Here is a 72,089-nt window from a genome sequence, read left to right as displayed (position 1 = left end):
GCAAGAGCTTGACTTGCATGACATGTGGTTTCAGTAAGACGGTGCCACACAGCACGCGTAACAATGGACTTGTTGAGAGGCGAGTTCGGTGAACATTTCATTTCACGTTCGGGACCTGTCAATTGGCCTCCCAGATCGCGCGATATAACGCCTTTAGATAATTTTTTGTGGGGCTATGTTAAAGCTCATGTCTGTTCAGTCAAGCCTGCTCCAATTAGCGCATTGGAAGACTACATTAAAGCATTTATATGTGAGATACCGACCGAAACATTGGAGAGAGTATGCCAAAATTGGACTAAGCGGATGGACCATTTGAAGTGCAGTCGCGGTCAACATTTGCATGAAATAATCTTCAATCATTAAATTATATGGAGTGTACTATCGATTTAAATAAAAATTTCAGGATTTTTTCTGAATTTTACGTGTGTTTTTTTTGAAAAACTTTTCTATAGCTCTTAAAAAATCACTATATCTATGCTTGGAATAGTCAATAGAGAGTCTGCAGTGTGTGGGTGCGAGTTCGGTATTGGGGTTAGACAATACAATGATGAATTGTAGGATGCTCAATATTGTGTAATGGAATATGTTTTAAAATAAAGCGGACGACGATTTTGCGCGGCTTGTGCCGTATTTAAGCTCTGTTCACTACGGTGACATCGTTTCGGGTCCTTAGAATTCATTGAACCTCCTTCCATGCGAAGCGCTGCCTGAACAGATGGTCCTTTCGAAAATCAAATTGAACGGCGATATTTTGAAGAGGGCAAAATATTTTTTGAAGAATAAATTTTAAACAAATTTCGTTTTGCTAACTTCACGGTAATTAAATTGACCTCATAAATTCTGCCCCTAAAGTAATCATAATCTTCTTTTTTACCAAGTTGGTTTTTCCCAACTTAATATTTTCCGTTAAATTTCAATATATTTTTCTCTACAAACGCAACCATACCCGAAATTCGCAAAATCTACGGCAATGTACAAACATACACACACATATGTACGTATGTGTGTATGTAGTTTGAATAGTGAATGATACGGAGGAGAAGTGCCTACATGCATGGCTGGCACTACCAGAGGGAACGTCGGGAGTGCGTAAAGAGCGAAAAACAACAGCCACATGTATACGCACATACATAGTATGTATATAAATGCAAACACACAATTGTGTGTGTGTTTCCGCGATGATGCAATACTTGGTGGCCGAAAATTCTCAATCCAAATCTATGTTCGTGAATGCGTTTATTAACATTTACACGAGTGCGTGCTTTTTGTGCGTTCCCAAGCTTCTCACTTCGCCATCGCACCAAATTCGGTAAGAATATTCCTTCTCTCTCACTCTCTCTCGCTTTGAATTCATATCCAACGAATATTTTTTATTTTGCATTTATTGCGTTTATCGGCTATTTGCGGGCAACACTTCCATACTTAGATGTACACACAAAAATATGCAGGTTTGTGTAAGAGTGTGCGTTCGCATGTGTGCGTTTCTTTTATTTTTCTCTATTCACCTTAGAATGTTGTCTTTCATTTGCCATTTTGAAACTTTCAATGCTGACCATTTTCAACAGCACCGCCAAGAACAAGATCCAATAACAACAAGAGCAAACATTGCATTGCAAAAGTGCGCCCGTAACAACAATAGGGATAAAAACACAAAGCGCTCTCACATTGGCAGCAGCGAAAATGGCAAAAGCTGGAAGAAAAAATGGCGATTCATCATCTTCGCCCGGTTGGCTATTTGGTCAGTCGGTTGATTGTGACGATCTCATTGTTCCTATTGAAGTGTTGTTGGGTTGTCATGTGTTGAGTGAGAGGACATTCTTGTTGCTTAGTTTTGATGTAATTATTTTTTCCCATATGTAATTACGTATGTATATGTTATGTATGTATGTACATATATGCTTATTATTGTCTACTTAACAAGTTTCTGCATTAGCTGTGCCAAAAAGTGGCTCTGTGTGAAAAGCTGAGCAGAAAAATTTAATTATTTCTGGAATAGTTTATTTTTGTTAATTTGTAGAAATTGGCCAAAGAAAATTGGGTGAAGATAATTGTACAGAAGTTATGAGTGGAATTTTGCATTATATTGAGCTGATTTTGTATAGGTGTTTGGGTGTTTTGCGACAACAAAACTGTGTAAAGAAATTAAATTCATAGAAATAGAGTTTTATTTGTGCGCAATCAAAAGTAAATTGGGGTAAAAACAAATATATTTAATTTAAAGCTTAACGCTGATGAGATCTGCTGACTGGAATCAGTAGAAATCATTACTGAAAATTTTAGAACCTAGCATTTAGAGGAAAGACTGAGACATTAATTCTTCACCAGTTAGATACTATTAGGGCAAAGTCGGATGCGAAGTTTAAAATTATGCTCGAAGATTATCTGACTTCGGTATTTTTGACTACTCCTTTCTATGATGGTTACAGAAAGCCTTCTTCATATACGCCTCATTTTAATGGAATTCCAAAATTAATTGCATGCATTGTGGAACACTAAAACCAGGAAGTTCTTTCCTGATATTAGTTAGGTTAGGTTAGGTTAGCCAGGTTGCTTGTGTAAGGCGAGGCACTCAGTGGCCCTAAGGCTCATTGTGATATCTGCATTTGATTTCCATCCCTTAAGTTTCTGAAATTAGATTACACTGAGTTAGCTTGAACTGAAAGACCCTGAATTGGCTTCACATGGACCATGCATACGCATTAGCAGAAACAATTTCAAAGTTTAGCTGTAATGTTTCAAAAATCGCTGGCCTATAGTCTAATCGAAGTAGGTTTAATTTGGGGTCTTGTCGTTGATGGACACCAGACCTGTACTTTTTCAAGCAATTCAGTTCATAGCATGCTGAATACTGGACCCACACAGAAGGCATCTCCGCAGCGCTTTCCTGTAGCTCGAACTGCCTGCATCTTTCGTGGCAAGACTTTGCGTTAATGTTTTAAAAATGAAATGAATATAAAATCGAATCTATCCAAAGATTAGTGCGCGCGTTTATAGTATTTTTTTATCTCTGAGCCAAGTAGTTAGTTCCTCCAAATTTTGCTCAATGTACATTGAACTGAAATTTGTCTATTCCCACAGAGATTTTTTAAAATTTATTGTACCTTTTATATTTTTTTTGAAAAAAAAAAAATTTCATAATCACACCAATGTTCGCTATCGCGCTAACTAAAAGTACCACCGTATAGCCTGTATAGCGCAATTCGCTGGTCGTGTTGACACCTTCTGATAAAACCCATCTTCTCCAAGTGGATGTTGACATCCACTGATCCGTCCAGCTGGGATTAGCTAGAAATATCTCAGAATTTTGATTTGCTTGCAATTATTTTAAATATTTATATATTTTATGAAAGTCTTTAAAATAGTTACTTTTTATATTTTTATATTTTATTAAAGTTTAAAAAAAAACCTCATACTTTTAATAGTTGCGTGAACAGCTCGTGATTCTCTTAAGTTATGACCCAAGAATTTTGCTGCTACAAACTTTTATCAGCTGCGTTCGTAAACAACTTTATTTTATATTTGCTAATGCATAATGTTTTTTTTTTAGTAAAAGGTCCTTCGAGTTCGAGTTTCTTCAAATTAAAATTAAAATATATTTTGATTAGGAATTCATTACATATTTGTTTACCGACATAGGTAGTAGAGGATCTACAATTTATGAACTACGAATTATATTTTTCAAATGCCCTTTGCATGCACATTTAATGATTTGTTTTGATTTGATGATTTAGTGATTTATTTAGGTGAACTTTTCGATGAAATTTAAACATATTTGGTGCTTTTTTCAGAAATTTGCACCGAATGTTTTCTTTTAAGCCTGCGTTGGACACCTTTTTTAAAAACTTCAGTTGGCTACCCGAGTCTGGCCAGAACCCGGAAGTTGATCTGAGGCAACTTTATCGAACAAACTGGTTCTTGCAAATATCGAAAATTGTATGGAGAGTCCAGCCGTTATTTCTCAATTCACTACTCGTCTGGCTATGGAATTATTTTTCAAAAAACCAATTACTAGCTCTGGGAATATTGCGATCAACCAACCAACCGGAGTTGCTACACTCACAGCGAAAAGAGATTGTCGTCTTTGTCTACAAGGAGGCGAAAAAGCTTCGTCGGAAAACTTGTTTCTATTTTATCGTTTGCAAGAATCCGGTATGATAATAGCACTTAAAAGTCTCTTATAAATGTTTTGCTTGCTTTTCAAAGAATTTACAAATAAATTTTACAATAAAATGCATTGTAATCAACTTTTTTTCCTTCAACCTTCTTCGAAATGAGTCAAAATCAGAAACGAAACAAAAAAAACAACCTTTTTTATAAACAAAAAAAATATTTCCAGCGATTTTTTTTTCTTCTGTACGTAGTTCGTAGCCAATGAAAAATTATAAATTAAAAATATATACCAGCGATACTTAAAAATGAATTATAAATGTGACGCATTTCCCATAGAAAGGCTTGTAACAGAAGCAAAACCCAAGGTGTAACTTTTTAAATCATTTTTTTCATCCTGTTCGAGGACCCCTTTTGAAAAGGTTATATCCCTAAATCGATAAAAAATTAAATTTTAAGAAGCTACCTGGAAGCTCAAGTCGTTAGCTATAATTGAAATGTATTAAATTCACGTTTAAAGTCGAAAAAGTTCTTGCCAAATTGGGGTGCCCAACCGAGGTGACAGCTTCAATGGTGTTTACCATACTCACATAAACTCAATCTGTGGGTTGACCTTAGAGAAAATAGTTCAAAGGTATTAAATTTGCCGTACTGGATGGTCAAAATATTGCAAATTATCATCAAATTAGTCTTTAAGGTACTTGTGTTTTTATTTATTATTCTAAAGGGTGGTTAAATTTCAAGGGCCGATGTTGAATGTGAACCACACCTAAACGTCAACGACACCGTTGGACTTCTTTCTCTGGGGTTATTTGAAAGAAAAGGTATACGTCAATAAGCCAGCAACAATTCAAGAGCTAAAGAATGAGACAATTCGGCACATTAACGGCATAGAACCTCAATTATGCCTCAGCGTCATCGAAAATTTGGACCATCGGATGGAGGTGTGTCGCCGAGGCTGCGGCGGTCATTTGGCCTATATTTTGTTCCATGCGTAATTGAGCCATACCAATATTATCATAATAAAGAGAAATGACAATAATTTCCAAAAAAAATTGTATCTTATTCAAAATCAACACTGGCCCTTAACCACTCTTTATTAGCTATGTGGCATGTCACCTGATTTTATTTAAACCATATAAAATCGTCATGCGTACATACAACAACAAACCCTTTAACGTACTTATCTCAGGATCGCATAAGCATACCAGACCAAGGTTTCCAGGTCGGGACGAGCACGCACCGAAAAAGTTGCATTAAAATTAACCTGTTTGATTAACCTGTTTACTCTGCGAAATGTGCGTATGAAAATCGAGCTGAATTTAATAAATTGTAAGTTTTCCATTTAACATCTGTCCAACGCGATGCTACTGTGACAGCTGTCAAAATAGGGCAGAGCTTTCATTGCAAGCATATAGCTTGAACTTGGCAGACCGTTTGCTTGCGTCACGCAAAATGTTTAAAAAATAAACTTTAATAAAAACGCCGCAAGCGCCCCGTAGACCATGACAGAGTTGTTTACGAAAATGCGTGAAAATGTGCAAATTGCAAAAAGTAAATACTCGCTTTTGTTGAAGAAAGTAAAAAATCCAATAAAATATGTATGGAGAACAATTAAAAGCAAAAGCAAAAAAAAAACATAAAAAATAAATAAATAAATCTGAATGAAGCGAGGCGCAATGCACTGAAAGAAAGCGAAATGTATTCGCAGCACTTTCGAGACTCATAAAAGCGATAGAATGGCTAGCGTTGACGCAAAGAATAAAATAAGTTGTGCGGTAGTTTTTTTTTGATATTCTACATACATACAGATATAATATGTAAAATGTGTGCAATTAAAATGTTAAAGCATCAAAGCAATTCGGCAAGTTACCTGTTTCATAATTTTTTGCTATTCACAGCTTGAATAATTCTTGAGTGTGGTGGTCCCACCTGAAGTAGCTTGAAAGAATAAATTAACTAAGTGGGAGAGGGTGACGAAGCGAGTGGGCAGGGTAGCTGAGTGCTACGCTGTCGTCGCTTTCGGCTTCAATGCCATTTCCAGACTTACATACGCACTGGCTGTACATGTCCATATGTATGTATGTATGTATGTATGTACGTGCATTTATAACTTTAGGGACTTACACACAAAATACTATACTTCCTATGTAGTTAAATGTTTTTTTTGTCTAACCAACAACTACAACATCAACTAGAAATGCCATTAGAAATAGAATAAAAAATATTATATATATTTTGTATTGACGCTACATTTACTCAAATGTATATGTGCATATAAATAAACACAAATATATGCACATACATACATACAAGTTAAACGCATATACACGCATCCACGCATACACTCACTCATGCAACGCACCAAACGTTATTTGTATCCGAGTTCAGCGCCAAGAAAAAAAGCTTCGCATTTTTTAGTACTTTTAGTATTATATTTTTCTTTGCCTCTCAATATGCATGTATGTATGTAACTATGTATATGTACATATATATGTGTGCGTATATGCCTAACTTTTTTCAAAGTCACTAACCCTCTAACCTTGAAGTTTTATGTTTGCAGATGTAAAAATGGCATCGGCCGCTGCTGCGAGTGCGAATACGAAAACTAACATTCGTGCGAGCGGTGCGTGTGCGACAACAAGAACCATAGCGAAAGAAACAACATGAAACTAGCTTCGTTCATAGCGTTGCGCTTTCGTTGTTGTCGCCAGTGCGATCACCAAATGCTAGAAATACGCGTCGCCCTCTCCACTTAGCGCGCCCCATATGCGACTCCACTCACGCATTCTCATTGCGTTGCGTTAGAAAAGCTCCACCGCATAGCGAAGTGACTAAATAAAACGAGATTTCATCGTGCGATCGCTAACCACACTAGAACGTTACGAATGCGTGTAGAGACGAAGGGGTCGCATACTGGTACGTGCGTGGCGTCGATGAATGCACGCTGTATTGTTGTATTGCTAATTGCTATTGCTGCTGCTGCTGCTGCTGCTGCTCCCCACAGCTAGGTTCTCACCTTACTTCGGCCCCACTTCCACTACTCAGCGTGCTCACTCATTCTCACGCTCATTTGGTTTTCATACTATATGCTCTTACCAGAAAAAAATGGCGATCATGCTAAAGTTGTGTGGAGCTTTTTTGTCAAGCAGGCGAGTAAGAAAACTACCTGACTTGTTTAGATTTCGTATTATTTATCAGCGGCATATTGCGCTCGGCCATTCAAATATCAACAAATTGCCTCAACGATTGAGATATATACCATACATATGTACATGTGTATGAACTCGGCGATCTACTTACACATAGACTAGGTAACCTTGAGTAGCAAACTATCTTGTAAATGTCGTAGATTTTAATATATAGTCTTTGTTCGCTAAAAAAAAACATATGCAGTGTCTAATTTTCACTGCGAACCGGACTTGCAAATCTGTATATGATACATTTTTCTTTCATTATTTGATACACTTTAAGTATCGTATTTGGTGCATTGTGTGCCCTATTTTTTCCAAAAATATAAAATAATACACGATAAGTATATTGATTTACTTATATTTACAACAAATAAACTCAATTTGCATTTTATTTTGTAATTTTAAATTATATTGTAATTTTATATTTATAATTCGAAAAACGAACCCTTTAATCACAATTACATTGTTTAAAATTAAATGAGCAATCGATTTTTGACATTCACAACACAGGTTAACCTTAGTAGCGGTCAATTGCCTTTTTAACTCCATTACTCCCACTTCAAAAATTATCCAAAAACTATGGTTTTAAAATATTGACTTCCAAAGTCATTTTCGTACACATACACAAACTCATTTATGTATGTATGTATGTACGTGTGTAAAATGTATGGCAATCATAAAATTTCAGTAAATTTTCACGGTCAATAACATTTTCACCTTTTTTGGAAGCACTACAGCTGGGAAATAGAACAAATGTTGATATTACACTGTGTATTTCACGCTAATGAATTATTTTGTATGGAAAACAAAACAGCGATAAGACGCTAGTAATTTTAAGTAAGTTCTCATTCACTTTTAGGTATGCGTTTTTCCGTTTCTTCATAAATGGTGGAACTTACAGTTTTATACCATTTCCATAAGGCAGATAGTTTCTATCTACTTTGAAGTCAAGAATTCTTTTTTCAAATATAATTTTTGAGCATCGAGGTTTCTGACATTCGGACCATGGTGAAAAGGCTTTAGAAGGTGTAGCCAACATCAGGTCGGCTCTTATCGGTTCTCAACACCGGCTCCCAGCGATTTTGAAGGAAACAGCTGATTTGCTGACGTAACCGAGGTTATGGCAGTGGTTAGAGCCAATTTACACGTTTAACTTTTCGCCCTGGGTGGAAAGTCATGCGTGTTGATTTTGGTGGCAAAAAGTCTAGAGAATTCAACGTTCAGCGAAATCAAGGGGCTTTTATGACATTGTGCTTTCATCGTATTCACATTCTCGTATTTTTATTCAAGTGCACTTTGGAATCGCGCTCAACGAACAAATGACCAAAAAAAGTTATCCGCTTGAACGTCGAAACCATGCGAGAAGACTTCTTTAAAGGGGACTGTGCAAAAAACCCAAGGGGAAAAGTCATCGTGTAAATTGGCTCTTTGTTTCTGACAGAGATCGGCGAAAACTGATATTGTGTCGGGGATATACGAAAAAAGCAACACAGCCAGCGCTCATTTTACCTTGTAACAGCCTAACCAACGATCGATTTAACGAGCGCAAGAATACATGTGAAATGAGCGAACAGAATTCTGCTGCCGAATTCCCGATGACGTGGCAGCTGAAGTTACTCTCACAATTTTGTATCGGTTAACCAAACCTTGTAGCATTATTCCGAATGCACGACATGGGACGGAAGTGTTCTCTACTTGTCCGACAACATTAAGACCCAATCGATAAGCTTTGTTGTGGAAAACAGATGGAGAGGCAGATCTCTATATACACACGGCTGCAGCGACAGCCAAGCTGCGCTCATGGGCTTCGACAGCCCCCCATCCACATCAAGGGTAGTCGAGTCCTGTAATTCCAGGCTGAACTATGTCGGTAGACATAATAGCCTGATGCTAGCATGGGTCCCGGGACACGTGCGTATCGTGGGTAACGAGACCTCTGACTCCTTAGCTAGGATGGGCTCTGAGGCTAACTTCTTTGGCCCGAAGGCCGTTTTGCCACTCCCTTTTGCAGCCATCAAAGCCACGGTTAGCAAATGGGTTACTACAACCCACAAGCGAGCTTAGCAGGCTGAGAGAGGCTGCAGATGGATTTAACTGATGTTACCTGTTATGTCCGATCGACTGTTGCAAATCCTCCTGTCATTAAGCAGATGTGACTGCAGACATCTGGTTGGACTGATGATGGGCCACTTTCTGTGGGGAAGCACATGGAAAAGGTAGGCATTTCTGACAGTGTACTCTGCCCAGCTTGTAAGGAGGAGGATGAGACGGCGGACTACTTTCTGTGCGTCTGCCCAGCCTTCGCTCAAATCAGGCTTCAGGTCTTTGGCACTGATGTGTTAAGAACGGACCATCTTAGCTCGTTGCCACAACAAGATCTACTCAGATTTCCTCGGAGATCGAGTAGATTTAAAGAAAATTAAAAGGGGAAAATTGTCTGAGTGCTTTACTTCCTCTACTTCCTCCCGACAAAAAAAAGACCCAGGTTATAGAGATATCCCATTGATGATGCAGTTGGCAGGCCACATAAATGCCTGATTCTCAAATCTTTGTAAACCTTTTTTTGTTTTTCGACAAGTCGCCTTTTAGGTTTATCACTTCGTCCACGCTCTTCTAGCTTGTTGATCCCTTCCGAATAATAGGATTTTTCCAAGTCTGAAAAGTAGCCATTCTTCGTTTGAATAAAACCTTTTTCCCTCCAGCCATTTCTTCAAATTGGTGAACAAATAGTAGTCCGAGGGATGCCAGGTAGTCAGCCCTGGAGAATAGGGTGGTGTGAAACGAGTTGAAATCCATTAATTGTGTGACCACAACAGCCGAGGCCTGAGCTGGTGTGTTGCCGTGATGGAAAATGAATTTTTGAAAATCACTCGACCTCTTCGATCCAAACGAATGCCAAATTCAAAGAAATAGCCAGCTCCGGCTGAAACTTGGTGTTTGGTCTTCCAAGAGATGCTACAAACTAAACATAATCTTATTTGTGCCAGTAGTGCTATCTCTCTGATTTTTCAAACCACCCTCGTAATACTTTTATATTTATCTCACTAGCTGTCAAAGTTTAGCACTGTACCATACCATTTGCCATACAAAATTTCGCGCAGTGTAATGGTGAGTAATTTTGGGGCACCCATTATGTAAATAACTATTCAAATGGCTGTCATTGCTGAGGAGGCTTTTTAATGCATTAAATGCTTCGTATTTGTTATTTGTTTACTTTTAGCTTACAATTTCTAGCTACTAAACGTAAGCAGTCAGCATACTAGATAGCTCAATAAGTTTTGCGGTTCGATAAGATAAATAAAATTGTGAGGTTTGAAATACACTTTATTATGCAGTATAGTCCCCCTGAACAGAAATACACTTGTTCCAACGAGATTCCAATTTATGAATTCCCTCCCTGCAGTAAGAATCTGAAAGGTCTGCAAAATACAGTTCAACAGTTGTTATGACCGCATTCTGATGGATGCGGTGGATGCTCCAACAATTTGAACTTCCATTCATGGATTTTAGCCATTGTTAAAATGCTCTTGGGACACACAAAATGTTCTTTTTTCACGAATTTTTTTCTTCAGCTCATTTAAAAGCCTACAATAATATTCAGAATTTATTGTTTTACCCGTTTACAAGTAATCCACAAACAAACTTCCTTTCGCATCCCAAAAACTGATGCTAACACCTTCTTGAGCGATTTCTGGACACGAATTCCTTTCGCAGCTGAAAACCCGGACTCACACCACTATTTAGCCTCTTGTTTGGTTTTAGGACCAATGTGGTACCCCCAAGTCTCATCCATAGTGATAAATTGACGTACAAAATCCACTTTATGCTTTCAAAAACGTTCTAAATGTTGCTGAAAAAGTCGCTTCGAATGTGTTTTTGTTCCATTGTTAGCGAATGCGGCACTCATGTGCACACAGCTTTCTGAAACCCAATACTTCAGTAAAAATATTGCTTACACTGTCCATTGAGATGCCTAAGGCTTCCACTAAATCGCTTTCAGTCACTCGACGATTTTTCTATTCGATATCCTCTACTTTTTCTACGATATCTGGTGTTTTTGGACGTCTTTGGCATGGCTCGTCTTCAAGGCTTGTATGCCCGAGTTTAAACTTAAACTCAGCAACCCATCCTTCTATTGTACTAATGGGAATGGTAATGGTTGTACGTGTTAGGCGAAGGCCTTTATGCACTGCAACCAGATTGATCTATTGTGCGCCCCTAATTAATTATTATTTAGTATACCGAGAAATTGAACCAGCTCCTTAGGAGAGAGCAATTGTAGGTATTTCTCCTCTAGTAGGTATTCTGTGCCTCCTTTGGCCAGGATTCTGTGTCTCCTGTGGCCTTGTGGTTTTTTTGTTGACATTAAAGTACAAACACTTTTTGGAGTGATTAAGGCCGCTTGTGCCGTTCTAGTGTCCACTGATTTTAGTTTGGATCCATTTTTTGGTTTCCTGTTTTATATTATTTTTGTTAAAGCCGAAAAAGGGGTTGGCTTAATAAATAGCCCTTCTGCCCCTTTTTTGGCATAAAAGTCTTCCTTCTCGTTTCCTTCGTGTCCCTCATGTCCTGGTACCCAAACCAGCGAGATCTGATTATGAGTGGCCAGTTCGTTGAGTGCACATTCACACTCATTAGGACTTTTGACTTCAATGTGAAGCTATTCAAGGCTTTGAGAACCAATTCGCTGTCCGAAAGTATTTTGATTTTTACTTTCGTGAACCCTCTTTTGGATATGATTTCTTCTGTTTCCATCATGGCGAAGAAACAGTGGTATCTGTACTTAGTGTTAGAGATTTGTGTGCTCTGAGCCCCACTATTGCTGCTCCTACTTCTTGGAGCGTTTTGGAACCATTTTTGTGAGTCATCATTTAGCCATGTTGCGTTCGTGTTCCACTCTTCCCTAGACTGGAAGATAACCTTGCATCTCCTTATAAAATTGAGTACGGGTTCCGTGTGGTCATTCCCGGGGTTATAATACTACATGTTGAACCCTTTTCCATATATTGAGGTGTTTAGTAAGATCTCCTGGTTTAAGTTTTTCTTTCATATGAAGTCGGCTTGAAACTGTAGGTCCCTTTATTTGTGGAACAACATCAAGACGCACACCACAAATAGGAGGAGGAGATCAGCCAAACACCCAAAAAGAGTGTACGCGCCAATTATATATATATATATATATATATGTATTAGGCCGGGTCGATTTGGGTCGAACTTTTTAGTTCCTTTTCTATAACTCACTTAAATTAATTTTTTCATTTACATATGTTCTGACTAAATAAATTTCTTAAGAGAATTAATAGATATTATTATAAATAAATAATAAATATTATTATAAATAAATAAAAATAAAGAAAAAACATAGCCATTTAGCTGATTTTTTCATGTAAAGGCCAAAAATGGTGATATTTTTAAATTGGGGGACATCAGAACTCGTTTTAGAGGTATGGTTCCTTCGTCAAAGTTTCTTATTTTGATCCCTAGAATATGATTTTCACAGAGCAATGGGCGATTTTTTTGCCTCCCCACAAATCGACCCGGCCTAATATACATATATATATAACGGGTGATCAATTAAGAGGAGTTTTTTTCATTTGCGTTTTTTTTACAGATCGCGCGCGAGTTGTGGCAAACTGTCATCGTGGATTTGTTGAACAGCGTTTGGCATTTCATCATGGAAAGACTCACACCGCAACAACGTCTACAAATTGTTCAACTGTATTATGAAAATCAGCGTTCTGTGACAAATGTTTTTCGTGCGCTTAGACCGCATTATGGTCAACATAATCGGCCTGCCTTAAACACTATTCGACATACCATCAACAAATTTGAATCCGAATATTCATTGGTGGATAATTCTCGACCGAATAGACCACGTCCAGCAAGAAGCATTGAGAATATAGCGGCAGTAGCAGAGAGTGTACGTGAAAACCGCGATGAATCGATTCGGCACCGTTCTCAGCAACTTGGACTGTCGTATGGAACAACTTGGTCAATTTTACGGAAGGATCTTCATTTAAAAGCATACAAAATACAGCTCGTACAAGAACTAAAGCCAAATGACCTTCCTGCACGTCACCGTTTTGCTGATTGGGCTCTTGAAAAGATTGAAGAAGATCCGCTGTTTTCGAGCAAAATTTTGTTCAGCGATGAGGCGCATTTCTGGCTCAATGGTTACGTCAATAAGCAAAATTGCCGTATTTGGGATGAAGAGCAACCAGACCTGGTTCAAGAGCTACCTTTACACCCAGAGAAAACAACGGTCTGGTGTGGTTTATGGGCTGGTGGAATCATCGGTCCATATTTTTTCAAAAATGATGATGGCCGCAACGTAACTGTGAATGGTGCTCGCTACCGTACCATGATATCGGACTTTTTGCTACCTGAAATTGAATCTAATGATCTCTACGACATTTGGACGGAGCTACTTGCCATACAGCTCGTGAAACAATGACTTTATTGAGAAGTCATTTCGGAGAGCAGCTGATTTCACGTTTAGGACCTGTGAGTTGGCCACCAAGATCTTGTGATATCACACCTTTGGACTTTTTTCTTTGGGGATTCGTGAAGTCCAAGGTCTATGCTGATAAACCAGCTACGATTGAAGCTCTGGAAGCCAACATTACGCGTGTTATTCACGACATACCAGTCGAAATGCTCGAACGAGTGATTGAAAATTGGACCTTCAGAATGGACCACCTTAAGCGTAGTTGCGGCCAACATTTGAATGAAGTCATATTCAAAAAGTAAATGTCAAAGAATGTCCTTTCAAATGATAAATAAAGGTTTTGAACATAATTTACATTTTTGTTTTTTTAACTATTGAAAAAAGCACCTCATGATTGATCACCCGTTATATATATATATAGTTTGATTTGTTTTAACCCATCATACCATATATGTAGTACAGTAGGTCTTACCATTTAGATGTAGATCCAGGAGGTCATTTTAGGGTTTAGACCCCAGGATTTACCCAAGAGTTGTTTTGTTGTTCAAAGTTTTTTCGTTGCCTTTTTTATTACTGAGTTGAGGTGGGCCTCCCAAGTGAGGTTTTTATCGAAGATAATTCCTAGATATTTAACCTCTTCCTTTAGAGGTACTTCTATTCCATTTATTCCCAGGGTGGGTACATTTAAAACCCTTTTTCTGGTGAATGGGATAATAGTGGTTTTGGGAGAGTTGATTGATAATCCCACTTTTCTACACCACTTCCAAGTTATATTTAAGGCATCCTGCATTAAGTCCTTTATCGTCCTTTCGTGGTTGCTTTTAATTATTACAGAAATGTCATCTGCATACCCTATTATTTTATACCCTTTATTGTTAAGGGTTTGTACCAAATCGTCAGCCAGGATTGTACTAATTGATGGGGGAAAGTCCTTATACACACTTTTAACTTTCGTACATAAATTTCCTTTACTTTTAAACTTTCCAAAAATAAAAATTGCACAATACTTGATTTTTTCCATTGCAGAAAATACTGTGACACATCGACACCAAGTGGCTTGTAAACAAAGAATGAGTTCATAGATTGACATGTAACTTCACTTACGTTCATGTGAATAATGTGCCAGCATAATAAAAAAAGTTGAACAACCTAGTAATTCAATCAAGAGTACAAGAATTTGTTGGTGTCATTCAAGTTGTTAAAGTGCTCAAATAAGTCATAACCCTAATGCGTTACGGCTTAGGTTTGATCAGTTATGTTTTTTGTTTTTTTTTTACTCAGCTGCAACTTCTGTTTTTCAAGGTCATGATAAATTATTTGTTTAGGCTAGGCTTGATTACTGGTTTTGAATGATTTTTTTGTTTGTTTTTCCTTTCTGCCCAATGCAGTTGGTCAGGTTTCTGTGTTACTATGCTGCATTATTGCCCTACCTCTTTTCACTGTGCTTCATTCCATCGCTGCCCACGGCACGTGTAACCACAGCTGAACTGAAAATGTGGCTGCATTAATTAATAAATACTGACCTTTCTTTCCATTTTCTAGTTTTTGGTATAATTTTGTTCACATAACGGTTGTTGGTAACATCGTAATGGAATCGATAAAGTATATACCCTATTTGTAGAAACACAAAGGTTGATTGATGAAGGAAAACTGGTATTGAGAATGATAAAATTTGACCATAACAACGCCCACTTTTCATACTATATAACGGTAATTTTCAAAACGAATTTCTCTCAAAATTTATTTTTATACGGTTCCACCCGAACTTCTTTATCTCGTTCATTTTTAAATTTGTTCTTCACTAGCCACGATTTTGTTGTTTCTCTTTTTAGGCTAATCAACTATTCATTCATTCATTTGAAGGTTAAGGGCACTCAAGTGGCGGCCCATTTGAGCCATCATTTGCGTTAGTATATTTTTGTAAGTCTTATAGTATTTGTTGTAAGTTTTGTATGCAAAGTACTTGCACAACTAATTTCAAATACATTCTTTGTTCAACTTGAATTTCCATCGTTAAATTCGAAGAACACACTCGAGCTTGACTTGTTTACAGTAGCACAGAAAGCAAACTATGTGACATATCACGCTGAAATTTGCCATGTAAGCTTATAACAGTCCTACCAAAAAACAAAAAAATTATTTTTGCCATATGTCATCCGCGGACCGTTTTATTGATAACGTCTCGTTCATATTTGAGCAGAAGTTTTAGCGAAAATAGGCGGACGTATTACAGTTGGAGAAGAGTAGGTCTCTATTTACCATAAAGTATGCGAAATCAGTTAATAACCACATCTAATGTTCATATATTGTTAAGTAGTGGTAAATATTTGAATACATTTTATTTCGCTAACTAGGCCCAGAGCGAGCTCACAATGGAAGACTGTCACACATGGACATTCAACCATCTTAGACTCCTATACAGATATACCCAGTGATTGTGACTATCAACCTCCCATTCTCTGCTTGGAAATTTATTCCTAATGAAAATCCCTTCTAGACTGGAATGGCTTGAAGAAGATCCATCACCCAACACACCAGTTAAGCTCTATACGGACGGACACCGGTGTAGGGTCAGGGTTATATTGCGAAGAGCTTTCTATCAGTGAACCCTTTAAAGTACCGGATCACTGTAGTGTTTTTCAAGCGAAATTAAACGCTATTCATGAAGCCTTAAAATTGTTAGAGATAAACAGAATATCATCAACAGATATTTGCATTCTATCAGACAGCCAAGCTGCCTACGGGTCCTGGAAGCATTACAAATAACATCAAGGAGTGTCTTGCGTTGTCGCCAATCTCTTAATCAGATGATCAAACAATATCTTATCATGTTATGCTGGAATCCAGGCCACAGTGATATACTAGGGAACTGCATGGCTGACCAACTTAAAAGAGAAGTTGTATGCCAAACATAAGTAATTTTATGGGGGTACCTCTCGCAAATTGTAAGCTTCTTATTAAGGACGCACTAATCAGGTCTGTAAATCAAAGATCAATAATTAATTTCACTAGGCAAACTTGGCCAAGGCTAAATCTACGTCTGTCCAAGAGTATTATAAAATTGAGTAGACTTCAAATTAGGACCTTAGTAGGGGCTCGTACAGGACATTGTCTCATAGGAAATCATGCGAGGAGTTTAGGCGTTTATATGCACGATTTCTGTCGTACCTGCTCAAATGAGGAGGAGTTGGAAATAATTCAACAACTTTTTTGCACATGCCCAGCAATAGTCAGAAGCAGGAACCCATATTTAAGATTCTACTTCTTAACGAATATAGATAATCTATACACTTTAGGTATCAACAAATTTTTACGCTTTGTGAAAAGCTCAGGATGGTTCAATATGGAAGGGGAAACGTAGCTCAGCCCCTGCGGCTCACAACGGACCCTTTTCGTGGTCTAAGTGGCATCGTTGCCTCTATGTGCGATGCAGCTGCCAAACCTAACCTAACCTACTTAACTAACTAGTGAAAAATAATGATTCAAAAAACGGTAGTTGAAAAAGTGTAGAAAGTATGAGGCACTTTCAAACAATTTCGCCGTCCAATTAAGTTCGGAATTTAGTTTCCTTTTCTTCTTATTTCCTTTGCAATGGTATTACAAAGAACGAATTTGATTTTCGTCCATGTGCGCCTTCTCTCTGGGCAACCATTTCAGCCTAACCTAAATCTGTATAACAAACTCTACAAAGTCTGGAAAACAAAGTGGTCTCACCTAAAAAAAAACAGCTAGAGCTCGACTGACAAAGCATGCTAATGAAGCATTATTTTGCGCAATATTTTAAATATTTAGTAAAAATGTTATCCTCATACAAGGTAGCACAAAATTAATCATCCAGTTGCGTTTTCGAATAACTTTTTTTATATATATATTATATAATTGGCGCGTACACCATTTTTGGGTATTTTGCCGAGATCCTCCTCCTATTTGTGGTGTGCGTCTTGATGTCGTTCCACAAATGGAGGGACCTACAGTTTCAAGCCGACTCCGAACGGCAGATATTTTTATGAGGAGCTTTTTCATGGCAGAAATACACTCGGAGGTTTGCCATTGCCTGCCGAGGGACGACCGCTATCCGAAAAATGTTTTTCTTAATTTTGGTGTTTCACCGAGATTCGAACCAACGTTCTCTCTGTGAATTCCGAATGGTAATCACGCACCAACCCATTCGGCTACGGCGGCCGCCTTTTTTACTAGATAAAAAAATTATGATTTTGAGTAATGGAAATCTTTATTTGAACCTTTACGCGTACCCAATTCGAACCCATTTGCAAAAATTACAAATCTTCTATTGGGATGATTAATTTTGCGCCACCTTATATTACTTTAATAAAAAAAAGAATAATTGGCGCGTATACTTCTGTTAGGTGTTTCGCCGAGCTCTTCCTCATGTTTGTGGCGTGCCGCTTGGCCTTCATGTAGTTCCACAAATGGATATACCTACAGTTTTATGCCGACTCCGAACGGCAAATGGTTTCTAGTGAGTATTACTTTAATAGTTTACAAAAATAGTCGCCGGGTATAGGATAGAATAGGTTAAATGGCTGCTCACGCGAGGTGGCCAACTTGGAAAAAGGATGAAAATTCGTCTATTGTGATACCGAAGATGGGAAGAACGGGCTTTGAATTAGAGAATGACGACCAACAGTGGCTAATTACGTTTCTCTAAACTGCTTTTAGCTACTGATGAAATTCGTCGCAGGTGTAGCAAAGTGAGAGCCCAGATGTCTAAATCTTTGCCCCGACAACAGCAGGGTAGCTAAGGAAGAGGTGCTGAGATGATTCCACCTCATCCTACAGACAGCTTCTGCAGGAAAGACTTGAAGCAATCCCAAGTCTCACCGCTTGGACACCTAACGGACAATGCACGTTAAGGATATCCATCACATTCGAGATCTGCGGTTTTGTTAGCCTTAGCAGTTCCTTCGAACGCCTTCGATCTACCTGTGACCAGAAGGATCCCGCGACTTTGCACATTTGTGCACTAGCCCATCACTCGCTGTGTGTCGACGCGAGGCCCAGCTTTCCAGAAGTAGACCACAGGCTCTCAGGAGAACCACAATTCTCTCATTTTGCGATGAAATTGTCTCTCGGATTACATGTCTAGACAGCGCATCAGCCCAGCAATTTCCCTCTACGCCGTGTATACAAAGTTGGATTCCAAGCGCAATTGAACACTTCTTACTTGTGATTTCTCTACGCTTAAATTAAAATTTTTGTTTGTTCACTGGCCACGATTTTCCCTTCATTTTTGATGGGCATTGTGAAGAAGCGCGTAAGCCATCTTATTTTATTTGTTTTGTAATTTTTTTGTTTCTAACGATTTTCTATTTATGACTCGAAGGTTAAGGGCACTCAAACTGCAGTCTGTTTGATGCATCATTTTCTGGTATTTGTGTTTGTTGGCTTTTCGTGTCTGATTTGCATTGAATGAGGGTCAAGTGATCAAAGAGAAGAAGCAGCTTGTAGCGTATGCCGGAAGTTAAATAAATATCATTTTGAAGACTTTTCATACTGAAGTTTTACAACAAAAAAACTAAGTTATAGTATTGTAATAAACAATCAGCCACAAAAGCAATTAAAACGTACCTTCTACCATCGAGATGTATGTAAATGAAATTAAATCTTTTATTTGTACGAGGAATGTTCCCAAAAAATATCTTTGTAGGGTAAGATTGTCAACTGCAAAGCTTCACAAACCTCCCACTTTGTCGTACTTTTCCTCGAAACGCTGCAGTTTAAGTGAAGTCTGCACGTGTTTACGATGTGTTTCTCATGTTCGTCATATTGCATATCAAAAAAATGCGTTAGTAAAACACGACTGGCTTCTCCGTATAGTCCTCGCATAGCTCTTTGCAACTTTCGACTGTTAGTAAGAAGGAAAATGGCGTGAAAGTTAAAACTAATACAACAAATGACTTCCAGGACTGCTTCCAAAAGTAGAAGAGCCGCTGAAAGCATATTATTGAATGAAATGGGGACTACTTTGAAGGTGTGAAATTAAGGATAGCAATTTCTATGACTTGGGCTCGTCGTAGTCGAATGGGTAGGTGCCTGGATAGTGATGCCATGAAAAAGCTCCTCATGAAAAAACTCTTTGCTGTACGGAGGCGGCATAAAACTGTTGATCTTTTCACTTGTGGACGCACACCCTAAATAGAAGAAGGAGCTTGGCCAAATACCCTACAATATATATACCCTATCATCGAAAAATACCGGGAAGGTGATGTTGACTGTTTTCCAAGTACCTTACGTCGAGCCAGACAGTCAATAAAGAAGATGCTGCACGTCGCAAACGGCCGGAAATGTGGGCAAACAATTCTTGGATTTTGCATGATGATAACGCGCAATCACACCGAGACCAAATTGTGCTGGATTATTAGACCAAACACCAAGTAAAAACCATCATGCAAGCACCATATTCACCTGATATGGCCCCGTGCGACTTCTTTTTGTTTCCCAAGTTGAAGTTACCACTTCATGGAAGGAGATTTCAGTCGATAGAGAAGATCAAAGAGAATGCGACGAAGAACCTTTAGTTGGCCTACCAGGGGTGCATGGAGGACTGGGTTAAACGTTGGCACCTGTGTGTCGCTTCAGACGGGTCATATTTTGAAGGAGATAAAATAAATTTGCCTGAAATTTAACTCTGTTTTGTTTTATTTAAACATTACCGGTACTTTCTATCACAGGGTAAGTGGGGTTCCGAAATTCCGATTCGGGAGAAAAAGTTAGAATCCCTGAACGGGAGCGTACGTGACATGAAGAAAACGAGTTTACTTTTGGACACGTAGCCGTGTGCCAGTGCTGACGAAGACGTTCGCTCGCTTTATTTGAAACGGTGTTTTTTCGGTGTTTCTTTAAAAGCGTGTAAAACAAAAGGGAAAAATGATTTTTTATTTTTGTTTTGAGTATCTTATTTTCTGATCTATTGTCAAAATATAATTTTTTTTTTACCATACGAGGTTCGCTCAAAAAGTTGTCAGTCTTCAAAAAATGGTCTTCCAGAACAAGGTATGTCACTGGCGACACAGATTCCGGGATTCACAGGTGTCTGAAATCGAAACGACAAGAAGGTTCTTGTTCAGTGTGAATATCGTTATCGTATAAACTACGATCTTTAAAAAAAATTGACAAAATGGCAAACGTTCAAAGATGAAACCCGTTTTTTTGCTCTTTTTTTTACTTTAAAGATCCAAAAAAAAAACTAAATTTTTTTTTTCCAAATGATCGTAGTCCACGCGATAACGACATCAATTTTACGCCATTTAAATTTTATTTCAACCAAAACAAAACCGGTTCAGTAAAACCGGCTATTTCTGTGCCCATTGTCCAGGTGAAGACCATTTTTTGAAGGCTAACAACTTTTTGAACGAACTCTGTGTGTCTCAAACTAAAAAAAAAGCCTATGACTATTTGTTTTGGCGTTTCCATTTTTTCTTATAAAAAAATAATTCATATTATAACAAGAACCAGCAACAATAAAGCAAAGTTTCGAACTTTGAATAAAATGTATACAAATTCGGGAAATTTTTATAATAAAATCAAACGGTCTAGAAAGAGTTTTTAGAAAAATTTTGGGTATGCAGTTTTATAGATCATTAAATTTTGGTCCAACAAAATTCAAGTTTTAAGCAGATCAAAAATCTAACTGATTTTTGAGAATTTTTTCGAACGCTATCTTGTGCATTTTCTCCATTTAACGCCTACCCCACATTTTATTATGTCGAAGAAAACGCCCAACTCCGTCAGTAGAAAAAATTGTCACAAATAAAATAAATTTTTGAACAATCTGAAACTTGCACTTTATTATATCGAAAATTTTTGAGTAAAAAATTAGAAATTTTGAAAGAAATTTGCCGAATTTTTTGTACAAAGTGTATACGAGAACAAAGTTCGAAACTTTGCTCTATATGGTTCTTTTTCTAGTATCAGGTCAGTCCATAAGTTCTTGCGTATTTTACCCATAATTTCACTGTTGTAGGATTTTTGCATACAAAAAATTATTCGCGGAATATAACGGAACTATTTATATTTTCTTTGATACATTGTGCATTCAACAAGTGTCTTTAATTGGGGATAGCAACACGTGTTATTAAAAATAAAATGGAATCTCCGAACGCGTATAAGAGACATATTTTGTATTTTTTTATAAAAGCCGTAAAAATGCAACAACTGCTGCTGCAGAAATAAGTGGTAACTGCGACGTAGAGGATGCCCCGCGTGCTGGTCGTGCTTAAATCTTTAACTCCTGCGCCTTGCCCGAATTCGTGGAAGCTGAGCCAAATTTGACAGTCGATATTGTAGCTCAGAGGTTAAATTCATCGCATGGAACAGTTCACAGGCACCTGCTTCAGTTGGGAAAGGTTTCAAAGCTGGGAAAATGGGTTCCGCATAGACTTTCCGTCGCCAACCTTCAGCAGTGAGTGAATGTGTGTTCTCAGCTGCTGCAACGGCTTGAAAATGAAAGTTTTTTGAATTGTATCGTTACTGGTGTTGAAAAATGGGTCCTTTACAATGGTCCTGTTCACAAACGCTAATGGTTAGATAAAGATGAAACACCAGAACCGACCCCTAGAGATGCCCTTCACCCCAAGAAGATTCTCCTGCCTGTTTGGTGGGATATGACCAGTATTGTTTATTATGAACTTCTGGAACCAAACCAGACGATAACTGCTGATTATTATTCCCATCAGCTATCAAACCTGAATGAGGCACTTAACAAAAATCGGCCGTCTTTAGTGAATAGACGCAAAGTTTTGTTTCACCACGACAACGCAAGTCCTCATACGAGCTCGGATGAGAGCTAATGCCGCATCCACCATACTCTCCGGGTATTGCAGCTTGTGATTATCACCTTTTCCGTGGACTTCAATCCCATTTGAGTAACAAGAACTACTCCTCAAAAGAAGCTATAAAAAGGGATATCGAAGCCTTTTTTGGCTCCAAGGACAAACAATTTTTTGAGCAGGGAATTAAAAATTTGCCTAAACGTTGTGAAGACATTGTAAATAATGAAAGAAAATACATTATTGATTAATAAATACTTTAAACATCTTTTTTATTAATTTTAAAACCATCTTTAAAAAACGCACGAGCTTATGGACTGACTTCATATATACCATATTTTTATAAAAAAACAAACAATTTTAATTAGAAAATAAATAAATAAATAGTTAAACTTATCAATATGCGCAGACAGTACATATATATTACATACTATAATATTACGAATTATCGAGTGTTTGAAATATTTTTGAGAGAAAATATATACAACTTCTAATGTTTTACATACGAGTATTTATAATGTGAATTAATTACACCTCTACACCGTCTAAGCCAAGGCCAGGCTTTCTTCCAGACGCGGAAATTCACCTTTAGTTGTTATTTTCCATGCTCAAGCAGTTTGAGCACCAGTAACTTTTTTCTTGTTCTTTGTTAAGAGAGTACTGAGAGAAATCTTAGATTGTTTTGCAACATCGCTTTTCTTCTTACTTCCTTCTACTTTTCCAATTAATTTCTTCTTTTCAGCAATCGTCAAAAATTTATACTTTTTAGGACTCATATTTAATACGAATTTTTAATCTGTATACCAACGAAACGATTCGTGCGGAAGCGTGCGTCAAAATGTGCCTATGTTTTAGGCACAACATGCAACCACGCACAGTAAAGGTATTTTCAAGGGAGTCCCAAAATTCAAAGTTCTTACTAAAAACCAAGAAATTTTGCAAATTTGAAGTATGGAGTGTTTCACCATATGAGTTCGAATTGCTGCGTCGTAGCAATGAGTTTTTTGTGCATAAAAATGTATGGACGTAATTCGGAATATAAAGAGATTTTGTAGGGGATCGTGATAACTATGATATGATTTAATGAGAGGTTTGAAATATCGCAGGTTTGAGTTAACGAGAGTTTTTTTATACATCTACTACTTTAGTTTTATACATCTACTATACATCTTCTTTTGCGCTGAAGTCCCACGCTATCCGCCCAATGAACTAAATATTTTTCCTTGTGACTTGTACCTTTTTCGATATATGACAAATGTTCTGTGCTGCTCAGCCATTTTTAAGAAGATACCAAAACCTGGGTCGTTTCATGGGCCGTACAAAGTTTTTTCGACGCATAACACCTATGGTATTATAAGTTAAGTGGTTAAGTTTCAAGGGCCGGTGTTGATTTTGAATAAAATACAATTTTTTTAGGAAATTATTGTCATTTCTCTTTATTATGATAATATTGGTATGGCTGAATTACGTATGGAACAAAATATCGGCCAAATGGTTGCCGCCACCTCGGCGGCACACCTCCATCCGGTGGTCCAAATTTTCGATGACGCTGAGGAATAATTTAGGTTCTATGCCGTTAATGTGCCGAATTATCTCATCCCTTAGCTCTTGAATTGTTGCTGGCTTATTGACGTATACCTTTTCTTTCAAATAACCTCAAAGAAAGAAGTCCAACGGTGTCAAATCACATGATCTTGGCGCCTAATTAGCATCGCCGCGATGTGAGATTTTTCGGCCATCAAATTTTTCGCGCAAAAGAGCCATTGTTTCGTTAGCTGTGTGACAAGTGACACCGTCCTGTTGAAACCACTTATCGTCCACAACCATATCTTCCAATTCGGGTCATAAAAAGTTCGTTATCATCTCACGATAGCAACCGCTATTCACAGTAATTGCCTGACCGGCCTCATTTTGGAAAAAATACGGTCCAATAATGCCGCCGGCCCATAAAACGCACAAAACAGTCACTCTTTGTGGGTGCATTGGTTTTTCGGCAGTCACTCTTGAATTATCATTTGCCCAAATGCGGCAATTCCGCTTATTGACGAATACACTGAGGTGAAAATATGCCTCATCACTGAAGAGGATTTTCTTCGAAAACTGGTCATTCACGGTTGCCATTTCCTGCCACCATTCTAACTATTGACGAGACTTGAAATGGACAAGAGGCTTTAGTTCTTGAGTCAATTGCACCTTGTAAGCGTGTAAATGCAAGTCTTTATGCATAATGTTCATCAACGACGAGCGTGAGAGGTGCAATTGTTGGGCACGACGACGAGTTGAGGTGGACGGCTCTTCAACCACACTATCGCAAACAGCAGCAATATTTTCTTCAGTACGAGCTGTACGAGCATGCACTGGTGTTTTCACATCTCCTACAGACTCGGTTTGCTCAAATTTTGCACAATTTTTCCGATTGTACGCACATTTGTACGATTAAATTGACCGAAAAAATCACGAAGTGCGCGAAATGCATTTTGCTTTGAACGCCTGTTTTCATAATAAGCCTGAATAACTTCAACGCGTTGCTCGATTGTGTATCTTTCTATGGTTCAAATTGAGTTTGTCTGAAATTAAAAAGAGATCAAATAAAATGTAGAAAAAGCTTGATGTTTAGGTGTGGTTCACAGTCAACATCGGCCCTTGAAATTTAACCACCCTTTATAAGAAATACGAAGAAAAGGCTTAATAAGCGTTGGGCAGAATTTTCTTTAAGGAATATAAGTAAGTATTTAAGTATTTACTTACGAAAGGGCTACAAACTTGGAAACAAAAAAAAACGGATTTGCTATTTCCACGCCCAAAATAAATTTAGAAGGATCACTGGTATTATTTACTTCCCTTCTGCTTTTTTACATGCATAACTACCTATGCATGTTCGTAGATGCACGCAATTATGAATTGACGCCACATGAGGAAGAGGAAAAATTTTGCTTGCATGTTTTGGCACTTTTTTCAATTATTACTTTTTCATGCTTTCACTGCGTTGTAATCACTCATTTTGTCACGTTGATTTGGCGAAATACCAAACTTGTAGTAGACCAAATACAACAAAACAAACAAACGTCACCAAAGTTATGCGTTCGCACAAAAACTCGCGATAAAAAAAACTAAAAAATTGCGGCGCGATAACGCAGCAGACGATGAAAAAGTGTCATAATATTACAAAAACATCAACAAGAGCAAAGTCAACACACCAACACAGGTACGCAACAATAAAGCTATTGTTGTTAGCGTGTAGGTACATACTTTGCAAGTGGTAATGGCAGCAACAACAATAGCGGCAGTAGCCGTAAACCAAAAATGATTTATGTGTGTATGCGTGAAAGTGAGTGGAGCAAAGGTGCGCAGGCACGCATAGGCGGCACCACCAAGTTGTTGTTGTTGTTATGTAGGTACATAAATGCATACATATGTATTCATATTTACAAAAAATATTATGCCAAGCCGTGCATGTCAACATCGAGATCGGTCGGATATTTGAAGCGCACGCACTTTCTTCCTATTTCAGTCGCATTCAAATGCGAAAAGTACTCGTACCATAGTTGGTGACATACAAATTAATTACAACGTTCCAAAACAAGAATGTCAAAACTATTCATGCATATGCATGTATATATATGTATTTGTATGTATGTATGTACATAATTATATTTACACACTTGCACATACGTATGTAAGTTCTCCATTGAGGAGCGCATGAAGACATGGACATGGTGAACACCTATTCGTGCAGTGAATATGTATTTCCTTTTTATATTAACTTGTGCATTTATAAGTGTAAGGCAGAGTCAAAGGGTCTTTCAAAAGGCGCGCCTAGATTAGCGTAGGATAGTCAACACTGTACGAGGTGTGTTGAAAAAGTATCGCAGATTTCGATTTTTTTGTGGCGATATGTTGGTACTCATGTCTCTCACTCCTGCCGACGAGTTCGTCCTAGAATCACTAAGCGCACAGTTTGATTTATGTAATAAATGGGGGGGGGCGGACTCCGACGAGCCCGCAAAAATAGTTGGTACGACGAGGAATTTCATGTTGCCGCTGAAAGAAAAGATGCTGCCTATAGAGCCACGCTGGGACCGAGCGCAACGCGAGCAACGTGGGATAGATACAGAGAGCTAAGAAAGGAAGAGAGACGTATTATCCGACAGAAGAAACGAGAGGCCGAAATACGTGAGTGCGGGGAGCTTGAGGTGGCCAATAGGAACAACGCCCAATAAGAACAAAGACGGCGATCTGGTGACTGACCGCCAGGGTATTCTTAAATTATGGAGGGAACACTTCTCGAACTTATTAAATAGTGACAGCTGCGCCGGTCGCAGAGAATGTGAAGATCCCGATACCCCAATCGTTGACGATGGAATTGTCGTTCCGCTACCCGACCATGACGAGGGGAGAGTAGCGATAACGCGTGTAAAGAACAACAAAGCCGCGGGTGCCGACGGACTGCCGGCTGAGCTATTCAAACATGGCGGCGAGGAGCTGGTAAGGTGCATGCATCAGCTTCTATGCAAAATATGGTCGGATGAAAGCATGCCTGCCGATTGGAATTTAAGTGTGCTCTGCCCAATCCATAAGAAGCGCGATCCTGCAATCTGTGCCCTTTACCGAGGGATTAGTCTTCTAAATATCGCCTATAAGGTTCTAGCGAGCGTATTGTGTGAAAGGCTGAAGCTCACCGTCAACCAACTGATTGGACCTTATCAGTGTGGCTTTAGACCTGGAAAGTCTACCATCGACCAAATATTCACAATACACCAAAACTTGGTAATGACCCATTAAAGGAGAATCGACACACACCATCTTTTCGTCGACTTCAAAGCTGCATTCGACAGTACGGAAAGGAGTTACTTGTATGCCGCGATGTCTGAATTTGGTATCTCCGCAAAACTAATACGGCATTGCAAGAGGACGTTTCACAATACCAGCAGCGCCGTCTGAATTGGGAAGGACCTCTCCAGCTGTTTGGTACCAAACGAGGTTTCAGACAGGGTGACTCGCTGTCGTTTGACTTCTTTAACCTGATGTTGGAGAGCATCGTACGAGCCGCAGAATTTAATAGCTCAGGCACAATTTTTCATAAGAGCGTACAATTGTTGGCGTATGCTGATGAAATTGGCATCATCGGCCTTAACAGCCGCGCTGTTAGTTCTGCCTTCTCCAAACTGGATAAAGAGGCATACCGAATGGGTCTGGTGGTGAACGAGGACAAAACGAAGTACCTCCTGCCATCAAAAAAACAGTCGGTGTACTCGCGTATCGGCACCAACGTCACTGTTGACAGTTATGATTTCGAGGTTGTAAGATACTTCGTTTATCTAGGAACCAACATTAACACCGATAACAATGTCAGCCTTGAAATCCAACGTAGAATCTCTTGCCAACAAGTGCTACTTTGGACTAAGTAGGCAATTGAGTAGTAAAGTCCTCTCCCCACGAACAAAACTAACACTCTACAAGACTCTCATCATACCCGTCCTAACGTATGGCGCTTGGTGTGTTTGAGAGAAAAATTCTGCGGAAGATTTTTGGACCCTTGCACGTTTGCAACGGCGAATATCGCAGGCGATAGAACGATGAGCTGTATGAGCTTTACAACGACATAGACATAGCACAGCGAATAAAGATCCAGCGGCTACGTTGGCTGGGTCATGTCATCCGAATGGATGCAAACACTCCGGCTCTGAACGTATTCGATGCGGTACCAGCTGGTGGTAGTAGAGGAAGAGGAAGGCCTCCTCTGTGTTGGATAGATCAGGTGGAGAAGGACTTGGCTTCATTTGGTGTGTCTAATTGGCGCCGGTTAGCACGAGAAAGAAACGACTGGCGCGCTTTGTTAAATTCGGTCAAAATCGCGTAAGCGGTTATCGCGCCAATTATGAAGAAGAATAATAAATGGGGGGTAGCTTTATACCTAAACGTACATTTAACGATGTAAAGTTTGGTTTTTTTGTTGCCAAAACCGAACCGAAAATGATCTCAACTTTCGGGGCTAAACATTGTCCGAGCCGTGGACGAAGTTCGGCCATTCTCTAGTACCTTCAAATGTCATTAGTGAAATGGATGCTGAAAGACGAATGGGCAGATGACTGGAGACACAATTTTAACCAATCTAAATAATTCGGATAAAACAAAGCGAATTTTGAGGCCGAAGGTGTTAGAATTTAGGCTATAGTAAAAAGTTTCCTGATTTTTCGAGCCACTAGAGCACTCAAAACATGTTTTAAATGCATCTACCTACATTCATATGCATACAAAAGAAAGAAGAAGATTAGTTAGAAAATGATATAATACGTATAATATTTAAACACCTTCCCTGCATATTAAATTAAATGCGTTTCTATTTCGCGGTGAGATTAATTAAATAATCATAAGCAGGTGAATTTTCATATAACTCAAATGTACGTACACTGGGCGTATAAGTAATATTTTCACTGTGATTTGTGAGGCTTCACATTTATTATCTAAGTAAATAATTGTTGCTGATTAGTGAAGTTCTCGAAAGTAGTATGAGGCGTATAAGTTCAATAGGGCGTTCTGATTTTCCATCTTCACATGCCCTGGCTAAGGTGAGAAATTAATGAAATGATTACAAGAGGCAACATTTTTGGGTGCTTGGCCAGCAAAAAGTTCGGTGTGAGAACTGAGCGAAGTTATACAAAAGTGTCTTGAAAGCAATAGGAAATTGAAGAAGTGAACTGGACTACAGTATTTCGCTCGTTTGCACACAAGCGCCCGTTCGAGAATTAGCAGTTTAATTTTCCTACGGATTTAATTACTTCTCCTGTCAGCAAACAAACTCAGCATTTCTCATGTATTTTAAAAATCAGCGTCGAATCCTAAAAGGTTAAAAACTTTAAAATTACCAACTATTTTTATATCTTGATGAATAAGTAACTGAACCGTAAAGTCCTCTAATGCCACACACAATTCTCTTTCTGTGAATTTTTCATCGTGCAAATCTTATTGTATGGCATAGAAGCCTGCACATGTGGTTAAACGTTCGAAAGGAAGTAGACTTATAATATCCCGGCGTTGCATCCTTTTACACTTAATTAGGGTTTCCAAATATTTAAATCTGCATTGTGGACTGTATTGCCCAAACTTTGGTCTTATTGAAGAGAGGTTTCAGCGTAGTTTTATCTCGGTGCTCGTTTTAATGAACCATATTTCCGGATCTGGAAATAAAAAACCCTGCTATTGATTATGAAGATGACATCATTGGACTATTTCCTCAAAATGCAGCTGGAAATGTTTACCAGTTTCGGTGTTGAAACTATGGCTATCAACGTTTTGTGAGCTGACGCATACAGTGGCTCACAGAAGTGTTTTGCACAGTTTTTTTCTTAGTACAAATTTCAAATTTCATATGCATTAAGTAGAAGAATTTTATTTTTCAAATTCGTGTTCTAAGTATTGCGAATTTCCTTAAGAAAATGGGACCGTTAAGTAATTATTAAAAAAACGTGTACTGTAATGAGATTCTGTGTTCACAAAAATATTTTGCTTATTGTTTTTGCAACCGTTACTCGAACAAGTTTCGTTTATTCACTTATTTTAAGCTGAACTAGAAGCTATTTGTGCATAGCACAACAACAGCCGATTAAATTAAAATAAAAGAAAGAAAAGCGACCTTTATTTCCGAAAATCCATAAAACAAAAAATTTGAGTTTGTAAGTTTTAGGGACGAAACCAAGTTTAACATATTCGGATCGGAACAGAAGTCAACTGAAGAGTTGCGCATGAAATCCATGACGGATAGCGGAAGGGACAACTTCCAACATGCCACAACTTCATCATATACACACACGGTTCCAAAATGGAATAGGGTATTGGAGCCGTAGTATCCTGTTTGGAATGGTTATGAACAGTCATACAAATTATCAGACTATTGCAGTAGGTTCCCAGCTGAGATCTACGCAGCAACGAAAGCAACAGACTTAGCCATAGAGAGCACTCAGCCAAACTCTCAAATAAACTGTTATATTGACAGCCCAGTAGCCATCAAAGCAATAGCAGCTATAATGACAAACACACACTGCGTATGACTATGCGGGATGAGCTAGAAACTGAAAAACAAGACACCATCTAGTGGGTTCTAGGACACAAGAGAATTGCAGGAATCGAGAAAGTGGATATACTAGCCAAAGCAAGCGCAAATCCTCTTGCAGCTAGTACGTCCGATATAAAGGGTGATTTTTTAAGAACTATAGGAAAGTTTTTCAAAAAAACACACGTAAAATTTAGAAAAATGCATAAAATTTTTATTTAAATTGATAGTACAGTCCATATAATTTAATGTTTGAAGATTATTTCATGCAAATGTTGACCGCGACTGCGTTTCAAATGGTCTATTCGCTTAGTCCAATTTTGGCATACTCTCTCCAATGTTTCGGCCGATATCTCACATATAAATGCTTTAATGTTGTCTTCCAATGCGTTAATTTGAGCAGGATTGTCTGAATAGACAGGAGCTTTAACATAGCCCGACAAAAAATTATCTAAAGGCACACGATCTGGGTGGCCAATTGACAGGTCCCGAACGTGAAATAAAATGTTCACGGAACTCGCCTCTCAACAAGCCCATTGTTACGCGTGCTGTGTGGTATGTGGCCCCGTCTTGCTGAAACCACATGTCATGCAAATCAGGCTCATGCATTTTGGGCAAAAAAAAAGTTGGATAACATTTCACGGTAGCGCTCACCATTCAGTTACCTGCGAATCGTACATCTAAACTGTGTATTAAAGAAAAAATATAAAGTTCTTAAACTCTCCATACAAACACCTGATATCACTATCACTAAATTTCTGATCTACATATTATGTGCGCTCTACAGAATCAACTAAGTCTAATCTAACTTCACCTAGGAGGGTTAGAAGTTTTTATAGCTGGCACAATGGACTAGCATCTTTATTTGTGCATTCTGAAGGAAAATTTACATTCCAGTGCAGAAAAATGGGTATGCCAAGGAATGAAGTTTTATTTCAAATATACAACTCATGGTGTCAAAACGTGGATACTTTTCAGCATAAAGTATTTGTAAACACCTTCCCGAAACCTACTTATATAGAAAATCTACCTTATAAAAAATCATCGCTCCAGATAGGGAGCCGTTTTGCTCGACGAATGGGGAAAAATACCTACCGAACTATCTTCGAAAATTGGCAGAATCTATGTAAAGATGCTTAGAGACTGTTTACAAAAATAACGATTATCATAAGAAATATTAAGTAGCTTGTAGAAATAATTTTACACCACTACTGGTCGAAAGGAAAATACTTTTGTGAGGAATAAATTCTGATTTATGTAAAAATTTTTAAGTTGCTGCATTATTTATATAATATGGATAAGTTCGTGCGGTTTTACAACAGATGGCGTAACTTGATTATTATTCCATCGATCCACATTTCCAAACATTCATTGGAGAGCTACTGTCGTAAGGCACAAACGTCAGTATAAGTTTTTTATTTGAAGCGTAAACAACAATATTTTTACCACACTTGAAAATGTCGAATTTCGTGCCAAATAATGTGTTTTTGCGGGGAATTCTTTAATATGAAGAAAAAAGCAGCCGAAAGTCATCGTATCTTGGTGGAAGTTTATGGTGAGCATGCTCTAGCTGAGCGAACGTGCCAGAAGTGGTTTGCACGCTTTAAAAGTGGTGATTTTGGCTTGGAAGACGAAGAACGCGAGGGTGCGCCGCCAAAGTTCATGGATACCGAATTGGAGGAATTGCTCGATCAAGATCCGGCTCAAACGCAAGAAGAGGTTGCAAAAACTTTGGGAGTTGATCAATCAACCATTTCCAAACGTTTAAAAGCCATGGGAATGATCCGAAATTCAAATTTCGAAAAAAACCGCACGAACTTATTCATAGATAGAGATAAATTTTTAATTTTACTAACTTGTGAAATAATTCATAAATAAATTTGAAAAAATCGGCAAAATTCTATGATTCACATGCAAAATACTTATGGGACGATCTTTGGTTTGTGTTTGTCAAGTAGTTTATCGTTTATTAATCGTTCGTTTTGGGTACCAGGTTCGATAATCGTTGGGCCAGCCAATTTGACGATATCAATTGGCAATCTCGGTGCGATTCATTGCCGTTAGAATTTTTTGGGATATTTTTGTTCAGGTTCAAGTTTACATGGATATTGCGAAACAATGCAGAACCTTCAGACTAGTACCAGACGAATTCGTATAATGAAAAATTTTTCCTTCTGCCACATTAAGCTCTTTAATTGTGCCGCAATTATGATATATACATACATACATACGCATATGGCAAATTTAATTTGAATGAAAAATTAAAGCCTATGAATTTAATTGATTTTCTAAAATCAATATTGTATACATTTAATTAGAAAAAAAAATGAAAAAGTAAATATCTTTTCCTATAAACTTAATTGAGTGCTGCTATGGTGATTAGATTACAAAAACAAAAAAAAAAACAGTAGTGAAACAAATGCTGTAAATTAAAACTTGTTGCGAGTCAGGAAATATAAAAATAGAGGAGCATAGAAACCAAATACGCATTAGTATGCATGTACACGTTTAAACACTTGCACGAGATCACTCGGCCACACTTATAAACAAATTATTAATTTAAAATAAGCTACAAGTAAATACAATAAAAAATGCAATCAAATTTGATCGATGAAATTATTTTGATGCTTAGAAAATGAGTACCACGGCTGACCAACAAATATTGCTTTCGTTCGCTCATCTCACCAACTCAGGTTACTCAATTCGTTCGCTCTACCAACTCATGCGGCTATTATTTACAACAAAAGTGCGTACGAATATGCATAGTATGTATGTGTGTTTACGCACGAGCATACGAGTTTATATGCGACACCTTTGTGTGCGTGCATTTTTGAAGGGCAACTATTGCTGTTGAGGCCCTAAACATTTTTTGTTGGGTTGAAGTATAGAAAAAAAAACACACAAAAAATATGTTCAATGTTGTTGTTGTCGTTTCAGTCACTTTTTGTTGCTAACATGTTAATTGTTGCTGTTACACTGCTACGATCAAGGTTAACATACAATAACAACAATAACAGTCATTATAACGAATTTGATAGCGACAGCATTCGTTATAAAAAGCAATAGTAGTGTTGTGTTAGTTATTGTTGTTGCAGTAGCGACAAATTTATTTTGACAGTTGCGTCGCATTGTTGAGGCTGATTGTGTGTTTTGTTGCTGGGGAGCTGGCGTTGAACGCACTTTTTGGTAATGGCCGATTCACGCATCACATAAAAAGTTATATAGTGTGTGTGTGTGTGTATTTGCGTGAATTCATACAGATATGTATGTTTGTAGTATATGCAAGTAAAATTACAACTACATACAATTAAAATTCAATTACATTAGTTGTTGTTTCGCTTTCAAAATTGAAGTACGGTTAAATGGCCGACTAAGAATGAGAAAAACAAAAATCTCCAGTCGTTGGAAAGTGCCGGTAATGCAGTTAACAGGAACAATTAAGAGTTTTTTAACCTAAATTTAGAATTTCTGCAACCTAAATTGAATTCTCATACATACATATTTACGTGAACTTTAAAAATTTCTAAATGAAATCATTCGGTAGGTATCGGCTCAAACACTGGGTGGGTACATGCAATATTAGGGATCGCTCAACTCGAGGAGGAGGCATAAAACTGTAGATTTATAAATTTGTGGGACAACATCAAGATGCACAAGGCAAAATAAAGGAGGAGTAGCTTGAGCAAACAGCTAGCAAGGGATGCATTAGGTAGGTAAGTGTTGCACACCTTCATTAGCTATTTTGGAAAATTGAATGGAAGTCCAACTTGAGTACTAAAATTGCGACTAAATCGCTCACAACCTTAATGGTAATCTAACACTTAATACTGTTTTAAACTACTATAGAAATGTGTCGCAGCACTTACACACACATACGCATCTATGCATATGAATATAAGAGCTTTATTATAAACACATAAATACCTTCACCTCTCAGCATACCTCCCTTCCACCGTTCTCCTCTCAATAAATTTTACAAGTTTTCTGTGGAACTGAAGGGCTCGAAATTAATTATAGAACAGGAAAAATTAGAGGTCAGCACGTGTCAGCGCTTGTTCTGCATATTTAGTATGCAAGTATGCTTATGTTCTTGACTGTCTATACACATACATATATTTACTTATTTCTTATATACGTATAGGGTGGGCCATGTAAAATTTGCTTTTTGAATCGGCTATAAAAAAAACTAATCAATATTTTTTCCAACTTTTTTTTTATTTTGAAGATTGAACATTGTCATTAAGTGGCCTACTGACACATTCGATCAACCTAATTTTTAAACACATTTTCGATTGTTTTTGCTCCAATTTCATGAATGGCAACTTCGATTTCGTGTTTTAAAGCATCAATTGTCTCTGGATGGTTCGCATAGCATTTGTCCTTAACGGCTCCCCACAAAAAATAGTCCAACGGGCTTAAATCACAGCTCAGAGGCGGCCAATTGATATCGGAATTCAAAAACGTTAGCCAAAAGTTCGAGTGTAACTTTGGCTGTATGACAAGCTGCACCGTCCTGTTGAAACCAAATGTCAAACAAAAACTCATTGATCATGTTACGGTAACGCTCGCTATTTACTGTAACCACGGAAGAAGAAGAAGACTCACCACTTTGGAAATAGGTTTTCAATATTTCCCAATTTTGTTCAAGCGTATAGCGTCCCATTTCGTTAATGTCAAACCTTTAAGTAAATTATGAACACATTTGACATGTCATTTGTGTTACCATTCTGGTTTTTATAAGAAAAATGGTTTTCCATACGTTGGAGTTTTATACAGTACAGTAGATTCTGTTTTTATGCGGTTTTGAAATTGTGCGGTTTTTAAAAAATGCATGTCGACCTATCGGGAATTGTACATATAAACAAGATTCTAAACCAGCTATCAAAAATTCATCACAGTTTACGTCAAAAATGCTAACCCTACAAGTGTACATTTCCTCAAGTGACGGAAGTGATTTTACGCCAAATCCTAAACGAATGCGCAACATGCGGGTATTGTCTGATTCTATTTCTGACGTTGTAAATTTATTTTTCGATTCTAACGTTTCTTAAATAAAGATATCATTTTCAAAAATACAATTTTTTGTTTACGCCATTTTATTTAATTATTTCAGATTCATGCGGTTCTTAGCACGTATCTATAGTTTTACTATAGAACTGGTAGCTTTTTTTATGCTGTTTCTTACGGAACGTATATACCGCATAAAAACAGAATCTATTGTAGTTATTAGGGATAAATAAGCCTTTTTCTTTAAACTCAAAAAAATTGATTTTTAAGTCAATGAATCTATATTCAACGACTATTCAGAAGTTGTTATTAAGAAACATAATTTTGGATTTTTTATTAAGTTACATTTAATGTCATCTTCGACATTTCTCAAGTAGGCAGATGCACCAGTTCACACGATAGAACAATGAGGTAAACTGAAACTGCATCTTATTATAAAAATGTTAAATCTTTAAGAACAACATATTGCAAATTTCGAGATTTGGTGAAAATAATCGTCCGATTGAGTCGACATTTCAAAGGTTGGCGTATTTGGTAATAGTGAAACCTCATAAAATCAAAATGCTTACTTGTTTTGTTTTAAAACTACATTCAGGTGCGTCTTTTGAATGACTCCTTATAAAATGAACCAGCTTAATCCTCTTGTGCATCACTTACACAGCAACTGATTTTGGACGACCGCTCGGGAATTCGTCGGTGATCGAACAGCGACTACGAGAAAGGTTTCTAATTCTCATTCTTTTCATTTTACTAGTTTTTTACTGTGCTAAAAGATGGTGCCTGATTGTCATATAACGATTTGTTGCATGCATTCTTATATTCTTGTCTTGTTAATCTACATCGAAAATTGTGCAAAATATAGGCACAAAAATGTTCAGAGTTTAATTTAATTTTTTTGGCGAGATGAATTTTTAAAGCCACTGTAAACAACACTCATATGGCTCACACATCAGAACCCGCTGAAGAAGTTTATGGCAAAATATATCCAGCTTTTCATTGAAAACGTCAGATGGCGCCTGAAAACATTAGGAGTACCCAATGCCAGATACGTAAATATCAGCCCTCGGCTGAAAAAGGTTCATTCCTGATTAAATCTAAGCTTGGTAGCCGTTTTAAAGTACAGTTCGTAAAAACCAGGAATACCGAGGTGACATGGATTGCTTACTTAATATAGGTGCTACTATTTTTTTTCAACGTAACTGTTGATTTATATTTACTACTTGTATGTGTGGCGGCCACCGTAGCCGAATGTGTTGTGCGTGATTATCATTCGGAAGTGGCCAGGTTCGGATCTACGGGCAAGTTTTTATAATAGCATTCACAAATGGCAAACCTCCGAATATATTTCTACCATGTAAAAGCTCCTAAAATTTATCTGCCGTTCGGAGTCGGCTTGAAACTGTGGGTCCCTCCATTTGTGGAACCACATCAAGTCGCACGCCACACATAGGAGAAGAAGCTCGGCCAAGCTACCAATAAAGGGCGTAAGTGCGAATTATAAAGCGTGATCAGATTGGAGCTACTTTTTCCAAAAGGGTGTTTTTTGATAGATCACACGTGACTACTGTCAAACTAAATACATAATTTTTTTTTAGTATTCAATGACTTTTTTTTCATATAAGGACTGACGCCTCCACAACGTTAAAAATCGTGCAATTGTATTACGAAAATCGGCGCTCTGTGAAAAGTAATCATCGCGCGCTCAGGCCAACTTATGGTATTCAGCGATGAGACCTATTTTTAGCTTAATGACTACATCAATAAGCAAAATTGCCATATGTGGGCTGATGAGCAACTCGAAGCCATTCAAGAACACCCATTACATCCATTGAAAACAACCGCTTGGTGTGGCCTTTAGGCTGGAGGAATTAGTGGCCCATATTTCTTCGAAGACGAGGCTGGCGCCAATGTAACAGTGAATGGCGAGGGCTATTGCGCCATGATAAACGACTTTTTGATGCCGGGAATTGAAGCCCGTGATCTCCACAACATGTGGTTTCTATAAACTGGCGGTACTTGTCATACAACCCGTGAAACAATTTTTTTTTTTTTTGTTTTTTTTATTATTATTATTTACATTGTAACTAGTTAATAAATTATAAACTAACGAACAATTTGGATTTAATTTTGTACAATACAACTAAATTTAAAAATACTCTGCATCAGGCTTGCAGGGAAATGGGCTACTGCGTGAGTTGGTGCGGTTTTTTTCGTTTCAGCCTTTCCTTCCATTTAACGGGGTCAATTAGGGCTGAGGCTTCGCTATTTACATGGTGGCGTAGTCTTTCCATATGAGACTTAGCGTTGATGTTGATCGAAGTGGCAACTGATTCGATGCCAAGGTCGCGTTCGATATCGGTGTTACGGATGGAATCTTTGTATGGATTTTATGTTGGTTGAGCTTGAGCAGCCCCATAGTTGGATCCCATATGTCCAAATTGGCTTAAGCACCTGCTTATATAAAAGAATTTTATTGTATAGGGATAAGGCTGATTGGTTGCCCATAAGCCAGTACATATTTCTAAATCTGATATCTAACTCTTCTCTTTTCTTTTTAACGTGAGCATTCCATCTAAGCTTGGTATCTAGTGTCATACCTAAGTATTTGGCGGTGTTGTGATGCAGGATTTGTACGCCGTTTAAATGTAGTGGCAGATATTTGATTTTCTTCTGTGTGAAGTCTAAATGAACCGATTTTGTTTCGTTTAGTTTTATGCGCCATTTAATGGTCCACTCGGAGATTTTATTTAAATAATTTTGAAGGTTTTTGATTGAGTCAATCTGAGTTTCTCTTACCGATAAGATGGCTGTGTCGTCAGCAAAAGTTGCTGTGGAGCAATTTATGTCAATAGGTAGATCACACGTAAAAATAATATAAAGAATGGGCCACAGCACGCTGCCCTGTGGGACGCCAGCTTTAATTTCCTTAAGTTCGGAATATGTGTCTTCGTATTTTATTCGGAAAAAACGATCGGATAAGTACGATTTTAGAACATTAAAATATTGTATTGGTAGAAGCGCATTTATTTTGTTGAGGAGCCCAATGTGGCAAACTTTGTCAAAGGCTTTAGACACGTCGAGAAAGACAGCAGAGCACACCTTTTTTTCCTCAAAGGCGTTTTCAATGATGCGAGTAATTCTGTGCACTTGATAGATGGTAGAATGTTTTGTGCGAAAACCAAATTGGTGCACTGGTATTATATTTCTTTGCTTAATAATTATGTTGAGACGTTTGGCTAAAAGCTTTTCCATCAGTTTTGATATAATTGGTAGGAGTGAGATAGGCCGATAAGACGTGACATCATGCGCTGGCTTCCCTGGTTTATTAAACATAATTATTTCAGCAGTTTTCCAATATATTGAGATATGGTGCAATCTGAATGTGGCGTTCATTATTTCAGTAAACCTAGATATCGTGCATTGATAATAAGATCATACCCAGGCGCTTTTTTTGATTTTAGTTTATTTATTTCACCAAGCAATTCGGAATCCGTAACAAGGGGAATTTCGGCATCAGTTTCATAGGTAAGTGGCTGCATTCCGGCTATCCTCGACGTGTCATATGGCTTAAAGATGCCCTCGAGGTACTCAGCAAAAACATTAGCTTTTTCTTTACTGCTTTTGGCCCAAGAACTGTCTTCTTTTTTGATTGGTGGGTACTGTGTTACTGGCTGTAAAAGTTTTTTGTACATTTCCAGAGCGAGTAATCAGTGCTGCGTTCGTTCGATAAGCTCTTTAGATACGTACTCAGAGATCTGTTTTTAAAATCTTTTATTTTCCCGTGAAACAATGGATTTACTGCGTCGTCCTTTCGGTGAGCAATTTATCTCTCGTCTCGGGCCAATGGATTGCCCACCAAGATCGTGTGATATCACACCTTTGGACTTTTATTTGTAGGAACATGTAAAGTGTGAATGCTTTGTGGATAAACCAGTTTCGATTAAGCCATTGGAAGCCAACATTACTAAAGTAATTCACGATATATCGGCCGAAGTCCTTCAGCGAGTGATTCAAAATTGTAGTTTACGGATGACCGAATTACGGCGCAGTTGCGCCCAACATTTGGAAGAGATCATCTTTAAAAAATAAATGTCATGAATGGTTCTATACAAAAATAATAAAGATTACCCAATCAAATTGAATTTTGTTGTTTTATTTCAATTTAAACTCCGATACCTCTAAATTGATCACCCGCTATATACATAAATGCGTAATATATACGTAATGAAATGTACGAGTGTGCAGTATATTTAACTAAAAACCGTTCATATTTATTAAGTATGTAAGTCTACATAGCAGCGCATGTGATCGGGTTACTCGTTTTTACGCTCTAGATAAAATACAAATCAGTTGAATAAATAATGCGAGTCGCATTTTCGCTACTTTTTATTACACATGCATTGCGTTTGTTTACTTTTGTGCCTAAAATAGGTATGTATAGATGTACATACGTACACATGTTTCGTTAGCTGAGTGCGTGCAAAACAATAATAATTTTGAAAAAAAAAAAATATATTAACAAAAAGCATTGAATCGTGCGTGAATTAGCAACTGACTGATTTATGGCTGCTGTTGCTACTGCAACAGAAAATGGGGAAAATTTAAGAAGAGGTAATAAAATACTCGAAATATACGCACGACAATGGAGACAACCGAAATTCACACAACGCTCATTAGTCAACGGTGTGAAAAAGTGCGATGCGGCTAAAAAGCTAAGGCCACAAAAAAATTTACATCGACAGAGGAATAGTTGAAAGAACGCGAACGCACTGCCTCGCAAACTCTTTAGATGCCGACCGCAACGCGCTGCCAAACGCACTTCTGAAAACTCGTTCAGCGAACGCACTTTGGTCGTCCCCCACCTCCACCGCCTCCGCCTTCGCGCGAGCACTGCGATCGGTGCGTTAGCTAGCTATGTACGTGTGCGCACAGCCCTGAACATAACCTTGAATTTAGTCGCCGTTGACTTTAAAAATTGGTTAGTTCATTTGAATAAATAGTTACCCATGTGCGTGCGCATATGTATGGAGGCATGTGTGTATGCGTGTGTTTGGCTTTTCAGTTGAAAACGAAATTGAACGCTGCGCTGCGTTAAACAATATGCGTGCAGTGCGTTTTTGTTCCATTTTTAGCACCCATAAAAGCTACAGAGCTGAACGATTTACGAAAAATAGAAGAAAAAATGTATGTATGTATGTATGTAGGCACATGGAGCGAGCTGCAGAGGAAGCAAACGTGAAATAAGTAAATAATTTGTATGGATGTGTGTATGTAGTTTTATGCGTTCATGGATTGGATTAGCTAACAGCGAAATTATATGCATGGATGTATTTCTAAGAAAAAAAGTGTTATAAGTCTTATAAAGGAGGGACCTGGTTATTTTTTGTTTTCCTTGTTCACTCTTCTCGGAAGCATAGGGCCTCGACAAGAGGCTGCCGCATAGGGACCTGGTTATACTTATGCATTAAATATTCAACTATATCGCTTTCTGTGGGTAAAATCAGGAAACCTCGTCGATTCATTCATGCATAGGAAAAACTTTTTTGATTAAGACCGCCTAATGCATTCCAGTACTTACCTCGCTCTGAGTTTTGCGCACTTATTTATTTACGTGCTAGACATATTCCCACTTCTTCTTCTTGATTGGCGCGTTAACTGCTTACGCGATTTTGGCCGAATTTAACAAAGTGCGCCCGTTGTTTCTTTCTCATGCTAACCGGCGCCAGTTGGACACACCTAGTTAAGCCAAGTCCTTCTCCACCTGATCTTTCCAACGTAGAGGAGGCCTTCCTCTTCCTCTGCCACCATCAGCTGGTACCGCACCGAACACTTTTAGAGTCAATGAAGCCGCTGGATCTTTATTCGCTGCGTTATGTCTATTCCGTCGTAAAACTCATACAGCTCACTGTTCTATCGCCTGCGATACTCGCCGTCACCAACGTGCAAAGGACCAAAAATCTTCCGCAGAATCTTTCTCTCTCTCTCTCAAACACTCCATGCGTCTCTTCATCGGATGTTGTCATGGTCCACGTTTCTGCGCCATACATTAGGACGGGCATGATGAGAGCCTTGAAGAGTGTTAGTTTTGCTCCTCGAGAGAGGACTTTACTACTCAATTGCCTACTTAGTCCAAAGTAGCACTTGTTGGCAAGAGAGATTCTACGTTGGATTTCAAGGCTGACATTGCTATCGGTGTTAACGCTGGTTCCTAGATAAACGAAGTCTTTTACAACCTCGAAATCATAACTGTCAACAGTGACGTGGGTGCCGATACGCGAGTGCGCCGACTGTTTGTTTGAAGACAGGAGGTACTTCGTTTTGTCCTCGTTCACCACCAGACCCATTCGCTTTGCCTCTTTATCCAGTTCGGAGGAGGCAGAACTAACAGCGCGGTTGTTAAGGCCGATGATGTCAATATCATCGGCATACGCCAACAATTGTACGCTCTTATGAAAAATTGTGCCTGAGCTATTAAATTCTGCGGCTCGTACGATGCTCTCCAACATCAGGTTAGAGAAGTCACACGACAGCGAGCCACCCTGTCTGAAACCTCGTTTGGTACCAAACAGCTGGAGAGGTCCTTTCCAATTCTGACGGCCCTGCTGGTATTGAGCAACGTCATTTTGCATAGCCGTATTAGTTTTGCGGGGATACCAAATTCAGACATCGCGGCATACAAGCAACTGCTTTTCGTGCTGTCGAATGCAGCTTTGAGATTGACAGAAATATGGTGTGTGTCGATTATCCTTTCATGTATTTTTTCCAAGATTTCGCTTATTGTGAATATCTGGTCGATTATGGATATTCCCACTAAGTCTACAAAATGATCATCTTCAGCGACCTGTAGAGGTTAGGCACCTTACAAAAGATTACTGAGGTTTTCTTTGCCAGGAGCATTACAGTCCTTTACTACCAGGATAACCGCTTGGATATCTAGAAAGATGACAAGAATGTGTCTTTAAATTTCGGAAAGTTTTTGCTGATGCAAGATTGATGGCACCTACCGCCTATTGCAGTAGATAGTTGAGTGCCAGCTCCATATACACAGGTACCCAGGCCCCAGTCCGCGAGTGATCAACCCTTTTGCATCACCGCTCGAAATGCGCGATGTAGTCAAAATACCTGGCTCCCATAATATCTTTCGTCGGCAAGACTTTTACTCTCTGTTCTCATGAAAAGGAATGCTACAGGATTACCAAAATTTATTGTTTTACTCAAACTTTAACAAAGAAATAAATTATTGCGGACTACTTTGTTCTTGGTGACACGAGAAAGTTTTTGTTCACGCGGACTATTCCGTCGAAAAATGCAAAAGGGTCACTATGTGCAAGCAATGTACATACCTGCCCAAAAACTGGAACGCCTTTTCGCCAACCTACTCGGTATAAGAAGTTAACTAGGAATTTCATGCCAACGCAGAGTTCTAGGCATTAACCCCTCGCCATATGAATCGAGCGACGATTGTGTGTGCCACTTTGGAAGAAAGCTTTTCTCGTGCGTAAAAACGATTTCGTATTTGATACGAGGATCTCACTTTTGGCCAGAACAAGACATCTCGTAGCAGACAAGGTTCTCATTTTAGGCACTAAAGTAGGGTCACGTCTCCCACACGTTGTTTTAAGGCAGAGGGATAAATCGGAAACCCGCCACCTTTTCAATCCAGAAACTCTCCCCAAAATAAATGATGACCAATTTAGAGGTATCGGAGTTTAAATTGAAATAAAACAACGAAACTTCAAATTGATTTGGTAATTACTTTATTACTTTTGTGTAGAACCATTCATGACATTTATTTTTTAAAGATGATCTCTTCCAAATGTTGGGCGCAACTGCCCGGTAATGCGGCCATCCGTAAACACCAATTTTGAATGACTCGGACTCGGACTGGAGAACTTCGGTCGGTATCTCATGAATAACTTCAGTGATGTTGGCTTCCAATGGCTCAATCGAAACTGGTTTATCCACAAAGCATTTAGACTTTACATACCCCTACAAATAAAAGTCCAAAGGTGTGCTATCACACCATCTTGGTGGGCAATCCACTGGTCCGAGACGAGAGATAAATTGCTCACCGAAAGGACGACGCAGTAAATCCAATGTTTCACGGGCTGTATGGCTCGCCGTCTTGTTGGAACCAAATGTGGTTCAATTTCGGGTATCAAAAAGTCATTTATCATGGAGCGTTTGCGTTCGCCATTTACTGAGACGGGAGTCTCGTCTTTAAAGAAATATGGGCTGATGCTTCCTCTAGCCAATAGGCCGCACCAAACGGTTATTTTCAATGGATATAATGGCTGTTCTTGAATGGTTTTGGATTGCTCTCCCTCCTCAATACGAAAATTTTGCTTATTGACATAACCATTAAGGCATAAATGAGCCTCAACGCTAAATAAAATTCGGGTTTCAAGACGCGCGTTGAACACTATTCACAGAGCGCCGATTTTCATAATATAATTGTATGATGTGTAGACGTTGCTGAGGCGTAAGTCTTTCCATGATTAGATGGCAATAATCGATGAAAAAATTATATATTTAAAGGGTGTTTTTTTTAGAGGTTAGGTTTTCAAGATTAAATAAAACGTATATAATTTAATGTTATGGCCAAGAATTTAGCTTTATTATAAAGATAAGGGTTTGCCATTATGTTTTAAAAATGATTTCGGGCAAGTGGCCGCCGCGGCTGGCTCGAATAAATTCCAGCCGAGAGGCCCAATTTTCGACCACTTTTTGCAGCAATTGGGGCCGCATGTCAGCAATAACGCGCCGAATATTCTCTTCCAAGACGTCAATCGTCTCGGGCTTATCTGCGTAGACAAGCGACTTCACATAGCCCCACAAGAAATAGTCCAGCGGTGTTATATCGCACGATCTTGGAGGCCACGCCACAGGTCCACGGCGCGAGATAATGCGCTCACCAAAAGTTTCCTTCAATAAATCGATTGTTGCGTTGGCTGTATGGCATGTAGCGCCGTCTTGTTGGAACCAAAGGTCGTCCACATCAACATCGTCCAATTCAGGCACGAAAAAGTCATTAATCATGGCTCTATAGCGCTCTCCATTGACTGTAACATTATCGCCGGCTTCATTTTTAAAGAAATATGGACCAATGATTCCCTCTGCCCATAGAGCACACCAAACAGTGACTTTTTGAGGATGTAACGGCGTCTCAGCAATGGCTTGTGGATTATGTTCACTCCAAATGCGACAATTTTGCTTATTGACATAGCCATTCAACCAAAAGTGAGCTTCATCGCTGAACAAAATTTTCTTGTGATGCGTCGCGCGAACCGAACCATTATTTTCGTAATAAATTTGCACGATTTGCAAACGTTGTTCAGGTGTAAGTCTACTCATTATGAAATGGCAAACCAAACTGAGCATAAATCAAGTGACAGCTGTCAAAAAGACCATCTACGAAAAAAGTAGTGCCAACTTGAAAACCTAACCTCTAAAAAAAACACCCTTTAGTTTGACAGTAGTCTGTCAAAGAATCATATTGGAAAAAGTACCTCCAATCTGATTGCCCTTTATCTTCTTTCAGTTTCCCATTTTATTCTTGATGGAGCTCGCTGAGTTATTGACATTACAATCCATCAGTATTTTGACCACCTCAGGGCAGGAGCATAGCTACCAACTACATCCCCGCGAAATTCTCAAAAAATGTATGCCAGTGACATTTAGATACAACTGAAATATTATCTATGGCTGAGCATACTTATGGACTAAGATTATCTCTTTAAAACGTGAGGCCCTAAACAGTATCCGAAATCTTTACTATGCTCGGATAGGAACTATTATAGATAGTTAAAAACCTACTCGAGGCACATTTTTGGAATAGAAGTGAACTCGCAGGAAAATAAAAAAGACGTGTGTGTACCAACGTTTGTTTTTGCAGAGAGTACCACTGAAGAAACGCCACAAATTGCGCTTGAACCTCAATGCGTAGCGTCACGTATCTTTTAATTGAGTTTTATGTAGAGCGCGAGAAGAGCAGAGCGTCTAATCATCGATAGCAAAAAAACACAAGAAGGAACGAAGAAGCACTGCAGAATGCGTTTACGCACAGGCCGATAAATTCAGTTCAAGCAACAAAGTAACAACAAATAAATGAAATTGAACGATCAACGGCTGGCTAGGCGCAGGCGAACAGCTTCAGTAGACACGATCGTATTTCAAGCGGCGAAGCTGAAAAAAGAAAAAACAGCAGCAATTTGAATGAAAAAACAATAAATATTTAATTTCAAGTCAAAAGTGAGATCAGCAGCACAGCAACAGACCAAAGCCGTGTAAAGTTTTAAAGTAAATACTTCATCCGTTGAATTGTGTGCGTTTTAAAATGCGTAAAGTCAGTCGAAAGGGGCAAAAGAGGCGCCAAACTGACAATGACTTTGTCAAAAATAACCGGTAATAAATTCGTTAGCGTCCGCCTGAGGTTGCAGACGACCACAATTAGATTGGAAGAGGCAAAAGACAAAAAAAAACACAAAAAATTTATATATTTGAAAATCCATAAAACTCCACACATAAATATTAGGCCTATAGGAAGTTTAGCAAAATCTTTGGCTATAGCCGTACAAACTCATTTCCGCGTTTGGCCAACGAAATAAGTTGAAATAAATTAGTAATAAAAATAAAAAAATTTAAATGCAAACAATCAAAGCCACTTTTTTCTTCTGCATTTGCTTATAGAAAAATTTATTTTGTTATGATTAATTATGTTTGTTGTAATGTTTATTAGTTTTAAAAATAATTTTTGATTACAACTAGTTCATGCTTTCTAAGATTGAATAGAATCTAATTAAAAAATATGAGAAAAAAATAATTTTAATAATTCTAAATAATACAATAATCTAACATAATTCTAAATTCTTAAAATTTATTGCTGCGCGCCATATTCGTTTTTTGTTTTCCTAATTGTTCTTTTTTATAAAATGTCTTCCACTAGCCGTTTAGTGTATTCTGTCTTGCACTCACATACACCTAATAAAGCTAATCACAGAGACTCGTTTGTGATCACTTTACTTTTCCCGTACTCTCTCGCCTTATCACACACCATTTGGGCACTCTCTCTCCCTTTAGTCACGTTTGTTATTTGTGTTGTGCGCGCAATATTCTTTCTCAGCGATTGCTATGGCGCAGTGCGCTTTTGACCCACATTCAAGCTGCAAACCAATCCAATCGAATTAGCAAGGCCAACAACTTCGACGATTGCATACAATTACGCGTGCCATTTTGTTTCATTTCGTTTCCACTACGTTTCGGTGCAAAAATTTACGAATCTCTGCTTTGACAAGAACCATAGGAAATGTATGAAAAAGTTGCATGCGATTGCAATCGAATTGGGCAGAATTGCATGCGATTAAATGGAAGCGAATTGTTGAAGCAAATTTTTAAAATGATAAAGTTATTTTTCTAACAATAGCCGAAGGCCTATTAAGTGCTTGCTAAACAATTTTTTTGCTAAAATAAACCAACAATTTTTCATTATAAAGTAATCTAATACACTTAAATGTTGCAGCTTTGTCCAAAACTACATATTTGACGCTATTTCAATACGTCAACAAAAAGTAAACATTTTAGTAAGCTGTCGATAGCCAGGTGATTTTTACTGATAAGTGAATAGCCGAAATTTGATTAAACATACATTGTAGGAGCAGTTCGAATAGCATAGTTTAGCAGTTATAGGGAACTTATAGCTATCTACGACGACGCAGTTAAAAATGTTCTGCTAATAGGGTGGAAAAACTAGCACTCAGTCCTGGAATTCGCAAGAACAATTAATTTATTTATTGCTGTTACCATTATGTGCATTATGACTGTCCATATGTGCCCAGAATTATGAAAGTGGTCTAAGTCATATATTTCTGGTTTCGAGATATTTAATAAATCCATCGTCACCGTCATCATCATTTCATTAACACACTTTTATTAGGACGGGTTGTATGTATGTATGTATGCATGTATGTATGTAACGGAATCTTTGAGCTTAATTTTCACTGGCTTCTAAACATCTGATCGACTTGAAATTTTGCACACCTATCAAGGACCGATGACAATGCAATAATTTGATAAAAATTTTCCATTATCCTTATTGGGATTGCCAGGATTAATATTTTCTTTTTTTACCTGTGGGCAAAAAGTAAGGTAAATTTGGTTGTAAAATGAAAAATCGTCATTTATTCTTGTAAATCAATTTCATCCCCTTCAAAATAATGCCCTCTCGATGAAATACACTTATGCCAACGAGTTTTCAAATCCCCGAAACATGCCAAATAGTCCATTTGCGGTAGTGGTCTCTTGAGTTTTGGGAATAGCCAGAAGTCACACGGAGCCAAATTTTGGCGAAATAGTCACGAAGAACGAGTGCAGTGTGAGACATGTGAGATAAATTTTCCATTATCCTTATTAGGATTGCCAGGGTTAATATTTTATTTTTTTAACACACTTTTATTAGCTCGGGTTGTATGTATGAATGACTGTAACGGAATCTTTGAGCTTAATTTTCACTGGCTTCTAAAAATCTGATCGACTCGGAACACACAACATAGATGACTAGATGGGAAACTCTTTTTCTCGTGAGAGCGCTGAAAAATGTGCATTTTTTATAACATTTGCCAATATTGCCATACCGGTAGAAATATGAATTGGGTATTTTTTTAAACAAAAATTGGGAATTTTTAGTTTCCACCCCACCATTGAGGATAGTATTTAGTGTGCGGTTGTGTAATAGTATATTACTCGTAAACACCTACATATACTAAAAATAAAAAATAGTAAAAAAAAAACTAAAAAACACGCTTTTATTGCTAATCGAACTAAAAAGTAGAAAATAAATTTTAATGACAAAGGGACCTATAATGAAGTAATAGCAAATCGAATGATCAGTCATAGTCAACTACCTCAGAACAGAATTATAACAAAAATTAAGGTACAAATAGAATAATTCAAATTAGAGTTAAAAGCGTGGGATGCATTTTGCTTCACTTTCATAACCCTCTGTACATAGGTAGTTGCCAATAGAATGATTGTAATATTTACTACATCAAGCATCCCACGCTTTTAACTCTAATTTGAATTATTCTATTTGTATCTTAATTTTTGTTATAATTCTGTTCTGAGGTAGTTGACTGTGACTGATCCCTCGATTTGCTATTACTTCATTATAGGTCCCTTTGTCATTAAAATTTATTTTCTACTTTTTAGTTCGATTAGCAATAAAAGCGTGTTTTTTAGTTTTTTTAAGCTATATTCTATTTATCTCCCATGGGAGCATCAGACCTCAATAAAACATTTCCACCTATACCTGTTTTTGGCTAGTCATTTTAGTGCGTTTCACGATTTTTCGCATTCATCGACTTCTCTTTGTAGCGATCTTCTCCATGTAGTCTTAGGTCGGCCCCTCTTGTGGCTTCCCTGGGGGTTCCAATCAAGAGCTTGTCGCCACACTTCCGTTGCATATGTTCGCAGTGTGTGGCCGAGTCACCTCAACTTTCCTAATTTTACATGGTTGGCTGCAAGCTGCACTTTTTATATAACTCATCGTTGCCGATGATGTTTGGCCACCGCACGTTGAGAAAATGTCGGGGACATCTGTTTACAAACTTTGCATTTTTCTGGTTAGAAGGTCGATTACAAGGCAGTACTGTGATGACATTTGATTTAAATAGTCTCATTTTTGTTGGGAAGGAAGCGGCTGAAGCGCACCAAGAGCTACGAAAAGTTTATGGAGAGGCTGCTTTAAGTGAAACAACGTGCCGAGATTGGTTCCTTCGCTTCAAAGACGGTCATTTTAATGTTGACGACCGTCCGCGTGAAGGAAGGCCAAAAACCTTCAAAGACGCTGAATTGGAGGCATTGCTCAATGAGGATCCGTTCCATGTCAAACGCAAGAAGAGCTGGCTTTAGTATTAGGAGTTACTCGCCAATCCATTTCCAAGCGATTGCATGCTTTGGGAATGATTCAGAAACAGGGGACTTGGGTTCCTTATGAGTTAAAACCAAAGGAGTTGAACGTCGTTTTTTCGTCTGTGAACAACTGCTCTAGCGGTTTTCTTCATCGCATCGTGACGGGTGATGAAAAATGGATTCATTACAGTAATAAAAGAAAAGAAGGTCACGGGGACTGCCCGGTCATGCTTCTACGTCGTCGCCTCCGCCGAATATTCTCGCTGCCAAGGCTGTGCTATGTATTTGGTGGACCAAGTTGGTGTCATTTATTATGAACTGTTAAAACCAAGCAAAACCATCACTGGGGATCGGTATCGACTTCAATAGATGCGATTGAGCCGAGCACTGCGCGAGAAGCGGCCGCAATACGCGAAGAGGCATGAAAAACTGATTCTACAGCATGCCAACGCTCGGCCTCACGTTGCCAAACCCGTTAAAACCTACCTGGAAACACTGAAATGAAATCCTACTCCACACGCCATCTTCTCCAGATATTGCGCCGTCCGATTATCACCTATTCCGATCGATGGCACACGGTCTAGCTGACCAGCAGTTCCATTCATATGAAGACATCAAAAAATGGCTTGATCCGTGGATAGCCTCAAAAGATGAACAGTTTTACAGCGACGGTATACGATATCTACCAGAAAGATGGGAGAAAGTAGTAGCCAGCGATGGGCAATATCTTCAATGATTCACTTGTAACCATTTTTTTTTTCAGAATGAAGTTGTGTTTTCATCAAAAAAACAGCGAGAACTTAGTTGAGCACCTAATAAAAAATATTTTTACATTGCGCGACCTTTTTATTTAGAATTTTATTAATCTTGATTAATCGAAATTTATTATGAATATGAAATTTTGTGTGAAGGTGGGAATTAGCTTAGGCTTAAAAATTTCTTAACGCAATAAAGAGCTGAGCTTTATTTGAAACAATAACTTTAATAAAATAATTCACGAACGTTTATCAAAAAGTAATCCCTTTTTATTATTTGGAGTTTTTAAGATTCGGAAAATATTCTTAAAAAACTGGGAAATGTAAACACAGCATATCTCTATGTTTTTCTTCCGTTACTGATCTAGTGGTGGTGTATATTGGAAGTGGCTTAATATTTCCGTATATTTTTGGTCTGCCTCTTTTAGGTGAAAGATCCTCTAATGTAGCTCAAAGGTATTCTACTTAAGTAGTCTTTAAGTTTTTATAATTAAAGCTTTTAAGCACCTAATCAAAGAGAGCAAGGCAATTGGAAATAGGATGAAAAAGAAAATTACTCTCTGTTAAATGTACCGTTAGAAAGAAGTACCAATTTACACGCACAGACATTTGGAAGGCAGACACTGGAAATTCTCTTTTGGTGTTTCATTCGCGGTCACACTGGCAAAATTCTTTTCGGCAACAATCGGCGCTTGTGACGTTTACTAATACGAATAACAAGCACAAAGTATGTCGTCAATAGGGGACGTTCCACGAACAAAATGTTTCCCCGTGTAAATCGGGACGCAATAACAGCGATAACTGTGAATACATTCCTTTTTTTTTTGATGCGCGTCGTTTGTTCGATTGTCGAGTGAGTCGTTGGATTTTGGTGAGTGGCAACAAGTGATTGTGTAAAGTGCCAGATAAGCCTCATATTGTAAAGTTAAAAAAAAAAATTATCAGAATTTGAAAATAACATCACCTCAACGGACTGGTAATAATTACAATCTAAAATGTGCAATTTACAATCGTCAAAAGAAGGTTTATAGAACATTTCATAAGGTTCATTTTTCAAGAGTCTCATCCATTATATTTGCAGCCAAGAGACAGATTCATCCGCGGTTCTTTTACTCTTCTTGTTGTTGACTCTTCTAGTGATTTCGTTGAAATAAAATCCGGCTACGACATTCGTTTTATCCAAAATGCTTTTCTTCTTCTACACTTTTTTATCGATAAATAAGAATGCTCAGGGTTGTATTAGTAATTTTCTTTTTTAATTTTCATTTCTACCAACCTAAAATCACGGACAAAAATTTGTGATCTATTGCCTAAATTTTTTTATTTGATGGCTGATAACAAACCGCTAAGGTGTCAAAAGCATTTTTTAAATCGTTTGATATTGCTTGATATTGGTGCTTAAGGGGGGAGCCTGGTTTATGAGGTCTAAAAATTGAATCTCTTTGCGATTTTTTTTTTAAGGAAAAAATTAATTTAGCACTGCAAAGTTTTTTCTATCTTTTAATGAACATTTAGAAAGTATAAAAAATTGTTGTACTATATTAGTTAAAATAAGTTGAAAAAAATGTTTAACATAGAAATTAGTAGAGCGCTGCAACGCTGGAGTTTCCAACTGGCGTACAAGATACAGCTCATAATTATTATATAAAGCGAAAAATTTAAATGGATTTCTAATTATCATGATTTTTTATTCTAGATGAACTAAGAAAACTGAGAGAAATTCCAATATTTCAACTTTTTGGAGGTTTTAAAGAAAAAAATGCCTTTCTATAAAAAAAAAATCACTTCAACTTGGTATAAAAATCTTGAAAAATTTTTTTTAATCTATTTTGTTAGTTCAAATAGAAGAGAATTTAATACTGAAGGGAACAAGCTATGATTCATTTCAAAAGGTTGATTAGTTTTTTTTTTCATTCATGTCCGCCAATTCAAAGAAATCATAAAAATGAAAAGTCGAGAAAAGAAGATAAAGTTTGTACTATAGCTGTCCGGTCACAGCGTAACTACCTAACGCTCGCCTACCTTTGGCTTTGTATCTACGGAAATATTGAGAATTAGGCTCTGTAACTTTGAGTGAATATTCTGAAATACAGTAGATTTATGCGGTATATACGTTCCGCAAGAAACAGCATAAAAAAAGCTACCAGTTCTATAGTAAAACTATAGATACCTATGTTTCAAAAGTGCTAATAACCGCATAAATCTGAAATAATGTAATAAAATCGCATAAAAAAAGGGTACTAGTCCCATATTATAACTGTAGATACGTTCCATAGACCGCATGAATCTGAAATAATTAAATAAAATCGCGTAAACAAAAAATTGTATTTTTGAAAATTATATCTTTATTTAAGAAACGTCAGAATCGAAAAATAAATTTACATCGTCAGAAATATAATCAGACAATACCTGCATGTGGCGCATTCGTTTAGGGTTTGGTGTAAAATCACTTTCGTCACTTGAGGAAATGTACACGTCTGATCTAGATAGTTATGCAGGCGGTTCCATACTTGTAGGGTTAGCATTTCTGATGTTATCTGTGATGAGTTTTTGCTTAGCTGGTTTAGAATCTTGTTTATATGTACAATTCCCGATAGGTCGACATGCATTTTGTAATTAAAAAAAAAAACCGCACTATTTCAAAACCGCACAAAAAAAAAACCGCATAAAAACAGAATCTACTGTATATTAGGAATCGCTTAAAACGAAAAAAAAAATTTATTTTTTTGACCTTATAAACCAGGCTGCCCCCTTAAGGTAACAATCAGAACGATACCATTTTTTTTTATTATTTTTAAGGATTTTCAAAAAATCGATTTTTTTTCTATATTTCGAAAGTAGTGTGAAATCTCGATTCGGAAATTACCAATATTATAGCTTCTACAGCCCATTAACTAGGTAGAGAGCGGTCCGCGCGCTCCTGTACCACAAACTTTAAATTCGTTTTTCTCGAAACTACTTTTCCCGGAAAGGTCTGCATGATAACTCATACAGTTTTTAATAATTTTTGATGCGCTTTTTTTTAAATATTCGAAAGCCTTTTCTCTATCGATTTGATTTTTGATATTTTGATTAAAAAAATTTTATAAACATAATTAAAGAATGGCATTTATGACGTAAAACGCATACTTTTTTTTAAATGACGTAAATTGCAAAATTTTTCGAAATTCGAAAATCCGTCTCGACAGACTATAACTACAGTTTTATTTTACAAGAATTTGTTTACCTTTTATAGATCAATCAGCATTTCATGGAGAAATGAGGCAGACATTGGAGCAACTTTTTTTTCATTGTACTTTGGGTCACGTGATTTTTTATATACAAATTTTTGTAAAGAAAAATTAAAATAAATATTTTTATAAAGTTTGAGTACTGATAAGCAATTTTTTTATAATTATTTCTATTGTATCCCTTCTTTTTTCCCCCAGTTTTTCTTTTAGCGCATTTTTGGCGCTGTTAGATGTATGTAACCTTTAAGTACGATGATAAAATCTGAAATTATAATCAGAAAATACATTAAAAATTTATTTAGCGAATTACTTCTTTTTTGTGTAAGGTAAAATTGAATATCTATAAGAAAAGTATACGTTTTTAGAGACAATATCACTTAAAATAATATATTTATAAATGAATTACCTGCGTTTGTCTATACCGACACTCTTCTTATTTAAAAGTCAATTAATCTCATCTGGGGTCTAAGCCCATGTAGCTATCGCAAGTACCAAATATCAAAAAGTAGCTTGGTTATTGGTATGCGCCGCAAATTTCCAAAAAGAAAAAAAGAAGAAAAAAATATACACTAGCCGTGACAAAAAAAAAAGCAAAAATATTTTCAAACGTATACAAAAAAATTGTTGCCCATTTTCGAATAATAAATACGTATTTTTCATTTTAATGAGGGCATAAATTGCAGAAACACTTGGAATTGAAAGAATAAATATTAGTTTGGCGAAAAAGAAACCCATTATATTTGCGTAAAATTTTTAATTCTTTCTGTTATTTTATTGACATTATCGACAATTTCTTTAACATCAAAAACTCCTGAACGGAATCGACGAACCCAAAATTGCACATAATTAGCTGTTACAGTATCGGCACCATAGCATTCACAATTTGAGCGACCTGGCGCATTTCCGTATTTATCAAAGAAAAACTGTAAAATGTATCGAATTTTCTCTTTGCTTACTTCCGTTGTCAACACCCTGTAACTCACAACTGAATGGAACAAACAAAAAAGAGCAAACGAATTTTTTAGTGTGAAATGTCACCTTGACAACGAGCATAACGTTTAAATTATTTGATCGATAATTTACGAGATATCGATCACTACAGTCATCTACCGAGAAAATAATGGATTTCTTGTTCCCCAAACTAATATTTAAAAGTGATCGAAAGAAATCAAGAGCGAAAAGTTTTGTGGAATACAAATTGAAGCTCAGCGGAAGCGATTTTATCTTCAGATGGTTGCAAATTGAAAACTGTAGGAAATAATTGATGAAGAAATGCAGTATTTATGAACTATGCACAACTACACTACTACTACTAACCAACTATAGCCAATCCCATCTCCCAACTCATCAGCAGTGAGTTTTTACCAAGCATTGATGGGAGTTCCACTTCAACAAAAAATGCAATTTTTATTACCCTTTCAATTAATTTTGCTTTTTTTCAACTTTGCAAAATCATTTTTCGTGTTTCTTCCTTACGAATTTCTAATAAAAAAAATAGCTCGTTACTGCGTGATTGTGATCAGACAACAATAAACCTGCTAACAGCAACGCAGCGGTCGCTGCTAACGATTTCCTTACAAGATTTTCAAATTATTTGTTCATGTAAATTATTTAACTGTGTTTCTAGATATTGTAATCTAAAAGTTGAATGCATAAAAACCACAACACATTGTAATTCCTCAAGACGTGACTATTCATAGAGTTTTTTTTCGCCCAGAATCTCAATGTATGTGCTTTAATCTGAATGATAGAAGAAAAATTAAAAGGCAGGCATAATTTAAATATTGTAATAAGGTAATTTCAATTCTAATTCTACAAGTTTTCAATTCTATGCGGCGAATGAAGTTACAAAATGATCAAAAATCAAGGCCAAAATGAGAACACTTGTTAAATGTTTGCATTGTTGTTGCCGCTACTTACAATCACCAAATTTCCAACCAGAATTACAACAAAATTTGCAGAAAATAAGCAAATAAGCAAGCAAAAATAGTTATACAGGTGTTTTGGTTTTGTTGCTTTTCCTCAGTGGGCGACGACTGCCAATGAATAACACAATGCTGCGGCAAGTATCAATAGAAACGTTTGTATCTAAAAATCCAAACAAAATGTCCAAAAACCAAAAACAAAAAAAAAACAAAGCAATAAATTATAAAATTATAGAAACTAACTAATGAGATGGTCGAATAGCAGCAGCTACAAAAACGAGAGAAGCAAAATGAATAGCAAAAGCCTGTGGCAGATTTTACATTTTACAAAAATTATAACGAAAAAAAAATTAACACGAGCCTAGTATGGAGAACTCGGAGTGCGATATAATTAAAAAAGAATTAAATAACACATAACCTTAATTAAAGTTTTTTATTAAAATAAAAATATTGCATTTTGCGTGCTTCTGTCGTAACACACCAACCCACTTGTCACCTTTTATAATTAAAAAAATTGTAAGTTTCGGCCTTAAATTGTTTATAAAAAAAAATATTTGAAAAAATATTTGAAAAAATATTTGAAAAAATATTTGAAAAAATATGAGAAAAAATCTTCGACTAATTACTAAAAAATATATTCAAGAAGCTTGTGTTTAAATTTGAGACTAATCGGTTTAGCCCTTTTCGAGTAATGTTGGTCACCGACTTTGACAACACTATTTTGAGAAAACCGCGTTTAAAGTTTCAAAAGCACTTTCAAGCACTTTCAAGCACTCTGAAACGCCTTTTCAAATTTGCGTGTAACTTCGAAAATAACCACCAGAAGGAAATTCAATTTTCTGTGGGTATTCTTAAATATATGTACATAAAAAAAATATAAAAAATCGACTGTATCGAGCCCCTAAAGTGCTACTAGTGCAGATTGACAACAATAATTAATTCTCATAATTTAAGCGGATTAGGGGAATTTTGGTTGGCAACATTGCCGAAAAATTACAGTTATTATCCATTGTGAATGAAAAATTATACAACTTTTAAAGAGAAGGACAATAAAGACGAAGCATTGCATCGCTTGTTGGCACTAACAAATTCGAAATTAATATACAATAATTGTTTTAATATTTCGGAGCAGTTTGAAAAATTGCAATTAATTTTTTTTTTTAATTAATAAATAAATAACTATTTCTAAGTATCAGGGCAGCTAATACCCGTAATTATTGTCTGAGCTCTATCTTTTACTGTGAAAAGTATCCAATAAGTAAATCAGCTGTTCACTAATCCGCTATCACACTATAATTTTAATCAGAATTAACTGCGCCGGTAATGCCGATTCATGCCGCAGTCTGTCTAGGCTATAAAATAAATACGCATAGACAGTTTTCGAATGAGCGTATCCCATCTTTAAACTGAGAAAAATTTATTTGAAGCTTGAACTTTTTCAAAATAAGGAGAGACGCTTTATGGTTTTATTGTTTAAAATTCCTCCTTATTAAGGGGACAAACACCTGTAAAATTTCGAAATTTTTTTTTTTTTATAAAATGTTAATATAATTCTTTAATAATATGTCAAACAATTTTTAGAACATAAATTTAAGTATTTCTTCTCGTCAACCGTGACGACTCTATTCTTTGCGTTCGAACGCTGGGAGAGGTATAACATAGTTAGGTAGTATTCAAACTTTAGTCGCGTTTTTCTCAAAACTATAGATTTTCGAATTGGCGTACACGATAACTCGAAAAGTTATTGACCGATCTCCCTGAAATTTTGCACACATCTTTTTTATGATATTACTTTCTATGTGTACTTAAAGTTTTCGAAAAAAAAATTTTTTCGAAGCAAAAATAGTAGAAAAATTCGCCCCCAAAATTCATTTCGTTTTTTGAAACATTTTATTCCCCGAAATTTTTTCTTTAATTTTTGTTCAATTCATATAGAAATTATGACATTAATAAATAAAAAAAATTTTGGCTTTTTGTGTTCAGATCACTGACGCCGATGCTACAATGCCTGCCGATAGAGAAGCCCCACTGCGCCATTTTAAATTATTAAAATAAAAAAAAAAGTTTTTTTTAGTGTATAAATAAACTGTATGCCAATTTCGAAATAAATATATTGACTTCTTCATTTTAAATAATTTTAATGAAAATCAGGGAAAATATGACCGTTTACATCTATCTGTTCCCTCAAGGGGACAAGTATAATATAATGTATATGTATGTATATGTGTATATAAGGGTAAATTTTTAGAAAGATTTAAAAAAGAATTAGATCCATTTTCCGCTTTGACTCGTAAATAAATATAAATAATTTAGAATTGAACAAATGAAGCGTGATGCTTATTGATTAGCTTAAAAGCATTGCAAAACAGGAGAATAACCTCTTTTTTTGTCTTTCATTTCCGATTTGATCTATGTTGCTGTTGACTATCCGGTACTTCTTAAGAGGATTTTCTTTAATATTCCGGCCAGAGCTCGGCGTTGTTCGAAGTTTTACTTGTTTGTCTCTCAAAATCTCTTTATGCTCGAAATGCTCCTATTACTAGAACCCTTATAGAAAGAAGCTTTTTCGTGAGAGATATGCACTTAGAGGCCCGTTAGAGGAGAAACCATTGCCATTATTTGATGTATTATGTCCACAGAGTACATCTATTCCGATACCAACTGAATGGTAGGCACGCATAAATTATCTCGACTATGGAGGGTCAAATTGCAATTTTGGCCCGTTTATTGAAACTCAAAATGAACAATGAAAGTCTTAGCAGTTTGAATGAAGAACTCGAATGTTATTTATCTTAAGTGTTTACACAGTCTAAATTCATCCCTTTATGGGCGTTTTGAACACCTTTCACGGAAATTTATAGTATTTTCACGGTAATGATCATAGATGTTCAGTCTTCACCAATAAAAAGATAAACGATAGGAGATTTCGGACTCACAATACGAGTATTACTTTGGGTAGAAAAAATATATTATTTTTTCTGTAGATGGCTTTAGTGATCGATAGCTCGTAAATTATCGATCGAACAATTTTCAGTTTATGCTCATTGTCAAGGTGACATTTCACGCTAAAAAAAATCGTTTGCTGTTTTTTGTTTGTTTCATTCAGTTTTGAGTTAAAGGATGTTAAAAATGGAAGTCTGCGAAGAGAAAACTCGGTATATTTTACAGTTTTCTTTGATAAAGGCAAAAATGCAAACAGGCCGCTGAAATTGTGAATGCGGCTTGTGGTGCCGATACTGTAACAGCTAATTATGTGCAATTTTGGTTTCGCCGATTCCGTCCAGGCATTTTTGATATTAAAGAAAATGTCGATAAAATCACAGAAATAATCGAAGTTGACTGACGCCAAGCTGGATTCAAAAAGAAGCTCAATCTTTGGGTTCCAGGCCTCCTTTCTGCTAAAGACATTAGAAAGAATTTTAGAAGAGCATATTAGGGCTAACATCAGCCCTAATAAGCTCAGCATCTCACAACATGCGTACTGTAAAGGGAAATCAACTGAAACAGCACTTAACTCACTTGTTACAGAAATCGAGAAGTCAATGAAGTCGCAACCCTAGGGGGCCTCAGAGATCAAGAAAAAAGTTAGCAGAGGAACACCTCAAGGCGGCGTGCTGTCCCCTTTCCTATGGGTGCTGGCACTAAACTCATTGCTAAAGAGCCTAGAGGAGAGAGGACAACACGTAGTAGCATATGCGGACGATGTTGCAATGGTAGTAAGGGGGAAATTCCCCAATACACTCATAGAAGTCATGCAGGATTTACTAAATATGGTTGAAAACTGGTCAAAAGCAAATGGGCTAAGCGTCAACCCCAATAAAACTGAACTAATCCTATTTACCAGGAAACACAAAATACCAAATATAACTCCTCCGACTCTAGGTGGAACGGCACTGTCATTTAGTGATGAGGCCCGCTACCTAGGTCTAATACTAGACCGAAAGCTAACATGGAAGGCAAATGTCGAAGATAGAGTAAAAAGGGCGACAATAGCACTATACTCTTGTAAACAGCTGATAGGACTAAGTTGGGGTCTCTCCCCATCTATCGTATACTGGCTTTACACGGCAATTGTCAGACCTATCCTAACATACGGCATATTAGTATGGTGGCCAGCTTTAGATAAATTGTACATTAAAAGAACCATGGCACACGTACAAAGAATGGCCAGTCTTTGCATCTGCGGGGCCCTCAGAACCACACCCACAGATGCACTAAATATCATGCTTAACATTTTACCAATAGAGCAGTACGGTAAGCAAACAGCTGCCAAAGCAACTCTCAGACTAAGAGAAATTGGCCTACTCAGAACGAACCGAAGAGGACACTCCTCAATTTTAGAACAATTCCCCTGCATTCCCAACACAACGGATTTCTGTAGGACCAAGGACATCAATTTTAATAAATCCTACGTCACAGTATTTCCTTCCAAAGAGGAATGGGATAACGGGCTCATTGTTAAGATAAATGACTTAAACATCTACACAGATGGCTCAAAACTGGATAACAAAGTAGGTGGAGGGGTCTACTCCGACAAACTCGGAGTATGCCAATCATTTCGCTTACCTGATCATTGCAGTGTATTTCAGGCGGAAGTCACTGCCATAAAAGAGGGACTTAAAGAAATAAAAACGAGAGTATTATCCGCAAATGAAGTCTTCATTTACTCGGACAGTCAAGCAGCAATAAAAGCGCTGGAATCAAAAACACACTCGTCAAAAACAGTTCTAGAATGTTTTAAACTACTAGATGACGTATCTAAGTGCTACAAGGTGCACCTTATCTGGGTACCAGGCCACAGGGACATTCCAGGAAATTGTAAGGCGGATGAACTTGCAAGGGCCGGTACAACGCTCGATCTCGAACCGGATAAGGCGCTGATACCCATGCCTATAGCCACCTGTAAATTACTTATAGACAGGGAAACCATCAAAAAGGTAAATACAATCTGGCAAAACCTCACAACATGCGAACTAAGCAGACAGACATGGCCGAACTGGAACAGCGGTCGATCGAAGATCTTGCTAAGATTCAACAGGGAATCTATAAGAAAAATGATAGGTGTATTAACAGGTCATTGTTTAATAGGCAGCCACGCTAGAAGGTTAGGACTACCTTACTTCGATTTCTGTAGAAGCTGTCTAAATACAGAAGAAGAGGAAACAGTCAGACACCTTTTATGTGAGTGTGAAAGCCTAGCTAGGAGAAGGCTGCGCACCCTCGATACAGCATTTCTAACCGATATAGCGGATATAGCCCATCTAAAACTAACGAAGCTCTGCTCGTTTATTAAAGCAACCGGATGGTTTGAAAGGGAACACGTAGAGTAAGGATAAGCTCCAGTGGTATCACAATGGACCTGCCGAAGGTCTAAGTGTGTCTTACGACAACCAAAAGAAAAAACAAAAAATTTATTTTTGCCATATGTCATCCGCGGACCGTTTTATTGATACCGTCTCGTTCATATTTGAGTAGAAGGTATAATATTTATAAATAAATAAAGAATTACTACTACTACTCTGCCAGAATTCGCCAACAGAAGAGGTGTTGTCTTTCATCAGAACAACGCATGGATACACACTTCTGTAGTGACTCGCCAAAAACTCCGGGAGCTTGTTTGGGAAGTTTTAATGCATCCACCATATAATACGGACCTGGCTCCTTTTTCTCTCATTGCAAAGCTTTCCGCGTGAAAAGAAATTGGTATCAAGAGAAGATCGTGAAAATCGATTACTAGAGTTTTTTGCCAATAAGGACCAAGGTTTCTATTTAAGATGAGAGGGGCAATAAATTATGCAACAAAACGGCGCCTAGTTGACCCAAATCGGACAATCCGAAACATCTTAAATATTTCATTAATTTAGTAACATAATATGGAACTGTTACTTCTTGAGCACGTACATCATTTCTTGACTTTGTTTATTGTTGAGAATCTCTTAAGGTCTTCAGGTCTTCTGGTCTCCAGCGAAAAAAAATCGATTTTTTTTGTTTGCATAATTTTGTTGTATGTGTATGCGAGAATACGCCACAGAAAGGATTTTTTGAAAATCGCATTTTTTCACATTTTTCTGGGCACCGAAGTGTACCCTCCTCCGGCCGTTTTATCATAAACTTTATCTTTAAACGCGTTTCCCCGAAAATCGTGTTTTTTGAGCATTTTGGTCACACTTTTCATAGTAGTTATACTCCGATTTCAATGGTTTTGGTCTTAAAAGGTTCGGAAAACTTACCGCTAAGTTTCCCCGTGTACGATTTTTGAAATTTTTTTTCATTCCATTTTTATAACCTTTTAAAGTTCAAAAAATGAGCAAAAAAAAATTTTTTTTGCAAATTGTTGCATAACTTTTGAAAAAAATTAAAAAAAAAAAATCTGTCACGGGAAAACTTAACCAGGGCAACTCTGAAGACAACGCATATCTAATTTTTGCTTTCTGATTACCCAGGTGGAAAAACCGTGACCAAAATGGAGACCTGTTTCGTTTGGAGGTGGACGTCTTCAGCGCCATTTCAAGGTCGCGAGTGTTAATTTTTTTCAAAGTCAAAACCATTTTTTAAAAGCCAAGACATGTACCTTTAAAATAAAAAAAAATTTTTTTTTAAATATTCACAGGATTTGTCACAATCAATCCCCAAAAAACCCCTTCATTTCAGGATCTCGAGACCAGAAGACCCCCTTAATAACAACCTTCTTCACCGGATTGGCAGTTCCGAAGGATTTGAGCTGTTCCATACACGACATTACTATATTTATAAATATTACTGTACAGGCATTTACCCCGAAATAGATGTACGTACATAAACTAAGCGATTTTATCAGGAATCGAGGAATATTATAATATTTTGCTGAATCCTACTTTTTTAAATTATCCTCTAGCATATTTGTGCCACAACAGCTATGCAGGCAGAAATGAGATACGTTTAAATTAGCGTCTTCAATCCATGTACATATGTATGTATTTGTGTAAATACTTATGTAATTGTTTGCCTGCATCAAATCTCCTCATACATTTACACTCCAAAAATATCTGTTTACGCATCCTTTACCCAAATTGAACGTTTACCAAAAAGCACAATTGTGGAAATTTATTGCTCCAGTTGCATAAATTTCAAACTCATTCAACTAAATAAACTACAATAACGAAAAGTATAGAAGAATAAGCAAGTAAATAATATATATAAATAACCAATAAAGAAAAGACACATGAAAAACGAAAGTTTCAAGCCCGATTCCCAAAGGCAGTTTTCCTCAAAAATTAAAACCGAAAGATGGCATGAGGAAAATGGCGCAGAAGTCAAAGGGAAAAATCAAAGTAAACTAGTAATGCCAATCGTATGTAAATATTTCTCTTCTATATTCATATGTACGTTTGTATGTAAATTAAAATATTACATTTGCAAATTGTGTCAAAACAGCGAAAATCCCCAAGCACTCAGCGTTCGAGCGAGTATGAAATTAGCTGTTACACAAACAAATAAATTTTACACTGTATCTACATACAAACATTTGGTATGTATATCTGTGTGGTGGTGTTACAATAACACACATTCTACTGCAAATTTGAGCCCGCGAAATCGAAATATTTCGAAGACACTGCGGTTATGCACTGAGAGAAAGTAGAAGCAAATTTCACATCATTTACAAAAACGGTACCAATGCATTCGCAGTTAATGACTTCGAGAATTTTTTCTGCCTTTCAAGAAGGACATCAAATACAAGTAAATTCGTTCTATGCTGTAGTGCAGTGCATTTGCATTTGTAGGCATTTGCACCATTTTTCTTTTTTTACCTTCGATTATGTCGCTTTCCGGTCTTTTATCGAGACACCTGGAAGTCCTTAATGATTGAAAACCTGAAACCTTTTCTGTTTGCTGTATTTTTAATAATATCTGATCCTGTTACTCAACACCTACTTTCCTTTCATACGCAGATGATGTCAGTATAAACTCTATGAGTAAAGATTTACATTCCACCAATTTTCTTCAATACGAGTGAGATAAGCTTCTTCTGATACACCCGAAATACTATATTTTTGAATGCTAGCAAATCTACCTTCAAAAGCAAGCAAGACTCTTTCTTCACACACTTTCATATTATGTTATGGTATTCACAAGGCTATCGTGTCCTATTGTTATATATATCACATTGATCAAAACGTTCGCGGACTATATTCAAAGAATTCAAAGTAGTCCTGGGCATTCACATAAGTAGTGGAAAAGACATTCCTTCACCCTTTTGGCTTGACAGCTGCTGCAGATGGGTTTAAAAGGAGGTTGAGTCTGGCTGCATGATCCCCTACCTTCCAATGACCTGCAGGGATTGCAGTGATGCGTGAAATGTTTGGTCGACAGTATCCTAACTGATAATTCGTCCTTTGGATTTTGTACGATGGCCATGTGTTTTTTGTTGTAATTCATGTAGTTAATTGCTTCCACTTTCTATTGGCTAAAGCATGATAGTGTGCAGCAATGGATGCTTTCATTGTGTTGAGTGGGGTGGCGACTGCTATGTCTGGTGTCGAACCTTTTCTTGCTAACTTATCCGCTATCTCATTACCCCGTATGTTTCTATGACCGGGAACCCATATCAGAGTATCATTTGAAGCCAATGACGAAGCAATTTTAGTTCTTCTCTACACTGTAAGACTAGTTTAGAGGAAATGGAGTGGGAGTGTAAGGCTGCTTGTCTGTCTGAAAAGACACTTGTAGAGTTTTAGTGACCTAGATGCTTCCCTGATCGCTAATAGTTCTGCCTGGAATACGCTGGCATAGTCAGGAAGTCGAATTGACTGAGATAGGTTGAGCGGCTCCGAATGGAAGCCAGTTCCCACACCACAGCTCATCTTAGAACCGTCAGTGTAGATTTCAGTATCGTATCTTCCAATGACCTTCCTTTTGCCCCATTCGGCTCTCGGTGGAAAACATACTGTAAAGTCTTTCTTGCAGTTAAGGTAGGGGCTGTGTAGTCTGATCTATTTTTGAGCAGCCAGGGTCCCTGTAGGAGGATCTTGCTGTGTCCGTACGATGTTGTTGTCCAGCTTCCTATATCACTGAGTCTCACCGCGCTGCAAGTAATGATCTTTTTTATATGTAAATCTAATGGTAATAGATGTGTTAGTACATTGAGCTCTTCGGTAGGACTGGTGCTAAGCAGTGCTTCTGTAGTTAAGATACACGCTGCTCTTTGTATCTTGTTCAACTTGGTTTGGTTGTATTTCTTTTCTATTGCGGGTCACCAAACTAGTGCCGCATGTGTTAGTATTGGCCTTATAATGGCTGTGTAGGACCAATTGGTTAGTTTTGGTTGAAGACCCCATTTTTTACCCAACGTTCTCTTACATGTGTAAAGTGCTATGTTCGCTTAACCCTGTATTCTACGTTGGAACTCTAGCTGAGTTTGGGATCTAAGATAACACACACCTAGGTATTTTGCCGGTCGGGTTAGCATAAGACTAACGCCGTTTAGTTTTGGCGGATTAAGGTTTGGTATCTTGATTTTCTTAGTGAATAGCATTAGTTTAGTTTTGCTCGGGTTTACACTTAAACCACAGTCTGTGGCCCAATTGTTTAGTAATACTAAAGCTACTTCCATAATCTCACTGATTATGGTTGGAAACATTCCTGAAACCATGAGCACTATGTCATCCGCGTACGCCACTACTTTAATTCCCTTTCGGTTGAATTTGGTAAGGATATTGTTGACAACTAATAACCACAGCAAATGGGATAAGACCCCTCCCTGAAGGGTTTTCCTGTAGACATAGCGTTTTACCGTGCTGCTACCTACCTCACCGATGATTATTCTTGTTTTAAGCATGTTCTCTATCCATTCGTTACAACGTACTTATGCCAACGTTTGATTCAAACATTTCTGGACCTTTGATTTTTTCCGCGTTTTTTCTTAACATAGTCCGAGGCCCCCTGACTTTAACACCAAATGGTATTGCCTTTGCCCTTTGTGATGATTATATACGTTGCCATAAGATTTAGGCTTCTCTTGCATTTTTAGGCCAATGGCACTCATATTTGCCGTAAATAATGATTTGTTGAATGAAAAGTTTTCGATTGCTAAACTTTAAATATGTAAGGTAATGCTTGTAAAGGATTTTAATCTTCACCCAAATAAAGTTCATTTGACACAACAGCTGATGGGTTTTATAGCTTGGTATGGGCGACCCCCAGTTCTGGGAAGACATAAATAAAGTCTGAAGTCAATCGATTGATGTTCGTCACCCACGCCGGCCAATCAACTGGTATCATATTTCACAAAAGTTGCTGTATACGAGGGTCGTTTTAAAAGTCTCTGCAAAGTCCAAGAGATGGCACTACGGGCTCGTATTGAGGTCATATTCAATTAGTAGCTTCTCTTGGAAGGACAATCACACAATCACACAGTCAAATCGGAATATTTCTTTGTGTTTGGCATTCGTTTGCATCGAAGAAGGCGAGTAATTTTCAAAAAGTCCATTTCTATCACGGCACCATCAGCTTACGCCTCAACAGTTATGGTCGCAAAAGTAGTGGAAATAGAGTTCCAACTTTTTTCATATCCCCCCTATTCTTCAGATTACCCAGACTTGGCTCCCTCGGACCCCTCGGGCTACTACTTATTCCCCAATTTGAAGAAAAAGCTGGCGGGAAAAAGATTTTATTTAAACGAAGAGGTGATTGCAAAAACGAATGGCTATTTTTTAGACTTGGCCAAATCCTATTATTTGGAACGGACCCGTAAACTACAATAGAAGAACATTGCACGAAGTGTATAAACCTAAAAGGAGATTATGCTGAAAAATATGAATAGAAAAAGGTTTACTCCAAACAATTAAGTAGTTTTTATTTTTGTCCGGATTTTTCAAGGTATCCTTGTACTTATACTCAATCAATAAAATATAAATATGAAATTATATTTCCATTAAAACTCATTCAGTTTATATACTTATAATTAGAATATCATGGGGTGCTTCTTCAAGTGCTCTTTGAATGCTGTTCGTTTACTTTGGTCACAGTCGAGCTTATGTATGCCCACGTTTCGATCCGTCGAAACTTCAAATGAGTCATAATATTATGTATTTCGAATCAGCATGAACTTATCAGTCCTTCACTTATAAACCTTCAAGCCACGCTGTACAGAATAAAAATGTGGCGGTGCCCATCTCGCATCGCTTTTGCGTAGGGATGATAGATTTACCAGGTTTGGCCATTAGCTGTGGTGAAAAACAAAATTGTGCGAGCAACTTTCGCTGCCACGTCACGTATCCTCTTTCGTCACATCTCCTGTTTCGTCAGGTTATCAGCTGATTCTGAGCTAAGCGCCGGTTAACAGTCTGATATTGGCCACACCTGTAAAAATGTTTTCACCAAGGGCAACCACATGCATACATACATACATAGCGCTTTTGTCAAATTCTCAAAAATATTTATACTGCTTCTTCTTCTTGTATTCTTCTTCGCGTTTTCGCATTTCTATGTCATGTCACACAAAATTAATCATCTCTGATGGGTGCAAAATTGCACTCTATTATTCCTGCCTTCAAGCAAGATGCATTATAATTTTCCGTTTCCTCAACTAGGCTTTACAAAAATTGTTTGAATCTCTCCCGAATTTCTCTTCCCATTTGTGATGTGCCGAAGGTTAGCTATTGCCTGCCGAGCAGCGACCGCTATTAGAATAATTTCTACTATCACTATTTCAAGACCCTGAAATGTCCCTTCCGAATGGTAATCAGGCACCCACCCATTCGGCCACGGTGCCTGAAGTAAGCCACTATATCAATTCAAAAACTGTAGTTATTATAGATTTAAAGTGAAGTGAAATCAGTTGATTGCTCCTCGGCATTACCAGAAAATTAAATAATTTTTCGTCCAGCCTTTTCGTATTTTCGGTACCAGCAAAGTTATACTTGCCAAGGAGTTGAGAAAACGAGGAGATTTAAGGATTAAAATTTTTCCATTGTAGCACCTGCCAGCATGACAAGCCTACAGAATTATAATAAGTTTAATTTTTTCATTTGAAATGTTCTGAAGAGCCAAAATCCTGTTGACAAGCCACCTATTTTTTTTTCAAGACGCTTACTTAGATGCCACCCTACTACAACAAAAATATTTTTGTATACTTTGATGTTAATAATAACAAACTATAAAATCAGAACGATCGCATTTTATTTTCTTCAAAAAAAAAAAATTCTAAAAAATATCTATAAAATTGAGTATTTGAGCAGACTACCTTAAAGGTATATAAAAAGTTTTTTTAAAGTTATAAATAAATAATTTATTGTCTCAGTTAGTAAAATATACTTTTATGGTAAGATTAGAAATTCGCATTTAAAATTTATTAATATTTTTCTGTGTACTAATATTTTTTCTTATAAGCATTCACATAAAATCCACTTCTTCTGCACTTTTTCGTGTGCATAAAAGTGAAAGTTTTATTCATGGCCATCGAAAAGAAGAAAAAAATAAAATAAAAATAAAAATAGTCAGGAGCACATCGAAACTAGGCACAACGCAGCATCTCTATTAGGCAGCCAACCATCAACTGCCACCGCACTGGAGGCAGAAAGTTCAGAACTACCACTACCACACTTTTTCCTGTTTTGGTAGTACAGCAAGTTCGCTCGTGCTGTTGTTGTTATTTTTGCCTGCATTATGTTATGCTATTTGTAGCGTAATAGGCCGAATGGCGCCAAACACAAATCTTCAAGTCAATAAAAATGTTTAAGTAAAAGGAGAAATGCGAGGAGTAGACTAGCAGCGCTAGTTCATGGGCAATAAAAGCAAAGCGTTAACGGTTAACCAACAACTGAAAAGGCCAAATATACGAATATGTAATACCAGCAGCACATACGAGTATCCCTGCATATTTTGCTAAAAGATATGAGTAAAAAAAAATTATATTTGTCGTCGTAAGCAACGCATTTTGATATCATTTGATTTCCTCTACTAACAGCACTCATTCTAAGCTGTTATCCTTGCTTCGTTCTTGGCTTCCGTTTGGCAAATTTTAATATAACTGTTTTTGTTTTGTCTTTCATGGACTTTATGTTGCTCTTAGTACTTAGTTGTTGGCAATTTTGTTGTTTTGTGTCATCGCTTTAATGCTCACCACTAAAAATATGCTTGACTGCTGCTCATTCGATGTCAACGGTTTTGTGTGCAGTTAAATGTATAGTTTTTGGTAGGCGACACTATTCCGGCGCGGCCCAACCACGCGTGAACGCACTTCCTTGAGCGTTTTTGATCTACAGTTCTTGTGCACCTCATTGATTTAGCTTCAATTTGGTTTTATTTGTGTTGCTTTTTTGTTTCTTTTTTCCATTGGCGTCAACAATTCTACTTGAATTTACGTTTACAATGCAATAAGCATTGGAAGAAGGCTTAGTTCTGTCTCCGAGTCACAAACATACACGCGAATATATTTTCGAATATCTAACAGGCCTACAAAGTTAAAAGTCTTAGCCGCATAGTTTTATTGACAATTCGCTAGGCTCCAGAGTGCTGCACAGAGTTAGTTGGTAGTCACTTAGTCACTATTGCCTACCTCTCACCAACGGCAACCAGTCGACGTCATCACTGCCACTGCGTCGCCATGCGCTCATAAAATTGATAAGAATTTCTTGTGCGCTCAAATCGTTAGCTGATGCCACTGATGCTGGTACTGATGATATGCCATATTGAGTGTGGGTGTATCAGTGTACCGTGAGGTTAAGAATGCTGAGTAATCTTTTATGCGGTAGACATCACGTAGGAAGTCAGCGCTTTTGGCGTATCTAACCAGAGCTGGGAGATCCGCTTTTGAGACGTCCTCCAGATCGTCAAACAGTGGGGCTCCTAGGTATTTTAAACCCGTTTTTAATAATGCCGGACAAACGCACAGATGATGTTCTAAAGTTTCCTCAAAATCCTCTCTGCATTTCCTGCATTTGTCCGTGTTAGCAATCCCTATCTTGTACGCATGTGCAGCCAATAGATTATGACCTGTCAGCATACCTATGATAGTTCTGCAGTCTTTTCGCGAGAGCGTAAGTACGAATTGAGTCAGTTTTTTGTCGTTAGTTCTACACATAACTTCTGCTGTTTTGCATGTGGTCAGATTAGTCCACCTAGCTTCCCCTCGCTTTTTCATATAATCCTCCATTTCGTTGTATATTGTATTTAGTGGTTTTGGTAAGTCGTTCTCTTGTTCAAATGGTAGTCTAGCAGCACTTTGTGCTATCTCATCTACTATTTCTTTTTCCATAATGCCTTTGTGACCAGGTACCCAATAGATGTGCAGCCTTCTGTTTGTGGCTGGCCATTATATGACCTCTCTGCTCCGTTGAATATTTTTGAACTTAATACAATAAGAGCTTATTGCTTTTATTGCTGCTTGACTGCCCACATATATATTTAATATTGAGTTCTTTCTTGTTCTTGTGTAGGCTTGCTCCGCGGCTTTCCCCACAGCAAAAACTTCCGCTTGGAAAATACTGCTCCGGTCTGGCGGCTCGATAGGCTGCCTAATCCTTAGTTTTGAGCAGTAAATGACCGCTTCCACTCCGTCTGGAGTTTTAGAGCCATCTGTGTAGAAGTGAAAAGTCCTATGGTCAGACTTCATGCTTTTGTGCCATCCCTCCTCTTCCATTGTAGTACGAAACCTTCTCTCCCAATTAAAGTACGGAGTCATGTAGCCTGTGCAACCTGAACTCTTCTTTCCTATTGAGCTATGCCCAAAGGTTCTACAGGTGAATACTCAGGGTAAGTACCGACGATATTACAGAGATTAATGCTCGTATTTGCACCAGATATTCTGGACATTTAAAACCATTTGCCCCCTTTCAACCAAAAATAATAACAGCTGTACTCACTGGAACCGAAAAACTGCATTCTTATCTAACAGCCAGACGGATATTAAGGGCCCCAGCTCCAACGAGGTAACCTCTAAACTGCCAATGGAGTGTCTTGTTATGTTACATTGGTATTGATGAAAATGAGAGTGCTGAGCAACTAGCAAAGGAGGGGGCATCAAATTCCCTTTCCTGACCCTTCTGCGGCTTTGGCTCTGTTTTAGAAAAGAAGGGAGTTCATAGGGAACTATTCTGGGCTAACATACAAGCTATGAAACACTCGAAGGCACTCCTAGATTCCTATAACCGAAAAAGTTGTAAGCATTGCATCAGATCATTGAGCAGATCAACTTATATATAAATATTTATTCGTGTGAATTATGCAGGATGTTTAAAAAAATCTGCAAGTCCTACGTGAGAATTCTCCTTCAAAATAATAATAATATAAATAATGTTAATTTCAAATCCCGAACTATTTTTGATGAATTAACGATTACTACTAATCAGTAAACTGATGGCAAGTATAGGGGGCCAACCCAAAGAACACGAGAAATAATGATGGCTACCACGCTCTCCGTTCATTGAAAAAGCGTGACCTGGACGCAGGCACATAGGCACAGACCTTTGTAATGAGGAAGATGGAATGCCACTCTGAAGTAATGTAATAGCGGTTCCAGGGTGGGCAACGGTTCCAAACGAGGGGGAGTTTTTTAGTCTTCAAACATGCCATTGCTGCGACGGCAATAAGCATTTTAACGGCATTTCTCATAACGGACCCATTTCGTGGTCTAAGTGGCATCGTTGTTCCTATGTGTGATGCGGCTGTCAAGCCTAATCTAGGCATTTTAAACCCCCTCATCCGCACAACAAAAAGAAATTAACCACTTTGGTTTAGCGATATCTTATGAATGAAAAAAAGTATATTTCGCATCTCAAAGTATATTCATAGGCTCCACCATGCCAAGTTATCTTTTTAGAATCCCTCCAGTGTGCCTTGTTGGGGTGAAGACATTATTTAATATATCCTATAGAAAACCGCGGCCGCCGTAGCCGAATGGGTTGGTGCGTGATTACCATTCGGAATTCACAGAGAGGTCGTTGGTTCGAATCTCGGTGAAAGCAAAATTAATAAAAACATTTTTCTAATAGCGGTCGCTCCTCGGCAGGCAATGGCAAACCTCCGGGTGTATTTCTGCCATGAAAAAGCTCCTCATAAAAATATGTGCCCTTCGGAGTGGGCTTGAAACTGTAGGTCCCTCCATTTGTGGAACAACATCAAGACGCACACCACAAATAGGAGGAGGAGCTCGGCCAAACACCTAACAGAAGTGTACGCGCCAATTATTTATTTATTTTTTTTATAGAAAACTTGACAAAAGTGTGAAATACAAAAAACGTCGCTAAATTCAACTGGGTAAACAAATGAGAAGAGAAAAATTTCTTATCAGGAAACGAGATTACTTGAAAAATAATTAATAAACAAGCGTTCCTATTCGGATCAAATTTTAATTTGCACAGTGTTGCCTCGTTATTGTTGGAATGAAAATAACCGAAGCGATCGTATGTAAAATAAAAAAAAAAATTCCATAAAAGGGTGGGAATCTGTTACTTTTTTTTCAAAACGTTGGGTTGCAGAATAGGCAGTTTAGAGTGACACTGCGGCTTTAAAGAACTTTCTACGTCTCTAACCATAAATATCAAGCTGAAACACAAATAGACTCCTTTATATTACCCAATAAATGCTAAGAGATTCTCGGCAGGAGCACCTATGCGTGTAATACGGCCGATTGGGCAAATATTTTCAATGCACTCAGCAGTTTCTCGATACTAAAGTGCCTTATTAGAATCATCCGCAGCTAC

Source organism: Anastrepha obliqua, chromosome 5 (assembly GCF_027943255.1).
Source record: "Anastrepha obliqua isolate idAnaObli1 chromosome 5, idAnaObli1_1.0, whole genome shotgun sequence".
NCBI classification, from domain to species: domain Eukaryota; kingdom Metazoa; phylum Arthropoda; class Insecta; order Diptera; family Tephritidae; genus Anastrepha; species Anastrepha obliqua.
This window is presented reverse-complemented; position numbering follows the sequence as displayed.